At 41.8% G+C, this 70,676-nt stretch overlaps 5 protein-coding genes across 12 annotated transcripts; 4 read left to right on the forward strand and 1 right to left on the reverse strand.

Moving 5' to 3' along the window:
- The first annotated feature begins 2,503 nt into the window (after positions 1-2,503).
- On the forward strand, positions 2,504-3,430 carry LOC128440298 (olfactory receptor 5B12-like). Its single transcript, XM_053422973.1, has one exon. The coding sequence runs from the start codon at positions 2,507-2,509 to the stop codon at positions 3,428-3,430; it is 924 nt and encodes a 307-aa protein (XP_053278948.1). The 5' UTR covers positions 2,504-2,506.
- Positions 3,431-7,764: 4,334 nt separating this feature from the next.
- chrna10a (cholinergic receptor, nicotinic, alpha 10a) lies at positions 7,765-11,910 on the reverse strand. Its single transcript, XM_053422854.1, has 5 exons — positions 11,850-11,910; positions 10,828-10,973; positions 10,198-10,352; positions 9,083-9,615; positions 7,765-9,015 (listed from the first exon to the last, which is right to left on the reverse strand). The coding sequence occupies exons 1-5, from the start codon at positions 11,908-11,910 to the stop codon at positions 8,324-8,326; spliced, it is 1,587 nt and encodes a 528-aa protein (XP_053278829.1). The 3' UTR covers positions 7,765-8,323.
- Positions 11,911-12,557: 647 nt separating this feature from the next.
- On the forward strand, positions 12,558-14,955 carry LOC128440215 (post-GPI attachment to proteins factor 2). Its single transcript, XM_053422855.1, has 6 exons — positions 12,558-12,727; positions 12,899-13,072; positions 13,220-13,469; positions 13,567-13,673; positions 13,770-13,878; positions 13,969-14,955. The coding sequence occupies exons 2-6, from the start codon at positions 12,905-12,907 to the stop codon at positions 14,097-14,099; spliced, it is 765 nt and encodes a 254-aa protein (XP_053278830.1). The 5' UTR covers positions 12,558-12,727; positions 12,899-12,904; the 3' UTR covers positions 14,100-14,955.
- Positions 14,956-15,724: 769 nt separating this feature from the next.
- Positions 15,725-39,070, forward strand: stim1a (stromal interaction molecule 1a). 8 transcript variants are annotated; one of them, XM_053422203.1, is made up of 15 exons: positions 15,726-15,913; positions 16,636-16,768; positions 20,424-20,554; positions 22,558-22,672; positions 23,967-24,078; positions 24,542-24,657; positions 27,721-27,898; positions 32,453-32,630; positions 33,319-33,486; positions 33,699-33,799; positions 33,956-34,185; positions 35,000-35,092; positions 35,558-35,621; positions 35,902-36,012; positions 36,417-39,070. In XM_053422203.1, the coding sequence occupies exons 2-15, from the start codon at positions 16,651-16,653 to the stop codon at positions 36,925-36,927; spliced, it is 2,226 nt and encodes a 741-aa protein (XP_053278178.1). In that variant the 5' UTR covers positions 15,726-15,913; positions 16,636-16,650; the 3' UTR covers positions 36,928-39,070. The 8 variants fall into 8 exon arrangements, with proteins under 8 accessions (XP_053278175.1, XP_053278177.1, XP_053278178.1 ...); XM_053422207.1 differs by having other exon boundaries at positions 15,731-15,913; positions 35,902-35,975; positions 36,417-36,439; XM_053422200.1 differs by having other exon boundaries at positions 15,725-15,913; positions 35,558-35,975.
- Positions 39,071-39,466: 396 nt separating this feature from the next.
- LOC128439795 (protein sel-1 homolog 3) lies at positions 39,467-46,995 on the forward strand. The gene is made up of 23 exons (XM_053422208.1): positions 39,467-39,664; positions 39,751-40,228; positions 40,812-40,938; positions 41,023-41,144; positions 41,685-41,800; positions 41,889-41,950; positions 42,026-42,158; positions 42,237-42,369; positions 42,470-42,607; positions 43,241-43,446; positions 43,613-43,792; positions 44,293-44,412; positions 44,495-44,635; positions 44,724-44,786; positions 44,881-45,054; positions 45,134-45,261; positions 45,353-45,436; positions 45,522-45,612; positions 45,702-45,789; positions 45,877-45,986; positions 46,081-46,208; positions 46,298-46,400; positions 46,677-46,995. The coding sequence occupies exons 1-23, from the start codon at positions 39,608-39,610 to the stop codon at positions 46,770-46,772; spliced, it is 3,078 nt and encodes a 1,025-aa protein (XP_053278183.1). The 5' UTR covers positions 39,467-39,607; the 3' UTR covers positions 46,773-46,995.
- Positions 46,996-70,676: the final 23,681 nt, after the last annotated feature.

Consider the following 70,676-nt stretch of genomic DNA (forward strand, 5'->3'; position numbering starts at 1 on the left):
TTCAAATATGAAACAGACAAAACAGGAAAACTACAATTTACTAACATGTTCTTTAATTCACTAAAGAGGGGGTTTGGACCATCTGAGCATCTGATCAATCTTTTCATTCAGACGTCTGAAATACTTAATTATAATAGTTAATTTGTTCTTCTTAATTATTATATTTATTGAATGTATCTTGGTCTCATCCAGACTTTTTATATTTATTTGAAAGTCACACTATTATGCTCAAAAGCAGAACTATAAACTGAAATGAAAATCCCACTATCTTGTCTAATTCCACATTTTGTAGCTGTAGAACTCTTGAGACATCAAGACGTAGAAATCAGGCTCTAGACTTATTTTGTTATCATTACTTTTCATAAAATTACAGAAACAATGATATGACACAATAACCTTTAATATTGATCTTTTGCATGTGACTGGATTCGGTCGACAGGATTACATCAGATAGATGCTACATTACATTGTCAAAGCTAATTTATTAATGAGCCCCACTGGGACCTGATTAAATGATGTGTTATTAAGTGTCTCAGGATGTAATTACTCCCTGGACAATGTGCAAACCTCCGGGTGATAATGACGTCTTTTGTTATTAGCTAATGACTGATGTTGTTGAACGACACCCACAGGAGGTTAGAAATATGGAAAACAACTTTCAAACATTTGATTTCTTAACTTTACTAAAGTATTGTTAATATCCTGTTAACATTTATATTAAGTTCAACATAAAGCAGCACGACATATTCTTTTGCTGAAAATGAGTTTTTCCTCTTTTAAAAACTACATTGTTTTCTAACAAGCAGCTCCTTGTTTGTATTAATATGTGAAATAACTCAGTTAATGAAAAATATATAACATTAAAATGGTGTTTTTCAGCTTTTCTTGTTTTCTTTTCATGTCTGCGTGTCCCTGAAGAAAAACACTAATTGAAACAGTTTGGAACTGAAGTGGTCACATCAGGCCTTTGGGAACAAGGACAGTGTTAGGACCCTAGGACCTTATGACATTAGGACATTAGGAAGTTAGGACATCTAGACTCATCCCCTCACCCAAGGGAAATGGACGATATGGACCCTTGAGTTTGTTAATTGATTTGACCTCATGATTATTATCATGAAACCTGTGATCTGTGGCCCTTTGATTTTATGACTTTATTCTCAACCGCAACACGTTAAATTGATTGATTTTTAAACTCATATACGTAAATCCTAGTATAGAGACTGGTGACCTCTACGACATCAGGTGCAAACGTTCACTCTCACGGATGTTGATGTTAACAGGCCCTGAAGTGGTCGTGAGGCTGCATTTTGTAGTCATTGGAGAACGGCCTTGTTGTTTCAGTATTATTTTGAAAATAAATGCCATGCTGCTTTGTGAAGTGATTGATGTCTGCTTCACGTCAGTGGTAATTGAAGTTCACAAAGCATGGGCCTACAGCCCGGCTCATCACTGTTTTGGGTCCCCGGACACATTTCCGGTGGTTTTTTTCTTTGCCAGTTTCTATATTTGCATGCATTGTGACTTTTTACAGAGCAAATGTCATCCAATTGTTTGCAGTGCCTGGAGCTCTCTCGTCCACCTTAGATTCCTGATCCCACTGCTTTGATTTGTCCCCGAACGTTCAGGGGTCTCATCCTGCCACCGCATTTCCTCTAAATCCGCTTTTGTGTAACTCTGCTGAAAATCGAACAAACCAACACAATAACATACATTTGCAAAAACTATCTTTGACTGATGAGGTGTATTTAAAATAAATTACTGCAAGACAGTTTGACTTCAGCCACAACAGCAATGTGATATCTCTTTCATTAGAGGGGCATCTGACCTCTGACCTCTGACCTCAGGGGCGTTTTTTCCAACATAGATATGTCTAAACATCTCCACCTGGGGATCTATTGTGCCGGAGGTTCGAACCCTTGCTGAATAAAAAGTGTGCCGCCCTAAGAAGACATTGTGTTGATGTTTCTCACACATGAGGATAAAAGAGATTGAAATGTAGCTGCTGAGCCCAGATTCCCTCCTCGAGGCAAGTTACTGTCACGTACTGTGTGTGTTTGTTATTTCACACAACATCAGGACTGTGTCTGCTTATATTTGTTGTGGGTTGATATATATGTATAGGATAAAGGTCCTCATCACATTTCATGTCACTAATGCCACCACTATGCATCTTTATGGTTAATTATATTTTGATTGTTGATTGATGTAATTATGTCTTCCTTGGTGCTCTGATGATGAGTTGTGTTTTTACAGGAGAACAGAAGAAGACACAGACTACTATGTGATGTAAGTATTGTGTTAACATGCAGCAGTTATTTATTTAATGTGTATTTCTGACAGGTTAAGGTAAATATTTTCAGTTACGATTCACATTATTTCATTTTAGAATATGGAACAAAAACTTTTTATATACATTTGTTGTTTCTGTGTTGTTGTTTTTTTCTCCCTGTAAACTATCTAACGTTTCCTCCTCTTGCAGTTTGTTCCCATCAAGTTAAACAGAATGGAGAGAAACACGACAGTTGCCAGCGACATCCTGCAAATCCAAGGCTTCGACATTTCTCCGGAGTTCACGTACCCCGTGTTCTTCATCCTGCTCTTCTTTTACTCCTCCCTGCTTTTCTCCAACATCGCCGTTCTTGCGCTCATCATCAGCGAGAAGAGTTTGCACCAGCCCATGTTCCTGCTGTTCTGCAACCTGCCCGTCAACGACCTGATAGGTAACACCGTGCTGCTGCCTCGGCTGATGGCTCACGTCATCTCCACCGATCGCTTCACGACCTACAGCCAGTGCGTGGCTCAGGCTTTTTACAGCCACACGTTCGGCTCGGCCTCGCACATGATCCTCGTCATCATGGCCATTGACAGGTACGTGGCCATCTGCCACCCGCTCAGGTACAGCTCCATCATGACGACCAGAGCCGTGATCGGCCTGTCGGCGACCGCGTGGGGGGTGTCGCTGGTGCTCGTGTCCATTCTGATGGGCCTGACGGTGAGGCTGTCTCGTTGTAGGTCAGTGATACAGAACGCGTATTGTGACAACGCGTCGCTGTTCAAGCTTTCATGCGAGGACGTGACCATCAACAACATCTACGGACTCTTCTTCACCGTGCTGCTGTTCAGCTGCTCGATCGGGGGCATCGCCGTCACCTACTTCAGAATAGCCCTGATCTGCTGGATCAAGAAGAACAAGGAGCTGAACAGCAGAGCCCTGCAGACGTGCGCGAGCCACCTCGTCCTCTACCTCATTATGCTCTGGTCCGGATTCTTAACCATCATACTGCATCGTTTCCCAAATTACCCAGATTTAAGGAAGATCGCATATATTCTGTTCCATGTGGTCCCTGCTAACTTGAATCCGATCATTTATGGAATGCAAACGAGATTATTACGTGATAAAATTATTCAAATAATTCGCAGGAAGTAGGTTGCGACCTAACATCTCCTGTTTTAGGATGCTCAAAACATACAAACAGATATATTTAACATAATGAACCTAAACTAAAATGTGTTTATTCAAAGATGCCTGTTATATAGCATGCAATGCATCCTATTGTGTTTATTTTGAGTTGTGTTTTACTCACTTTGATTGTCAGAAAATTCACCAGGATGATCAGTGAAGATAGAATTTGAGTGTGTTGGACTTTTTATTCTCACTTAGTTAAAGTCGTCCCTTAACTGTAGAATTGAAATAATGTGGAACTTTTTCCGAATTGTTTCTAATATTCAAATGTGATGAAAAACACAGTTCTGCTGATTTAGCCTTCAGTGAGTTTTTTCCGTTGTCTCAGATTAAAGAGTCATAGTCCATCAGGGATTATACACAACAAGAAGGAGGCAAATGGTTGTGATCCAGGGGATTTAACAGATAATCCATGTCAGTGACTCTGAGACCGGTTTTCACACACACAACCATCGCCTGGTTGTGTTTCTCAACATTCTCTGTTAAAATAGGTTGATTGTTGATTTCTAGAATGATTTACATGTACATATTCACCTCACAATGTTTATTTCTGTGTCTATTTATTTGTATTTATGATATGTTCATCCTTTGACCCAGGGGTGTCCAAACTACGGCCCGCGGGCCATCTGCGGTCCGCCATCCATTTTAAATTGGCCCGCCTCAATAAAATTAAAATTAGAAAAAAGAAAAAAAAAATTATAATTTTTTTTTTTTTTTTTTTTTTTTTAAACTAACAATTTAGTAGCACTTAAATGGCACTTACTTATAGCACTTTGTAGTTTTGCTCTATTCTTGAAGAAATTGTACTTTCTTGATTCTTGTTGTTCTTGGTTTGTACCCTCGGATAGGGGAGAGCAGGGTAATGTGGGACATTTTTTACATTTGCTCCCCTTTAGGCGAGCTAAAATTATTTATCAGTAAAACTTACACATTTCCCATTAATTCAGGATGTTTCCTAGCAATGGAAATGATCAGAATGTCTTCAGGACAAAGGGCAGTGAAAATATGATTGTTTTTAAGAAGTGGTCTTGTGTCTCAATTTACCCCAGCTTAGGGGTAAATTGAGACAGACCAGAGAAATCAAGGGGGTAAGGTGATCCACTTACTTTTTCAACTTTAAAACTACCATAACAACACATGTTGTAATAGGTAAATTACGCACATTTATGATTATTATGATTCATGTGATCTCTTGCACACCCTAGCTTACCTGCACATTGTTTCTCTGTCCAATTGGCAGGGACAGGGATATTGTTTGTCTCTGCATTTGCCAGTTCACGGCACTTAACTGGAGCAAGGCCATGGAACTGGTCAGCTAGTTGTTTCAAGTGTTTGGCAAGCTCCTCCTCCATCTCATCTGTGAATATTCTCTTTACCTCAGCTACTGCACCCCAGGCTACTGATTTTACTTCCCCTTTCTCTTTTTTCTTTATGAATCTTTTGAGGGTTGTCATCAATATTTCTATCCCTTCCAGCTTTTCTTAAGGACTTCTTTCCTTGCATGACCTCAGCGGCTGCACTCTCCATCTCTGCGAGGGGTGTTTGGCCCCAGGTTGACTTCCTGGTGTAGTTTCTTGGCATGATGGCTTTTCTACAATGTTTATGGCATTAAAACATATGTAATGTAATATTACACTAAAATATATTTAAGACTAAACTTAACTCGTGCTACATTTCTCACTTTACCCCACAGCATTTGTCTCACTTTACCCCACAGCCAACATATTAGAAAAAACAACATTTCTTAGCAATTCAGGCTAATCTTCAGCTAGCATCAATCATATGGTTTTATATGTTGGAGGTTCATCAACATGTATGATATAAGTTTTTCTACCTGAATCAATTTGTTTTGACACAACAGTTGATTAAGTTCAAAGCAAGAAAATGTAGTTTTACATGCAAAAATCACATTTTTGTGAAAAAACATTCTAACCACAGCACCAGCACCAACTTCTCCTTCATGGCAAGGGTGGAATGGGAGGGGATCGAAACATAATGATCACATGACCACAAATGTGTTCCGTTGCCTAGATACAGGGGGTGTCTCACATTACCCGATGTCTCACATTAACCCGCTCTCCCCTACACTTGAATGCACTGATTGTAAATCTCTTTGGATAAAAGCAACAGCGAAATGAATTGTAATGTAATGGACTAAGGCCCACTGTATTGTACTTCTCAGTTTTGACACTAGGTGGCACCCAACTCACCCCTGACCTGTCAGCTGTCCCTCAGAACGCCGCTAAGCCCCCCGCCCCAAGCGACGCACTGTCAACAGTCCGCTCGGGGGCAGGGGGGCGTGGCGGCGTGAGTGGCCCAGTCCTTCGAACTTTTTTCTGTATGTGGCCCTCGGGATAAAAAGTTTGGACACCCCTGCTTTGACCCATTACTTTTGAAATCAAGAAATAAATGTTGCTGTACATAAACTAATCATAAAGCAAGGACACTTTCAAAATAAAAGCTTAAAATTGTGGAAATAGTATCGGTTAAAAAAGTTTTTGAATTAATTTGCTATTTCATGGATGAGCTTTAAAACTTTAAAAGACATTAGGTTGAAAGTTAGATCATGCAAGATGTACACAACAAATAATGGATTCGGTCGACAGGATTACATCAGATAGATGCTACATTACATTGTCAAAGCTAATTTATTAATGAGCCCCACTGGGACCTGATTAAATGATGTGTTATTAAGTGTCTCAGGATGTAATTACTCCCTGGACAATGTGCAAACCTCCGGGTGATAATGACGTCTTTTGTTATTAGCTAATGACTGATGTTGTTGAATGACATACAGGAGGTTAGAAATACAGTAAATAACTTTCAAACATTAGATTTTTTAACTTTACTCAAGTATTGTTAATATCCTGTTAACATTTGAATTAAGTTCAACATAAAGCAGCACGACATATTCTTTGCTGAAAATGAGTTTTTCCTCTTTTAAACTACAATGTTTTCAAACAAGCGGCTACTTGTTTGTATTAATATGTGTAATAACTCAGTTAATTACAAATATATAACATTAAAATTGTGTTTTTCAGCTTTCTTGTTTTTTTTCATGTCTGCGTGTCCCTGAAGAAAAACACTAATAGAAACAGTTTGGAACTGAAGTGGTCACATCGGGCCTTTGGGAACAAGGACAGCATTAGGACCAAAGGACCTAAGAACATTAGGACATTAGGACTTTAGACTCATCCCCTCACCCAAGAGAAATGGACATAATGGACCCTTGAGTTTGTTTATTGATTTGACCTCATGATTATTTTCTGTGGTCTTTTCACTTACAACATGTTGCAAATCTGTGATCGGTGGCCCATCAATTTTATGAGTTTATTCTCAACCGCAACACGTGAAAATTGATTGATTTTTAAACTCATCCACATAAATGTGCTGTGAATTGAAACTGGTTCCCATAAATATTCTTTATCAGGATCTGTGAATTGTTCCTGGGAATCTCGTGAAAATGTCAATGACTCTTTACACTTTTTTTTTTAAATGATACAGTGGCTGAGAGAGCTCAACGCAATGCAAATTAATAAAACAAATGCAAATAGAAAAAAGACACGTACAAATTGAGAAAACAACTTCGTCAATTTGAGGACACACATGCTGCAAAAATTCACAATACTTGCAATGACAGGAACGTGCTGCATATAGCGAAAACGACCCAGAAAAGTGATGAGTCCGGCTCTAATTCAAAACTTTGTGGAGTTATTGTAGTCTGCGGTGATGGAACTTCAAAAAGCATGTTTTTTTAATTTGAAGTGTGTTGAGCTGTCTCGTTCACAATAGATTCCTGATACCACTGCTTTGAATTGCCGCCAAATTCTCCAGGGTTCTGTAGAGGTAATTGTAGAATTTAAATTATGTGGAATTTTCCAAATAGTTTTTAATATTCAAATGTGATTAAAAAATACAGCTCTGCTGATACAGGCTTCAGTCGTTTATTTCCGTTGGGCTCAGATTAAAGAGTCGTAGTCCATCAGGGATAATACACAACAAGAAGGAGGCAAATGGCTGTGATCCAGGGGATTTAACAGATAATCCATGTCAGTGACTCTGAGATTTGTTTTCACACACACAACCATTGCCTGGTTGTGTTTCTCAACATTCTCTGTTAAAATAGGTTATTTGTTTATGTCTAGAATGAATTACATGTACAAATTTACCTCACAATGTTTATTTCTGTGTCTATTTATTTGTATGTATTATTAAATTAGTAAAATTAGGTTTTCAATTCCATTAATTGAATGACTACAGTTTAATTCAGTGGAGCAGATTCCTCTGCCAAGGCCATACACCCCCACAGATGATTCTTCTTCAGGCCTCATCCTCCACCAAGTTTGGTGAAAAACAATGAAGACTTTTTGCATAATCCTCCAAAGAAATACACCAACAGACAAATAAACTCTGGAAAACACAATCTCTGTGACAGAGGTAAGGAATTGTTTACTGGCTTTACATATGATACACTGCATCTGCACTGAAGCTCCGTGAACAAATGAAATATAATAAAAGAACTTGTGAAGCAGCAGTGGATATCATATTTAATTGTCCCCAGCTTGTGTTAATCCTTTGACCCAATACTTATGATATCAAGAAATATATGTTGCTGTACATAAACTAATCATAAAGCAAAAACATTTTCCAAATAAAAGCTTAAAACTATGGAAATAGAATCGTTTGAACATCTTTTTGATTTCATTTGCTGTTTCAGTTCTGAGCTTTAAAACTTGACACAACCTTAGGGTTGTGTCAAGTTTGGAAAATCTGAATGTTCGTTACGTTTCTGTATGAAACATAGAAACTAAAAGGTATTGTAAGGATATGTATGATGTGAACCCCAATGTTCTGCAGTTAGATGGCTTTTCCCATAATGAGCAGGCTCATGAAAAACACCATAATGAAAAAAATCCACATGAAGAAGCGATCTAAAACTTTGGCCACCTTCTTCCACTCCCCAGTCCGTTTCTGCGTGGCCCTCTGGTCCCTGTAGCAGTTGGCTATGTACTCAATGTTACGCAGCAGCTGCCTCTCATTGCTTTGGCTGCTGCCGGACGTCTCCCTGTCGTTTCTCTCTCCGTCGCTAACACCTGGTTTCCTGCATCTACTCGGACCCTCCGCATCTCCGCAGTCCATGCTCATGAAATTACCGTTTTTCCATGCACTGTAGTGGTTTGTTGGGTTCTTCCCCATTGAGCCTATAGGACTCATCATCTGGTCGATGTCCTCCCTCTCCTCTGCGTGCTCTGTCTCTTGTGCTCGCTCCATTTTGAAGCCACAGTCCTCTCGGCCTGCTCCTGCCTGACCGTTCATGGTGCAGTCGGTGTTTGCCACCAGAGGAAGCTCCGGCTTCTCTGGTTGTGGCGACATGCAGTTCTCTCCGACTTCGTAAACAAAGAACATTCTGGCCATGTACTGCATAATGACTGTCTTGGCCCACTTGGGAACGGGCTTCGCATCGGGGCCACAGTGGTGGATGTTCATGATGAAGATGGTCAGGGCGGTGGAGGCCGTGATCATGGTCATGGTGGCAATGTAATATTTTCCTGTGGAAGAAAATAAGATAAGGGAATCAACAGACTTTTATCTGAGTGACTTTGCCTTCGCACTTACCAATTAGAGGTACGTTATCAGATGGCGGCATGATCTCTGCAACCAGCAGCTGGAAGACAGTGAGGGCCAGCATCATGGTGACCCCCAAAGACACCTTCTCTCCAGAGTCAGCCGGCAGGTAGAAGCCCAGTGGAGCCAGGAAAGAGATCATCACGCACGGTATGAGCAGGTTGAAGACGTAAAAGGCCGCTCTTCTCTTCAGTTTCAGTATGTAGGTCACGTCCGGGTAAGGCTCAGCGCAGCAGCCGTACTGGATAATGTTCTTCTTGGCCGGCATGCCCTGCACCTCCCATTCCACGTTGTCCACCAGGTCAGCCAGGTCCGCGCTGTCCATGGCGTTCAGGATGTCCAGCTGGTTCCCGTTGTAGGTCCAGGAGCCGTACGTGAACCTGCACTGCTGAGCGTCGAAGGGGAAGAAAGACACGTCCACTTTGCAAGAGCTCTTGGTGATAGCGGGGGAGTCCCACATGATCTCCCCATTGTGTCGGATCACCACATTGGTGTCCATGGGGCCAGTGAAATGATTATCTGCACTGAAACACAGAGAAAACTTCAAGAAATAATTATATAAATTAGAGCAGCTGGACTTCTACTAATCTTCAGATACCAAAGTTTTTTTGGCGTACCATTAAAAGATATTAAAATTTCCTGGAGTAGGTGAAGAACCATAAACTTGATCAGGATACAAAGGCACAAGGAAGCCAACTGAGGGAAGAATCAACTCCTTTTGGAAAGTTGGACTCATTCCTCAGTGTTGTGTCTGCATTTTATACCATTTCAGTGATGCAAAAGGATTGTGTTTACATATTTAAGCCTCTGTTGACCCCACATGATGTTTTTAGGTCACAATAAACAATGTAATGACTTCTCGCCTTCTCATCACGGCTTGTTCTAGGATCTGAAATAAACTATGAATATGCTTCAGGTGTTTATATTCTGAGCCGCATGGACAAAAAGAGTAGTTGCATTACTGGTGTATAGAATTCAGACAGAGGCCTGGACACTCCAGTGAATAACAACTTCAAGGAGAGTTCAGCTTGTGCCATGTGTCCTGACCAATGAGACTCACAGCTAAACAGTAGAGGAATTATTAACCCAATACCAGTCCGACCTACTTGTTATATAGGACTATATCAGGTCTCCATACATAACTACTAGGTATGCGGATGGTATCGAGTCCATCATAATCATCTTTATTCCAGTTGAGGTGTGCGTCAACCCAAACTTGTCGTATCCATAAATATGCAGTCAAAATTTGGTTTCGCTCATCCTGTAAAACAAACAATTGGAAAATGACTGACAAGCATATTTAGTTCAAAAGAAATGTGACAAAATATAAAAGTGGCACCACTGGTTTGATGCCAGTGTGTGGGTATCGGCACTCGGATGGGGCCTAACAACTATTTTCATTATCAGTTAATACATTTTTTGGGATGAATGCGTCAAAATACAAATCAAAACCTCCACCAGAGCCTAAAGAGACGACTTTGAATCATTCGTTTTGTTCAACCGTAACACTAAAACTCAAAGATACTCAGATTACAATTACATAAAGCTGTAAAAGAAGAATATTTTTGCTAATTGTGTAGTTTGAGACGTTACAATCACTGGATTTGCATAAAATGTATTTGTATATGTTGCTTAGATATGACTGATATGATTTGTTGATTCCGTGGACTGACTCCTAAACCAATCGACCAGTTGTTGTCTCGACAGTTACTCCTGTGTCCACTGTGGTGCTTTACCATGTCGATAATTTGCGACAGCGTAACCTGCAGGGTCACATTCAGGATGTTGTTCGTGTCCTCCACCGGCCTCAGCGCACTCGTGTAGTTGGTGAATAAATCTTTCAGGAGCTGCTGAGCATATTTCCCGTTTGCACACCAACAGGCTAAGACAGGGACAGAAACAGCCAGGTCAACACAAAGCATCTGTTTTATTACTTTACATTTTATGTTACTATATCTTTTCTGTCTGGAGCAGTTGATGCTGAGGAGGGAAATAAGGGAGAACATGGTAGAGAACATGGCTGCCTGACAGATGGTGGAAGGGGACAAACGGGATGTCGGGTGAGATGCCCTTGTGTAAAGCTGTAAGGAGATCAGGCAAATCTGACATTATGTACCAGCAGCGACTTCCACCCTTCAGCCTGTGCATGTGGGGCGTAGCATGTGTTGATCGAACCATTAATCCACTGGACGCACAACATGTGAGTATCAGAACGAGTCTAAACAGGGAGATTATACCTTCATGTCCTGTGAAAAGAGTGATGTTAGAAATGATTCAACCAGAAACATAATGTATTCTTCAGGGTTTGTGAGGGAGGTTCTACTTTTATAGCTTCACATGACCAGGAAAACTTGTGAGGTGATATTGTGAAAGGTTTTAAAGATGAAAACAACATATAACAGGTCTTCTAACTGGGTCTTCTTTTCCAGTGTCAACTTTGGATTTGGACAGGCCAGATGTTACCGCTGAGCTGGATACAAAGGAAGGTTTACAGGATTACGATGAAATCCCTGCACAACCGCCTGCAGGTTTCTGTGTAACAGCTTTCATGGAAGAGGAAGGAACACATGAGAAGAGATGAATGATCCATAAAATCTAAAAAAAAAAACAATGGTGGTAATCAAATTAAATACAACCAGTGCGAATTCAAATTCATTTTATGTAAATGTTCTTTACATCTTTCATAACACAGAGTCTCAAATAGGCAACATTTTGGATCACATCCGGTAATCTTACAATAAACTGCATGTAAACTTACTTGGCAAAACGACGATGCACAGAACCAACTGAAATAAAGTTTGGAATCTCCATCGTTTCATCCTGCAGAAACAAATCATCTCGATCGAAAGACCATTTGAGCTGCTCTGTGCCAAACAGGCTTCACTCAATGAAAATGAAAGAGTTTTGAAATAGAATGATGAAAACAGCGATGAGGAATCCAGCCGTGGTTAGAGTCTGAGCTGCAGAGAGGAATGAGAGGCGGGGACAGACGGATTGAACAATTCCTGGTACAACATGTTACACACACACACACACACACACACACACACACACACACACACACTCACACACACACAGACACACACACACACACACACACACACACAGACACACACACACACACACACACACACACACACACACACACACACACACATTGCATGTGACAATAAAGCCTTTGAGGATGATTCCTGTGGTTCAGCACCGCGGACAGCTCCCAGCCTCATCCTCTGATAATCAATAAATAATAATCGATTAATTGCGTTTTACATTGTTTATACTATAGAATAATGAGCACGAGACACGTTTGATTTATCGTATGTGGTCTGCGCATCATTTTTTGACGTATTCACACGTGGCTTCCTCAGCTCTCTGCTCCGCTCGCGTTCTCTTCCGGGTGCTCGTGTTGTTACAAACACACTGGGGGATTTTTCTCCTTTCCATTTTTCTCCTCCCGTTCTGTTGCAGCCGCAGGCCTCTTTCTCACCTGAAGTAAATTCGGCTGAAGCGAAATATGTCGGAGGATGATCCGCACCGGGTCCATCTTCACCCCGCCGCCTGATTCAATGAACGCTCCCGTTACAGCGCAGTTATTCACCGGCCAGAGGCGACAGCGGAACAATACACACATCAGAGGTGGGTTCGTCTCTGCAAATGCATGCAAATCACAGACGTAAATACCGACCGTTTGGTTTTGAATGCACCGTATAAGCAGCCTCCTCATTTAGACGTTTATTATTAGCACATTCATTACTGCAGGCATTGTGTTGAAGATTTGTATACATGAGATTTTTCCATTTGTTTCAGACCAAAATGCTTCAGGGCTCAAATATCTTTGGGCACGAGCGGCCCCTGGTCCTCAGGATCTCATTCACCACCTGTGTGGTGACGACTGTGTGTCTGCCACTGCTCGGACTAATAGCATGTGTCTTCATCTCCTCGGTTTTTCATTATGAGGACTCCACCGGCACACACTGCCAGGTAATGTCTCTGCAAACTGTATTTTTCTTAGCTCAGTGTTTAAAAACTGAGACAGATTCGTACAAGTTGCTTTGTGGTTTGATTTACAAGAAATATGTTTTCTCCTTTTACTTGGCCCTGGTTTGAGATTTGACTTTACATTTCCAGGTTCCTAACTACCTGCCATCCATCAGTGCCTCAATAAGCCTCAGCCCCGAGTCCCACATATGGCGCTTCTGCATCGGACTGCACTCGGCCCCGAGGTTACTGGTGGCGTTTACCTACTTCAAATTTTACAAGACATGCTTCGCCTCCAAGTTCCACGAGAGTGCGCTCAGCCGCCTGAACCTGGCCTTCGCTCTTACTGAGAACCTCGGCCTCTTGCTCCTCACGTACGTGTCGTCCAGTGAGACATACTGTGAGTGATCCGTGTAGTGACTTCATTTTCAATCCCAGTATCTTCTACAGGAGATATTTGAAATCAAACTTATTTCTATGTGTATATTTCCCCTCAGTTGTACACAAGGAAGGCTTCGTCCTGTTCCTTGTCAGCTCCCTCGTCCACATGCTGATAACCTGCCGTTTGTGGAAGGCTATTAAGAAGTATTCTCTGAGTCCTGAGGTAAGGTGGTGTTCAACTCCTGTAGGATTTACAAGCGTAAATCCATCATTTGCAGAATTTCAATCCAACCCAGCCTTTTTTCTTATTTCCATACAGGATGCAAAGTCTCACCGGTGGAAAGTGCGTTTTTTACTTCTCAACATTTCCTTCTGTGCTTTTGCCGGATTCTTTTATTATAAACACAACATGTACTGTGAATCAGGGAGTAAGTATATAAGTCTTTGGAAAATTGGGAAATGCCCAGAGAATTCCCAGAACACGTCTTTAACATTCTCCCGTGTCATCTTTTTCACAGGTTACACATTTTTCGCCCTGTTTGAGTATCTCGTGGTCTTCTCCAACATGGCCTTCCATCTCACGGCTGTGTGGGACTTTAAGAGCCGGGAGGTCATGGTAATTTCGTCCTCTGAAGATAAAACCTTCTGACTACAAACACAAGGACTAAGTGCTAAACACACAACCACTCAACTCCCTGATGATAACAGCCGTGCTCCCACTCCAGAGGACGAGTGGGACGAAGGCCTCCTCCACATATTTCCGTGTTGACTGCTCTCGAGTCCTGAACAAGGTGCCGATGTCAACGAGCAGAGACAGATTTGCACAAGTGCTACTTTTAGCCTCAGTGTCTCATTCATGGACGCCTTCACCCACATACAGCACATTACGTATTATAATTTGCAGGTTTTAACTTTTGCATAATGCACAACATATGTGTTGTCATATTGTTTGTGTGCCAAAGTAAAGTGACAAGTGTTTTTCAAGTGTGCTTGACTTTTATTTGTCTGTCCTAGTGTTTAATCTCCAGAAACAAAAGTAATACTCCAAACACAGTATTGAGGACACATACAAACATATTTTGTTGTTTATTATGCTTAGATTTGAATTCAATTCTTATTCCATTAATACCTAATCTTTATTCAAATATTAAGGTCAAATTTGTGGCCTCCAGTTCCTGTTGTTAATCCATAACAGGTAATCCCCCCACTCTTACCTTACTTTGACCCAAATGTTAATACTGCTGGAAAAGAAAAAAAAAGCAAGTATTATTATTCCACATATGAAAATATCTGGACTTGCATTATCATACATATTATTACAAGTTTTTTGGAAAACATTATAAAATCATGTCAAATTCAATCAATATTCGAGTCTGTAATTAAAAGTAAGAATACAAATATTCAGATTTACCAGTTTCTTGTTTGTGTCTGATCAATCTCACAGAACAGTTCTTCAGTGGAATCCTCCATTTCTGATCCCCTAATGTTCAGAGTTTGTTCACACTGAATCAGGGAGACGGAGAGTATGATACTTTTGTTCTTTCTACAGCTGTACATTTACACAAAGAGAAGATTCATACTCAATGTAGTGTGACTTTAATAATTCTTTAAGCGTGTGTGCAATACAATATATTAATATATACATGAATATATTGTCATTGTGGTGTTTTATTTTATACACCAAGACCACTGTGCAGTATCCCTATCTTTTTAATAAGATAGTAAAATAAACCCTTGTTAAGAGCTGGTTGTAGAGTCTTACTGCTGCAGGAAGTGAGAGGCTGTGTAATTGTTTCTTTAAAGGTTCAGTTTGTAGAATTTAGTGACATCTAGTGGTGAAGTGTCATGCTGCAGCTGAAAACCCCTCACCTCACCCTCCACTTCCAAACATGAAAGGAAACATGTGTTCGCCTTCAGTCGTCATAAAAACAAACAATAAAAGGTGTTTAGTTTGTCCTGTTTGGGCAACTGTAAAAAACATGGCAGCCTCCATATTATGTAAACATAAAGTATTAAAATATAAAGGCTCCATTCTAGCGCAAAGAAAACAACAATTCATAAAATGTGTGATGACTGGAATTACAAACTGAACATCCCTGCAGGCGTTAGGGTGTAATGCTTTAGAGTTACCGCTTGATGACGCACTTGAGCAGCCCCTGGTAATCCACGGTGTTACCCTGCGGACGCTAGGGGGCGATACTCGCTGCTGGGGACCAGTGGCCCGTTAGGTGGCAGGGAGGGGGGTGTTGCAGAAGAAGACAGACTCACAGTGCCTCCACATTCTGCGGCTTTTCTCGCTTCGGTCTCGATCGCGGAGGGAAAAAAAGAGCCCACACTTTTTTTTTTTTTCAAAACAGGAGGTGGAGTTCGCAGCCTGAACTCCGGAGGATCGTCCGAAGAACATCTGCTGGGATGTTGACACGCAGCTGAAACCACACGTCCGCCGCCCGCGATACATGACAGGTGAACTTTCCTCCGCTGCTTTTCTCCTTCTTCTGACGTTAGCATGTTTAGCTAGCCTAGCTTAAAACTCTCCGCTTTATGACGACACTTGACAGGGCTCGCGACTAGCTAAAAAAACATCACCGGTCGGCTAACGGTAACACGTCTGCGGTGAATGGAAGTCGACGGTGACATAAATTAGCAGTTAGGAAAAACAAACAGGAGGAGTTCATGTGAATGTTTTCTTTTTTTTGGGGATGTTTCACCTCAAATCCCTAGTTAGCCGAGACGTTAGCTAGCTAGCTAGCTGGCTGACTGGCTGGCTAGCTGGGGCTTGTCAGGTAAGCAGCAGACACAAACAAACAACCCAGGCTGCTGTTACTTTCTATAATCGTATTATGTCTCTCCTAGGATCTTTTATCAAGATCCCTAATCCTTCTGCTAACCCTAAAATGCTCGTCCAGCTTTAAGTGCTCCTCAAGCTTAAGCCAGGCATTAGCCAGCTAACGACTGATTCATCCAGGAAGAAGAGGAGTGATCGCATGTGTTTGCTGCAGAGGCATCTTTTATGTAACTAACCGTATTCTGACGCGGATGAATGCACTTCCCCTCTCCCCGCCGAGGTGTCGTATGTCCGCAGGAGACAAAGCGCTCGCATTGTGTTTCACGTCTGATTTATTTACGAAGCGTCACATTTGGTTAAAAGCTGCCACCGTCGTGCTTCTCTGTCGTCTTCTCCACAGCTCGCACCACCAGTCATGGAGTTCAACACATGCGTGTCCTTGTGGATATTTTGCCTGTGCCTCGCTGGAGAAAGTTGGAGTGAGAAGACGAGCTCGCCCTCGTCGGACAGTCCAGGTGAAAGTGGGGTTCCAGGTGAGTGATCAGCCAGGGTTTCCATCTGCTGTTGTATTGCACATGTTCGTTTTCAATCCACCTGTAGTTTTGAGATCACACACACTCACACACACAAACACACTACAGATTGGCAGTCGGAGCATTACTGTTGCTGCGACATCTTTCTGATTGTGCAGCCACTAAACGTAGCCATGCTGAGAATAGTCCAGGTGCCATTCTCCATTAAGCCCCGTCCTCCAACTTCTATCAAGCCCACTAGTCCAACACAAGGTAATTGAGCTAATGGTTTCACATGTGCCTTCAGTAGAAGTGTCACAATCAGAGATCAACAGTCAAACTGTGCATCAGAAACATTTCTCCTACTTTTGGCAGTAAAACACATTAACAGAAATTGTTTTTGTTAATGATTTTGTTCAAGACTTTATTTGTCATGTGCACAACAATTACATACAACAGTCAAAACCACACAAGCAAAACAATTACTTAAACTTAACTAAAATAAAATTTGATGAAACTAAAGTGTTTAAAAACATATATGTATATATATATATACACATCTTAAATATAAATTAGAAAATAAAATATATTACTGAGTAGAATGAATATATGAGAATGTAAGTACTACTAATTCTGTAGTGCAAATATTACATTCTAGTTTTCATTGCATGTCTTCTAAAATTAGAAGCTGACCTAAACCATTTGACCACAGACGTCATTGTACTGCAGAGGACTAATTACTATGGGAATGTCGACCCTTACAACTTGGATTTACACATCTAAACTTATGTGTCTCCCAGCTATGCAAACTAATGTAACAGAGTAAAGGCCAGTGTTGGGTTCCCCTAACAGCAAGTTAAGGTTTAATTTAAGGCTCAAACATTTTGGGGTGAAATTAAAAAGATGGCAGAGTAAAGATAACCTCTCGCAGTAATTCGTGAAGGGATTCCACATGAAGTGTGACGGTGTTTGCATCTGGCACGGCCCTGAGCTTCCCATGAACCTGAATTTATGTGGCAATGAATGAGCCAGTGATGACGAGATATGACTCAGGGTATTTTTCCTGTAGAGTTTTATCATTTGTGTCTTAATTGCTGCTCAAGTTTACATTTTCAAATATTTAAACTCATTAGCCACTGTGTTCTTAGTAAAAACTCAAACCTGCCACTACTGGGATCTTTTGTTGGTTCTGCTGAGCAGGGCGGTTAAACAGGTGCAGCATGGTCTAAGTTGTCCGTACACATTTTGCACTCAGGGCAGAGTTTTACAAACATATGTTGTAACAGGCCCATGAGGTCACAGTGTGTGAAGGAATGTGTTCTTGACAGGGATTTTCAAAGTTTTACAGGTATTTTTAAAGGCAGAACAACTTCTGCCTTCAACAACTGAGGGCAGAGCGACTTCAGTTATGAGCTGGCAAAGTTACGGATGTTTTCTTTATCTACATGCAGGCACACAGGGTGACTTGCATAACTTTCACTCTTAAAAAAAAAAAAGACTGACTGGCTGGTATGTAAATATCTTATCTTGTGTCTCTGGAGATTTGCAAGCCAAATGAGAAAGAGGGCCAGGTTTTGTGTAGTAGTGTTGCAGGGGGTAGGTTTTCTCCGGGTTAAATGTCACTCCTTGTTAGACACAGTGGATGCGACTGAGTGAATGTGTGGGACACCAATTACCTTTTAGGTATGTCGTTCTCCAGGTTCTCTAAAGCCTGAATGCTTGCCCAGTGCGACTCCCTTCATTAACTTTTCACTACACAGAAGTTCAGGTTGTGCCTCCATACTTCCGAGGTCCACTTCGGTGGTTTCATGTCGAGAAGCAAAAGGCATTAAACCATTCACGGATACAGGATCTGCTGCGGAGATTAAATCAAGGCGTGTTTTCACTTTCTGCTTTGTCTCGGCTGCTGCTAAGCCAACTTGTCATAACATGTGGAGTAAAGAACGCTAGGGTTGATATGATGAGTTGATTAGCGGGAGGGGGGGAAGTACGCTGTATCTGCCAGCACGCCAGCACAATGCAAAGCAAATGCCTGCACCTGATTACTATACACTTATTTATCGGCGACAATATTTATGACAAAGCTGTGTCAGTTGAAACAGCGACATGAGCTCGGCCGTGTATGACACCACACTGTTACAAACATGATGTATCTACATGACAAGAAGGTTTTTTTCTCTGAGAAGAATTTTCAGCTGTTCAACCAAAAAGTGTCCAAAGCAAAATAGAACCAAACTTTATCGTCAGTAAAACCTTGGCGATGTGATTAAAGAGTTCTGGAAAAAACTTTTGTAGGTGCTCGTTGTTGGTGAGAAAAAAAAAAAGAAGCTTGCATCCGGTTAGGAAGTGAAAACTTTTCTTTCACATTGTTGAAAGAGCCCCCTCACCTTCACCTTCCCCTTTTGTGGGTATAATGCAACGAAATGCACAACCAAGCAACCTGTGTTGACATACATCTTGTAAAATGTAATTTAACAGTAATATGGCAGTAACACACAGAATAAAGTGGTTGTATAAGACAGACTTCAAATGAATTAAATAAAACATTTGCTTCAGACACATTCAGAACCACTTTACTTGTGAAGTTACTTCAGCCACACAGCTTAAATCAAAATACAACAATAAACCTACTGTGATTGTTGCAGGTTTCCTGACATGCCCTTTCACATAGCATGCAAGTTTGTCTGCACCACACGCTAAACAAGTTTCCTCTCAGCTAGAGTGGAGATGTTATCTCTGATCTGTGGCAGAGAAGTTCTAATCCCTCAGGGAGGAGAGGGAGCACACAGGGTGCACTAGTTAAATTACAGAAGGCTTGATCACATAATTACTCCAATATACATTTAATACACACTGATATCCTAACATGTTACTGAAGCATTCTGTCGAAATGCTGAATATAGTTTAAACACACAAACACAGGTTTCCTGATGACATTTTTATGTTGATGAAAAATACTTTTACAAAAACAGCTTCGGAACACGGCCGCTTTCTGTTCTGCGTAGTAGGTCTGTCACCCGTGGTATCTGCTTTCCTGATACCATCCCCATATTGAGTGTAAGTCTCAGTTATAAATGAGGCTTTGTCTGCAGCAACAGAATTTTACAGTTCAGTTATCTTTGCGAGAGAGAGGCTGAGTAAGAGCAATCCAGCAGGGGACTTTGCATCCTGACTATTCTGCAAAAAGCACAAAAGGTCAAAAGCCATGAACCTGTCTGGCCATCACATGACGAGGGGGATCAAGAGAGCCATTGTAGCATTGAACTCACACAAGTTCTTAAATGACTTGATTTTTTTTTTTTAATGTCTTTTCTTTACAGAGTCATTAAAACAAAAGAACTTGTATTTTAACTTCCTGGTGCAACAGGTGTGTTTCTAAGTTTTCATGAGAACTAAAAATGAATTTAGAGTATTAACAAATAACAGCGTTTGAAAAAAAAAACAGCTGCATGCAGATTAAATGTCTAATCTCCTTTTTGTAGTAGTAGTTGTTGTAGGATTAGAAGCTGCTGTAGTTGTAATAATATACTGTCTTGGTAGCAGCATTATCATCAATCAAGGTGAACACAGAACGTTTTCTGACAAACACTAACAAATGTGAATAATACTGATAATGCTGTTGACCCATCACTTTCAAAATTCCATTAACACCTTGGTATGACTGCTTCTCCACCAGATTTTTGTCGCATCGATGACTCACTGTGCAAGGATGAGAACGCCCTTCTCAACTTTGAGGCTATCCGTAGTATCCACAAGCAGATGGACGATGACGCAAACGGCAATGTAGACGTGTCGGAGACGGACGGCGTAAGTACCAGTCTACGAATTTGGCATCATAATGAACTGATGCTTTGATGAAGGGTGCCTTCTGGCTCGAACGTTCATAGAGGTAGTCCAAAGAAGAAGGCTAACAGGTATCATCATGACTCGCCAGAGGTTTTGCCCATGTAATGGTCAGATTGTCTCCGGTGCCTTTTTCCTGAAGGCTGGTTGCTACTGGCATCCATGTTGTAGATTCTGATGTGAGCAAAACAGACTTACATTTCTTAGGAATTATTACCAGTTAAAAACAATACGTATTTATTGGCTAATGTATTAGAAAATCTCAAAAAGCTGTATACTGCTGTCAGTATAAGTTGGGTCTGTTGCTTCTCAGACGTCACTGGTTCCTTGAAAGTTGCTGTGTGGACTCCATGCAGCTGTGGTCCTGTGCTGTAGTCTAAACTACACGCTGTGGCCTTGAGTCGGCCTCCTCTGGAGTCTTCATTCGGTTTAGTTCAGTCTGTGTCATGGGGTTCAGGCCAGACCAGAGCAAGCTGTGTCATGACTGCAACCGTTTCTGCCTTGAGAAAGAGGCACTTGCTATGCAAATAGCTCCAAGCAAAGAACCCAATGTAGTACCCACTCGTATCTGAAGTGTCTTTGAGCCGAGAAATACAATTAAGAGCACTTGACGACATAGTCCTGCTTCCTTTTATCATTCAGTGATTGAATAAAGAGGTTGTTGATTTCTTTATAACAAGGATCAAAGTCTCCATCAGGCTTTTAGGGATAATCGTTGGGCCTTGGTCCCATTATACAGGTCCTGCTAATTTCCCCTTAAGTATACAGTATTTTCAGAAGCGTGGTATTTCACCTGCAGTAGAGACGGTTTTTCTACTGCAGGTGAAACCCTCCCACACAAATCCATCAGCAAAGAATGGCACCATGACCTATTACTGTCTTCCACACATGTTGCATGAGTCGGCTTTTGTGGGGGTGCAAAATGTTGTGCAGGGTCTTTTTTTTTATTTTTATTAAACATAGTCACTGAGTTAGCTTACAAAACAGTGGGAGACAAGTAGTGTGGCTCCTTAGCTCAGTAGAAGTGGACGACTATCACTCCAATGGGGGCTAGAATGGAATCCAGAGGGCCATACATTTTATTACACTGTATTTTTTTAGGATGAAGTTCCAGACCAGTGAATAGTTGATGGAGTCATGTATGGTTCAGATATTCATTCTTTAAAGCTCTTTCTCACAGTGTGTGTGTGAATGAAATAAACACATAAGCCACAAGAATTGCATTTCTTCCTGTTATTGGGGTCATAACACCCACAGAAGCAAATAGGTCAGGCCTCACAATGGATGTGAAACTTTCCAACAACATTTTAAAGTGTGGTCTTTGCCCTCCACCTGTTTTATTCAGCCAACCTCTACTGGGTCAGACTGACTGTGCTGTTACCTCAGCTAACAAGGTCATGTATTCTGTCCGTTTTGTTGTTTGTTCATTGGTTGGTTGGATTGTTTGTCGGCAGGAATACGCAAAAACTACTGAACAAATTTGATCAAAACTTTGTGAAATAATGGGATATTGGCCTAGAAAGAACCCAATGGTGTAGATCCAGCAAAGGGGCAGATCCAGGAACAGTTTTTTTGAAATTATCACTTATTTCCTGATGGGATATTGGTGTATCTTGATCAAATTGAGGAGACTGATATCTACTCAATTTGGTGTGGATCCATGGAACAATTTGGGTTGAATGGATTTAAATGTGGTTTCATAAGTGGACGGTTGGGTCTTGGTAGAGATATGTGCTTAAAAAAAATGTGCCAATCTGTTTTAATATGTGAGCATTTGCTGAATTAGAAGATTTAGTGGTTAAATACAATTCTACGTTGAAACTTCGGTCAAACCAAGAAGACTCAAGTTCTGTATGCTAAGATTGTCAGTAGAGGAAGTAGAAATGCAGTTTTCTAAAAATGACCAGTTTACATAATCAGTTAAAAATGTATTTATAACCATTACAAATGTCCTTCTCATCCTGCAGTTCCTGAGAGAAGATCTTAACTATCATGACCCAAAGGCCAAGCATAACACCTTCCATGGGGATGACCAGTTCATCAGTGTGGAGGACTTGTGGAATGCGTGGAAGGGCTCTGAAGGTACCTATTTAAGGCTTTGTGTTTTTATCCTGAAGTTGAAGCATTAACAGCCCTTTTCTTCTACAACATTTATAATTTATGTGTATGCATCGTGGGACGGTGACTCCTGTTCTGCTCACCATGTTCCGCATCGCTCTGCCAATACGGACTGTTTGAACCTGAACTAATTAGTGTTTGTGTTTGAATGAAGCACTCCCTGGGACAACGAGTGCCAGCCCTTAAGAAAAACAGCATTTCAGTTACAGCCAGTAAATCAAGGGTTATGTATTTCCCTGCGACTGAATGTGTGAATCAGACATTGCCCCCGCTTGACCTCCTCACTCGCCCGACAAAGGAGCAAGGCGGTTGACCAGATGCCATGTCAAGCAAAGTGCTGCGTACTTATCAGCTCCAGCCAGTGGCAGAGTTATCATCGAGTCTGTCAGCAGGAAATTCACATCGCTCTCACCTCCTCCTGCCTATCTGTGTGGCTGGAGCATTGTGATTGCCTTGAGAGCACTTTTCATGAGCTCTGCTGTATCTGTTTTTTCAACCTCTTTCCTTTGGCTACCATTCTCCCTTTTTTTTTAATCTTTTCTGCTCATAGAACTGGCTTACCCTGCATTGCAGTTTCTGCACAGGGCTCTGGTGGGTTAGAGCCAGAACACTGTTAACTCTCAGACAGACGCTGCGGAGCAGATTTCTCTTCCCAGCTTGTTAGTGTGATCAAGCGTTGCGTCATAGAGGAACATGATGGTTCTGAAATTGTTATGACAGTGACACTTTGTTGTTTTGGCTCCATACTTGGGTTGAGGTTAGTCCTGACTCAGCCATCCGTCATGCCATTCAAAGGTGTCATCAATTTCAGATGAGCTGAGTAGGAAGGCGACACTAGGGGACGGAGAGTATTTGGGAAAGAGACACAACCTTTGGTACAATCGTCATATTTAATATTTGGTGGCAGATTTAATTTGTTATCTCTTCCTCCCTGATGTCTAGGACACATAAACACCACTAGTGTCTCCTGTATTGTCTGTTTTCCAGCCATTGTTATTGTTTTCAGGGAATCTTTGCCTCCAGTCGACTCTTAGCAAGTGAAATACAAACAATGGGATTTATTGCTTGACCCAGAGGGAAAGAAAATCATTCTTAATGTTTATAATTGTTTAGGATCCTTGTTTTTCTTAATTGAGCTGTTAGAGCAAAGATACAAGGGAAAACCATTCAAACACAAGTTAAGATGGAAGTCAGCTTTTGATCGCGCTGTCATTGTTGAATGGTTGATTCATTGTTTTGTTTTTTCTTTTCTTCTCAGTATATAACTGGACAGTGGACGAGGTGGTTGAGTGGCTCATCACATATGTGGAGCTGCCACAATACGTGGAAGCATTTCGCAAGATGAGTTTTAATGGCAGCGCCATGTCAAGGTGAGTGATGATATGACTTGTATCAACGTTTCTTAAAGATTTATCATAAAAATGTGACTTCAGCTAAAACCACTAATATAGTTTACTTCATATGTGACTGGTATTTTTGCTCAGGAATAAATATTTAATAGTTGAGTGAAAGTGATAAGACTCAAGCCACAAAGTGTATTTATGACAATAGATAACTTTCAATAATCGGGCTAGCCATTAAATATGGTTGAGATTATTTACCTTATATAAATAAGTCAGTGTTTTTTTATTGTATTTATTATATTATTATAATTGTTTTTGTTTTGTTGGAATTACAGGAATCCATTGCTTACATGAGCAAAAATAGAATAATTAGTTCACTATTGGTGTAGTTAGGAAATGGGGTAACGTTTTAAATGGCTCGAAATAGATTTTGCTCTTTGCTCTTCCTTCCTTGTTCTTGCAGAATAACTGTGTGTCTGTTCTCTCTCAGGCTTGCCGTGAAGAACACCACGCTGACTCTCTCCATTCTCAAGATATTGGATCGCAGCCACGTGCAAAAGTTGCAGCTGAAAGCCCTGGACACTGTACTCTTTGGAGCTCCAATGAGTATGTGATATCATTCCTTTTTTAATTCAGTGCAATATCCCCAGCGATTTATTCCAGACTCCAAATTCCTGAATAGAGATGATAAAACATTTTCAGTTTCATTACTTCTTTTTTTTTTAAGGCTTCGAATTTAGGCCCATGTATTGTCCTTGTAAATGGCAGGACATCTGAAAAACTTGTCAGTGCTACTACCTCTACTAATTGTTATGCCGGTCTGAAGGTAACTGGTCTTTTAGGTTTAAAAAAAAAGGTTTTTAAAGGTTTTGTATCCTTGAGTTTTGTGCTCCTAGAACACTTCTTAGTCGCTTCAAATGAAAATCATTCCAGCAAGTTTATGGCTTTTCCCAAATCTCCAAAATGAATTGCTCCACTTGTATAATACTGTTCATTAGAGAGGCGTAAAATATCTGCCTAACAACAAACTCAGCACCTCGCCTTAATTCCCATCAGTTGCAGGAACATTAACACCCTCCCAACATTATGTCACAACCATCGCCTACTGCTGCCACTTCTCACCGGCCCTGTGATATGTTTCAATCAGGTTTTGTTTGCTTTATATATTTATTTTACTTATTCATTTACCCACTGGTATACTTTAGGTGGCCCAGTTTTTAAAGGAGTGTTAGACCACACAGCTCTGTACTCCAGACACACCCCTCTGTGTGTGTGTGTGTGTGTGTGTGTGTGTGCGGCCTTAGACAAAGAAACACCCTGATCATCCTCTCCCTCTCTCCTTCTCCAGTATCACTCTATCACGCATTGAAATCTTTCAAGTCTGTCTCTGTTGTTTTTGGAACGTCCCCTTGGGGATTGGGTGTGTCTCAGCTGTCATACCTCTCGTCAGTAGTTTCTCATGCAGTCTCTGAACTTAGATAAATTATGTTCTGGAGTAACTGCTATTTTTTTAAAATAATTTTTCAAGCAGAAATACCAAATATGTGATGTCAAGCAGCTTTTTAAATGTGAAGATTAAATTATTTTCATTGTCATATGACAGCGACCTTAACAGCTTTGGGTTTTGGGCTGATAGTTGCATAAATCAAGATCTCAATATGTCTCCTTGAGCTGATACTTGAGTATTTGAGAAAATACCTTGTAGATGAGTTAATAATGAAAATAATAGTTAGTTGCGCCTCTTCAAAATATGTATTATGGTGTGCGGAGGGTTCCCTAGCCTTTGAGCTCCATCTTAAACTTACCCATTAAGATGCAGAGTACGGATAAGAGCTGTATTTTGTGAAGCAGAAACAGTAAATTTAACGAACCTTAATAGAAGCGGTCATTTGCATTTTAAACGACCCTCAGCGGCGAACAGTGTGTCGTGGTCTGTGTCTGACATGTGTCATTGTGGAGGTTTTGTTCCTCACACCCGAAGCTGCCTGCTTGTGACAGCCTCTCAAAGTCCCACAAACAGTCAGCCCGACCCACTGTGTGCAGCAGCAGCATGTTGAGACACTTGTCACAGTGGATTGATCTAATTCCGTCAACAGCTGTGTAATAATTAACCCGAGCACGGTGGAGTCCAGCCGTTTCCTGTTTATGGTTAATTAAATGTCACTTCCTACTTTCTCTGTATTCTTGAAAAACAGTGAATGAGGCAAATTGCATAGAGGGCAAAATGGTGTTTCCTGTTTTAGAGCACTAAATGGAGCCAGGAGTCTATTATAAGCAAAGTATTTGATATTATCACAGACTACGCTCATTTCCTTTAAGCACCTGCACTCAGTCACCATGCAGATCCAAGACAAATATAGCACGTCTACATATCGTGACCTCATTTTGTGGAGATCTCTTTTGTTTGCTAAGACTTAAGTGATCTGCAAATATTGACTGCTCATATGTAGCTGAAGTGTAGTTATTCTTACTTGTAGAAACCGGTTCCTTTTACAGTCTTTTTAGATTTTCCGGTCCTCACCTCTGATTTGTTGCTACGACACAAAAGCAGTAACAGCTGGTCCGAGATCCTCGGCTCTGATGAACCTGTGTTTGTTCTGGGCTATATCAGCAAGTCTAGAGGAATATACACAGGTCTATTCTACCACCATCATTTACCACAAGCTGGAAACTCAGTGATGTGACAGGTCTTCCATACAGAGGCCTCATGTGGAGAGACATGTTAAATTAGGATTCATGTGTCACGTGTGATTTGTCTTATCTCTCTGGGACGGACGTGAGGCAGGAAGACGATTATGAAGAAGTGTCTTTGCAGCTGCCATGGCATCATGATGTTATGCAAGAAGGGAAATTTGTATGTAATATGTATTTTAACTGTCACTTCACTTCCTCTATCTCTCACTCCAGGAAGTAGAAGTCGTGTTTTCTACATCTCTTTCCCGCACACCCCTTTGCAGGTTTTGCAAGAAAAACGATTGTGTTGCTTTGAAGGCTGAATATCAGTCTTTGTGTCAGTTGCTGCATGGCAATTCTCTCCTGACCTATCAAATTGACTTTGTGATACTCAAGCTTGATTCTGGATTTAATGATGAAAAGACCTTTTGAAAAAAAGAAAAATAAGTCACCTGAGCAGAAATCTGCGTCGAATCTAAGGCTTCTTACAACTCTGATTGCTGCATCTAAGCTGCTGTGACTTTCATAAGCAAAGAATTCTTAGCAATGGCAACATGGCAATGTACTCACACCTAAATCCTAGCTGTTGAGAGTAATTTCATCTAGGATTAAGGTCTTAGCTTCTCATTAGTACCAAAACGTTATAGCTGCCGTTGTTTGGTTTTGTGTGCATGTTCTTTATGAGCATCGGTGAGCAGACTGAAATAGGCCGTGTTAAGCTGGCTTTATCGTGGTCTTTTGCTCTAGACCCCTCTCACCACAGCCCTACTGCTACTGACTCGTCTATTTGTGTGGCGCCGCAACACTTGCGGTATGACGAGGCTGCATTCGTGTGCAGGCTTCACACCACATCCTGGTGAAGGTGCTCATAGAGCAGCTTTGTCTCTTGTCCTTGATGCATTTCCTGGCCGAATAACAATTGTCCTCCTCTGCATATTTACCGTATGATTTTGATATTTCTTTACTAAAGGTTCCTCGTTTTTCTCTTTCTCACAGTGAATAGACATAACCACCTGAAGGACTTCATGCTGGTAGTGTCAATTGTCATAGGCATGGGTGGTTGCTGGTTTGCCTACATCCAGAAACGCTACTCCAAGGACCACATGAAGAAGATGATGACCGACCTGGAGGGCCTGCAGAGAGCTGAGCAGAGTCTGCATGACCTGCAACAGAAGTGAGGGTTTTTCCCACAACTCAGACACAGTATTGTGCACACATACAGTTTCACCCCCCCCACCCCTTATGAAGTGTAGTTTCAAATATGGCACAGCCTTATCTGCCTTCACATGAGAACTTTTAAATATCAATCAAATGCATTTTAATGCAAATAATACATTTATTTCGCACTACCTCTGCCCTCCCTTAAACTTACTTGGAGCAAAGTTTTACTATGTAGAAGAAAGATGTGCCGGATTGTTAGGAGTTTGCATGTAATGGTTCTCAACCCTGTGTATTTTTCTACAGTCATTACTCCTTTACAACTATCAATAGATTTCACTGACACAGAGTCACCACTGTTTTAAAGTTGCAAGTGAAAGACTGTCGGGTCATCAGAGGTGATTCGTTTCACTCAACTTGAGACAAATTAGTCAAAATACATTGACTTTAAACGAGTCTTAGACATTAAGTTTAACCATTCAATTATATTAGAACATTAGTGGAACATTTTATATATTTTAGGTAAATGACTGTTGATTTTAGCTTTGTTGCTTGAAAGGCTGGAATGCTCTTCGAGCCAGTCCGACAACTCTGTACAACTCTGTGTCATCATAGTAGGAAGCTTTTTGAGACGCACCTCTGTGTCGACTCTGTTACATGAGAGGGAGAGGGGGGGGCAGTTTGAGAGACAAAAGCTGCTTTCACACATTCATTGCAACCCTGAACTTTTTTTTTGTCTTTACCCAGAGGAGCTGTATGTGTGAAAGCAAATGTCTGTGTTCGTCAAACCGGACATGAAATATACTTTACCCTGCCAGTTTCTCTTTTACCTTGTCTGTGTAATGTCCAGTAGAGCCCCTGTGTGAATAGAGATGGTCAGTGTTCAGATAGTTCACAGCCAGCAAGGGGGCTTGTTGATCATTCATTTCAGAACTCATCTCATTCAATCTCCGGTTGATGGCTGCCTGTGTGAAAGGGCAGAACTGGATTCTCTTAACGTTGTCCTGAAGTCACATGGTCTAAAACCTGAGAGATATTCTGTCGCTATCTTTCTCTGTTGAGTGATCAGTTTGCATGTAACACAAAGCTGAAATCAGAGCTTGTTACTAAATGATATCAGAAAATCTGCTGCAACATGTCAGTTTTCAGTCGAGAGTAGAAATGACCATACAATCATGGGACAGTGTGGTTACCTCTCGTGCTGTGAGGCCACAGACGCAAATGATCACTGCATGCAGTTCGGCTTCCTTAATTAATTATCCACACTTTATATTGTGAAACACAGAGTAATGTTGGTACTAACACAAACTGTGAGGTGAAGAGATATCTCAATTGTCAGTACAGCAGCCAATCGTCTTCCTGGTAAAGTGTGGAGCCCATCAGAGATGGTTGGTTTGCTGGTAACGTGGTCGCATCGACAACTTGCTCATGTTTCCGGTGATGGGTTTAGATGACGGCTTCAGGAGACTGGAGGGAAAAAACCTGAGAGCCTTTGGTGATTATGCAGAAGTGGCTGCAATAGGGTCCTTAGCAAAGATTATTTTGGTCTTGAGGAATAGAATTTGGGGGAAATAAACAAATAAGTCACTCTAGGATGATGGTAGACTTGAAACTAAACTTCTGATATTTGCTCTCTGATTCTCAGAAACACGTGAATATGCAATACATTGCAGTTTAGCCCCTTTTCAATGAAGATTTTGGATAATCCTTTTATTGTAAGGGTTCTGTTCTGGCACGACATACCTAATGCTCAAACCTGGTGTATTCTGCTGCCTCAATGACTAAATGTTTTGAAATGAAGCACCCCAAATAGAATGCTTATACAGCTGTTAAGAGCATCATGACTAATAACTAAAGTTTATATGACAAATCTCACTTTTTTGATCCTCTTAATACTTCGAGGAATACAGGGAATGTGCTTTTAAGCGTGCACTTCTCCTTTTATTCCTTTAAAGGACACTCATTCACAGCTTCATCTCATTTACAGCTCAGTGTTTTTGAGCTATTTAAAGGATTAGGCACTGCAGAGGTGCATGGATGGGGCCATTCAATTGTTTAGTCGTGACAAAATGAAATTACATGTTTAAATCCACAAGGTTTTCTTGTGTCATTGTAAGTATTTCTGATGGAAGCAGTTTTGGGGGAGAACAGGAACTCTGTGAAGTTGCAGTTTTTCTATGATCGAATTGAAGCATTAGACGATTTTTGTAGTAGTTGTTTTATTATTAGATTGGTTTAACGTACAGATGCCACTATCTGCAAGATAAAGTATACAAAATGACATTTGGTCAGTATGAGCTTGTTGTAGCATCATGTTGTTCATTGGAAACATCCTAATCGTCATTATCTGTCCTTCAGTTTACGATATTCCTACAATTTCACTCGACCTGAGGTTGAGCCTACATGAAAGTTCAGAGTGGCCAAAATGGAACGTGTTTAATCTCTGGTTATGTCATGTTGAGATAGATTGATAACCAGGGAGAGGCTCAGTCCCATTTTTTGGCCCAGAGGAAGGAGCAATGACAGGCGGTGCCTCATGACTCCATCACATTCCTGACTCTGGAACATCAGACAGGGGATGGATGAGTTGCAACTTTCAGCCTGTGTTGTTATATGATCTGTTATGACCCACACAGATGTTGGGAAATCAGGTTTTTGAAACTTGACGAGTCAGAAATGAAAGATGTCTGTGTCTGTCTTTAACACTTTAAGAGGAACATTTTTGATAACATTCTCCTGAGACCAATGTTATTTCTGCATATCACTACATTTCTTAATAAATGCACTATTCAATTTTCTCAAAAAATCGGCTAAAGGTTTTTCCGCATCAGTGTCTAATTCGTGCCATTCCTGGAATTGTTGCTGGTTTCTCCACTAACATGTTGGTGTTACTCTAAATAACCAGTTTGCCAAAATAATGAGAACTGAAACTAGGCTTCAGGAAAGTGTTTTACTCTCCGCTATGACACCTTGTTGCAAGTTTCCAGTAACAAAGACCATTAGTTTGACTTCATTGTTTTTTGCAATGCGCACAATGCAAAGGAATTGTTGAGCTGAGAGGCCTGTGATTCCAAATGGTTCAGACTGTCTGGCACCAGTTTTTGATTGCCATCCCTATTGTGGCAGTGGAAGGGATATTGTGTTGTGTGTGATTGTAGGTCGGTGTGACTTGCGAGGAAAGGACTCTCTGTTACAGTACGTGTTTTAGGAGGTGAGGGGGAGAGAGGTATGTCCTCTGTCTCTAGCCGTGCATGTCTTCCTGATCCCTGCTGCCAGCTGCTCTCTTTCCATACCTTCAAGCAGATCCTGTGTTGGTGTCAAGTAGCCTGGCCCAGCCATGGCTTCCCTGTTGGGAGGCAGTGGGAGGAGGCTTTGACTAGAGCTTTACTTCCTGGGTGCCTTTTACGACACTGTTTGACCCTGCCCCTGGTGTTAAGCATGACTGCTGTCAGCTCATGTGCTAAGTCAGAGGTGTGACGCGCAGGGAGACCTGGACGCCAACATTCTGCTTTAATCCTCGATTTCCAAAATTTCACAAAATTAAAATAAGAAGTGAGATAAATATACTAATATAATTATAAAAATGAATCTGTTCCTCTTCACCTTCATCACAAAGTCTGTACAGACACTGTGTCTGCATCCTTTGAGCCCCTAAACCACTGGTGAGCTGAAACATCACTTGGCGTCTTCTCTCTCTGTTGCCGTGCCAGTGCTGATGAATCTTAGCTCGAGAACGGCAGCGGTCAGGGTCGAAAGCATTAGCAGGACGGCCCACCAGCCACATTTTCCATAGCGAGATGTAGGGATCAACTTTCATTCCTCTGCCCTTCTCTGCTCCCTCTGCTCTAGTTCGGTCCGGCAGCAGGCGAGTGCTGCTCCCTTATGACTGAGAGATAGTATTACTGACCTGCCCTTTAGATCTAAGGAAAACATTAAGAGTCTGAAAACAGAAATGACTTTTGTTGAGTTTCCTCGTCATACAGGGACTTGGAAATTACACTGTAGTGACTGATTGGATAAGCCCTTAATTTTCATCTTCAAATAACCCTGAGTTTTAAAGACTGTACATAAAAAATCATGTGTTTGTGTGTCTAAGCACAAATAATTATGTCATAAGTGACAATCATTGTAAACTGTTTCAAGAGGCAGGTCTAAAATTATCCTCCACTTACACCAACACTCGTATGTTCTGGTTACTGCGGGAGCATTGGGTACCACACTGTACTGTTCTAAAGTTACACCACAGCTGTTCCCTTTCTTGGCTCCGCTCCCTCTGATGTCAGTTTATTGTGAGCGGCCTAGCAGCTGACCCCATCTCTTTGTTTTATGTGTCAGCCATTGTTTCCGGTGAGGCATGACCAATGCAAGTTCTGCATTCCGCACATACATGCTACTCACATGCTTACACGTCATGTGTCCATAGAAAATGACACATAGAAAATGACACAGGCGCCCACTACTCTACATTCCTTTGTTCAGCCTCATCGTGCAGTCATGAATATTTTTCCTTCAAGAGAAACAGAAGTTGAGAAATAACGGTTATCTGTTTGTTCCTCTTATGTGTCCTCAGGCTGCAGATCGCCCAGGAAGAGCACCGCACGGTGGAGGTGGAGAAGGTGACCCTGGAGCAGAAGCTGAGGGATGAGATCAACGCAGCCAAGCAGGAGGCCCATCGACTGCGAGAGCTGCGTGAGGGCACGGAGAACGAACTGAGTCGCCAGAAGTACGCAGAAGAAGAGCTGGACCAGGTACTGGCAAAGAGATTAAAACATGAAGGGATAAAAGGAATATAAATGAATGGATAGGGTTTTATACAATTCTACCGTGGCAACAACGCAGTTTCTTTAGGTCCATCAGAGTCACACTGGCTATAGTATTAACACACCCACTGAAGTCCATTTGGAATTTAGCAGGAACAGCACAGCCCACACAAGTAAGAAAAACTGCCTGGGGCACTATCACTGTGATCCAGTTAAAACGCGTGTGTCACACACAGTTTTTCTCACAGTGATAAACTGGAGACATGCAAAGGTTTCAGACTCGGTTTTGTTACAACACACTTTGACGTTAGTGTTCAACGATCTGTTGAATGGTCTGTTCACTGCTTACTGTAGTGCATTCAGTCCTTCAGCATACACACGGGTCCATGTGATCCTTTAGGCTTCTGTTGTAGGTCTAGATTGATTCTTGTCAGTACTTTGTGTAAACAATCATGGCATTAGAATTATGTGTAGGCTCATAAATAGCAAAGAGATATGACATGGCGGGGAAGGGATATTCATAACTTTTCCTTCATCTAATATTTAATATTTTCTGCTAAATGTCGTTTTTAGCTTCTTTCATAAGGAAGAATATATATTACAATGAAACAATAATAATTTCAGAGACTCAAAATTCAAAGTGTTAATTTGTCAGTTAATATTTTACGTGTTGCAGGTGCGTATGGCGTTGAAGAAAGCTGAGAAGGAGCTGGAGTCACGGAGCAGCTGGTCGCCGCCGGATTCTCTCCAGAAGTGGCTGCAGCTCACCCATGAGGTGGAAGTGCAGTACTACAACATCAAGAAGCAAAACGCTGAACGCTCGCTCCTGATTGCCAAAGAAGGGGTACGCACGCATTTAAACCATTTAAATTATAATGGCTTTGTTGAATTTAACTTAATTAAAATATATATACATAAAGTTCTGTTGTATGTCTGCAAACACGATTCCCTGAAACATCACACACACACACACACACACACACACACACGTATGTTATGAACACGTGTTTAATGTCAATACAGCTGAGATAAATGTTTGGTCACTTGTTTGCACAGGCAGAGAAGATAAAGAAAAAGAGGAACACTCTCTTCGGGACTTTCCATGTGGCTCACAGCTCCTCCCTGGATGACGTGGACCACAAAATACTGTCAGCAAAGTGAGTCTGTGAAAACACCGACTTGACTGAGCAACTTAGAAGCTGCTTACTTTTGTCCCATATTGATTTAACATCTCTTGATGCAGGTTTATTGAAAAAGTTAGTTCTCCTCCTCACTTATTTTAACCTGCACCACTTCCTCCTCTTCCTTCTCAGACAAGCCCTGGGTGAGGTGACGGCTGCGTTGCGGGAGAGGCTTCATCGTTGGCAGCAGATAGAGATGCTCACCGGCTTCACCATCGTCAACAACCCAGGCCTTCCTTCCCTGGCCTCCGCCCTCAACCTCGACTCCACCTTTTCGGGCGGCAGAGCCACGCCTCAGCACTTCATCATGTCCGACGACATGGACGACATGGACGAGGACATGGTGCCCGGAACTCTGCAATGTAAGGGTTCATCCGAATCTCTCGGCCATTCAGTGGGGATTAGCAAACGAACACAATCCAAGGCCCCGTCTTCGAAATCCAAATATCAGCCCTCATGAGAATTTGGACCTTAAATGCTACAATTACACACATTTATTCTCATGTTCTTCCTGGTGATGGAGGTAGTGGGGTCACTTGTGTCCATCAATGTGTATTGTTCTACATTTGTATATTTTGTACCATGTAAAGTCACATGTCTGTCCAGTTGAATATCATTTGTTAACTGTTCTCATTTTTTTGGATAAAAGTGTTAACTGGACTCGATTCAGGAGACTGAAGCCTCTGACTTTCCTCTGGAAACTTTACTGTCATGAAAAATACACTTCATCTTGAGTACAAGTTTCCGTGCTGACCTGTTTGTAGCGGTTGTGTCCTCTGATGTGTGCTACAGACCGTTTGAAGCTGCTTTGGGTCAAACACAAGTTATAGCACAGTCGGTGCTCAATTTCATTTCTGTAATTACTGTAAATATGCCAAAGCTCCTCATCTAACCCTCATGCGAAAACACAAGAATTCCTCAAAACACACATCATCTAATCCAGACAAAAAAACAACACAATTACCATAACGTTTATCGGCCCTGTTTTTAAGGCCTGTATATTTGATTTCCTATTATAACTTGAAACATACCAGGTTTGACTAACAGCGAGCACAAGTTGTACTGCAGGTTCCCTTTGCAGCTGCCGAGACGAGTAAGTCTTCAATCAAAATTAATTGCACTCCCTCTCTCCCTCCACCACCTCTCTGGCATTTGGCTCCCATTGCCGCCTCATAGGCCGAACTACAGACGGCACCCGGCTGTTGGAACGGCGAGCCAGTGAACTGTGGTCCATTGGTTCAGACTCTCAGCCCGTGTGGAAACATCCTGGTTGGCCATTTATTCATGCCCCAGTTCAGTTTTTCAGTCCGACATCCCTGTCTCCCCCCCCCCCCCTTGACCTTCAATCGCTCACACAACGCTGGAAAACTTTTGAATTGGCAGAACGCTGCAAAAGAAAAAGACAGTGCTGCGTTTGTCCAAAACATTCCTGACCTTTCCTCAGTTGCTTGCTTTTACCCCCTCTTCTTAATGTTATCACCACCCTGTCCAGCCCTTCCTTCACCCATAGTATTATAGTGTAAATGAGCAACTCCTTTAACGAAAGAGCCAATTATTGTGTAATATTTATCATTGTAAGCAGGTTATCTTAGCTGGTAACACTTACATAGTTCAATGCCACTTAAAATCAAGAAAAGTATATTTCATCACCCATTCCCTGCTCAGTCACCCCGTCTCCCTCCGACTTATTTCTGTGAAGTGATTGTTGATAATTCTGTTGTTTTGTTCCCACAGCTCCCAGTATGATGTCCCTGCGCCAACGCTACATTGACCCCCAGCTGGCCATGGGCTCCCAGAGGTTGGTAGAGAGTTGTCTGTCGCCAGGGCAGCAGGGCGAGGGATCCCCATACCCATCCCGGTCTCGGGCCGCCCTCAGACAAGCTCGTAGCCAGTCGTTTGGGCAGCTCGACTGCCTCCCTCTGCCCCCTCTGTCCTCGGCCGTGTCTCATCCCTCTATCATCTGTACCAGCATCCCAAGCCCCCAGTCCCTGTCCTCCTTCTCTTCCTCCTGTTTACCCAGCTCTGTGGGTGGTTGCGTAGCCCCTCATTCCTCCCATTTATATCACGCCTCTTTCCAGCCCATGGACCCCATTCCTGATTTCACCTTCTCAGATGTCTCCAAAGCTCACTCCTCGTGCGGCGACGGCCTCGGGTACCCATCTCTTCTCCATTTCCCACACACAGCGCATGTGCGTGTGTTTTTTTGTTTTGTTTTGTATCCAATTTCTTTCGCTTTCATTTCTTTTAACACATGCATCATATTCAGGGCAACTTTTTCTTCATTTTTTAAACTGAGTTCAGTTGTCCTGCTTTCTTCAGTTTTCTTTTTCATTTAGCTTTTTACATCATTGCACCTGAAATCATTATACAATCTATGCATTGTCTCTCTTCCGACCCGTCTCATTGGTCCCTTTGTTCTTTGTTTGCACAACTAACAAGTGTGGAGTTCCAGAGTCCAGGCTGTGCCCAGCGTGTCCATGGCTTTGCAGACGTAGCGTAGATCTTCCACAGCATGCAAGGCTTCAACTTTTAACTGGTTTTCACAGTTTTTTTCACTTCCGCTAACTTTTCTTTTTTTGTTTCGCCTCCACAGGGACCTGAACCGCTCCGACTCTGAATCCTCCCTGTCACTCTCCCAAGTCGGGGATCGGCTGTCAGCCTACAGCTCCAAAGGCCACCTGATCAAGCCCACTTCTCTCATGCACGGCCTGTCCGGTCGCTCGGAGGACGCCCTCTCACTGCACGCTCACACCCCGAACGGAGGGAACCGCGTCCACGAGCTCAGTCCCGTCGAGCTCGCCTCCGACAGCCCGGTTCTCGTGAAGAAGGTGTACAGCATGGAGGAGTCCCCCAGCCTGGGAGAGATCAACAGTCTGTCAGAGTCGTCCCGCTCCTTCAGCCCCAACTCCACCGAACCGGACACACCGTCACCTACAGGAGGGCAACTGGGGGCCGTGGGGCCAAAGGTTAACAGCCGCATCCCGCAGCTGTCCTCCAAGAAGAGCCCCCTGGAGGAGGACAGCGGCTCAACGGGAGAAGAAACAGATTCCACTGCCAGCCGCAAGAAACACACCTTCAAGATCTTCAAGAAGCAGAGGAAATAAGGGCTACATGAACTGCAGGCTGTCAGAGCTGTCGGACTGAATTCCTCTGGTCGGTTCTTGGGGAGAAGAAATAGGTTTTGGAAGTTTTTGTGGTTCATTGATGGTGAAACGTCTTCACCAGTTGTTGCCGTTGCATCTTTGTGTAGGTACGACACCTACTGTGAGAAACTGTGGGAGCAAGCAGCTGTTGAGTTTAATCTGCTTCTTTGGTCAATGTTGGTTATGCGGGGATTGGGTAGATTTGTACATTGGAATGTAAAGTATTATTTATTCTGCAGGAACTTGTGCCAGTCTCAAAGAAAAACTGGTTTCCCAGTAGGTTTTTCTTTCTTGTTCTACAATCTATAACATTTTGCATGTCTTCACTTTTGTTTGATTGATACTCGAATGCTCTTAGTGTTTGCTTGGTTCTCGTCGTCAATCCGCTTTGATCCTCGATGTTTCCTTTATTGCGACCTAACCACCTTACCTACGAATCCAAAGTGAATGCTCACTCCTTTATTTCCACTGAGTACTTTGTTCTTATTGACGGTTACAACTTATCCTGTCTTTTGTTGTTGTCTTCTTGGAAGAGCCAGCGGCTCATTCAGCTTTCTGTTACGGCCGGTGTGTGGTCTCACACGTCTCGGACTAGAATATATTCTCACATTTCTCTTTAGGCTGTCAGAAAAAGTGTTAAGTGTCGTTAGGATTAACATCAGTGTATTAATAACCTGCAGCTCTTGGATCGCACCCAAGAGCAGGACATCGTTGTCCACAAGAGAAAGTTGGACGAGACGTTAATCTCCCTGCACTGTTACAAAAGGATCGTTTTGCAGGGTTGGGAAATGCTTTGCTGAAATGTCAAGGTTCACCCCTGATAGTTGTCTGATTCTCCGACTTCTGTGTACGTACTATTCAGTGTTTGAGTTTCCTGGTTCAAATGACGAGCTTGGATGTAGGTATCCTTTTGTCCCTGGGCAGAAATGTTACCAATTTTTTTTTTAACTGAATTACCAAAAGGTTAAACAGAAAATCTACCAATAAAAAACAAGAACTTTATTAAAGACCTTAACACAAAATACTTGAAGCATATTTTTAGCCACAACTATTAAAAACAAAAGAAGCAATTTTGTGTGTGTTTTTAGGATAATCTTTAAATTGAATTTGAATCCAACATTTCCCTTTGAATTTAGAGTTTAGAATTTTTTTTGTTACTCTGTTTTGTTGAATCTGGTTTATTGATTATTCAGGTGGATGATTTAGGGGGGGGGGGCGCTGGTAAGGGCTAAATTACAAAGCATAATAAGATTTGCTCTGTATGTGATAGAAATTCTCACGTGGTATCTCTGTGATCCACCTTCTCCAGTGCAGACGATCAATCACGTCGATGTGCCAAATCTCTCTCTGTCAGAGGCCTTGTATTTTGCATTGTGTCGGGCCACGCCCCCTTTACACAGAACACATGACGGTGTCCCCCCGCGGACGCTATGTTTACATTTGTTACAGGGACAATTCTGCTTCTCAGATTAGGGCAGCGTGAGGAAACATTGTGCCGGTTTGATATCGACAGCTTCTTGTATACGAGCACAGAAACTATGCATCAGTAGTCGTAGGTGAGTTACTTCAGTAGTGCGGACACCGGTAGACTTAGGGTGCTCCCGATCAACCAACTACCAAAAAGTGCTGCAGAAAACAGTCGGCCTTCCCCAGCCTCACAATGTAACGTGGTTTGGATGTACAAGACGAAATATTTTATTTAAAGAAACCATGTAAAAAGAAAAATAATCAATTTCCTAATGGTACTTTTTTTAAAGGTGTCGATTGAAGCCTATTTTGCACGACAGCTGTAAATGGATTATACCATCTGAATGTGTGTGTGTGAGTGAGTTAGTGTGTGTCCGTCTGCACCCAGTACACTGCACCGTATTGTTGATGCATGTCAACTGCTATAACTAAACCTATATTGGGTTAGAAGAGTGGATCAGCTTAGGCTCTTTACTTCCCACCACACTTTCCGTTTCTCTGTCTTCATCTTGAGCTTCTATTTATGGAAACATACATGGTATATTTGTACAGAGAACATGATCATTTTGCATCTTCTGTGATGGTCTCGACTTTTATGGAACTTCTGCATGACAGCAATAAACTATTTTGAATGAAAGACGAGGTGTTATGTTTAGATGTTGCACCACACTACATCCGGCACAACACTTAAAAAGTTTTTCAGTGTATTCAAACTGTTTCTGAGCTAAATCCAAAGTGTTTCAGACAGAGGCTGAAAAGAGGAGCTACAGCAATGGACAGTTTGAGGAAAGTGATGTTTTCTATACATTACAGCATGTAAACCTTTTCATGTAGTAACACAAATTACAATTAGGAACTGAATATATAATTTGTCTCCTTTTAATAAAGATTTATTCTCTTCTCTTTCTTGTTTCTCCATGGCATGTATTATAAACATGAAATATAAAATGTACGTGTGGATCAGCTGAGTTAAGTCAGTTTACCTTGTGGTGTGGAGCCTAACTATGTGTATTGTGTATGAAGACACTGGGTGGAGCGATAAGCAGGTAAATATTTACCCAAGCTGCAGCCGAGCTGAGGTGGAGCAGGATGAGGTCCGGCTCCTGACTGTTCCTGTTCCTCCTTAGCTTGAGAATCTTTTAATGGAGAGATTAATGAAGTCTCTGTGTGGACCATGGATTTCCTGAAGCTGTGCTCGTGTGTGTGTCATCTGTTTTGCCTCGGTGTGCAGGTAGGAAGCCGGTTTCACTTCTTCTAACACCATTAGCAGCTGTGTGGGAGTGTCGGTGCGACTGCATGTGTGACTTCTGTCCAAAGGTCGTCTGGGCTGTAGACGAGGTGTCTCTCCTGAATCCTCCAGAGGAGCCTGTACCGGACCACGCTCTGAACATCCTCTACTCCTGTGATGAACCTGGCACCGTGCAGCTGGACTGTATCGTCTCCTTTGACACCGGCATCACCACCACACACCTGCTCAGACAGTGGCGTTGCTTCCCCGGTGACCCCAGAACGAGGAGCGTGGAGCTGAACCTGCCCGACTGGCTGGTGTACCAAGCTGATGGGACTGTGACAGAATCCCAGTGGGTGCTGAGCTGCTTCCTCCGAGCCTCGCTCAGACACGATGGATCTGAAGACACCGAGGACGAGTTGGACGCAGCCCAGGATGTTGCGATGCTGCAGCCGAAGGCCTATTTCAGACGACCCTTCAAACGGCATCAGCTCTGTTTCCCCTGGAGCTCAGAAATACTGAAATCGACGTACCTGTTTTTAAATAAACAATGTCCCATAGAGGAAGGTAAGCTGGAATCTACTCAGGCTGAATTGATGAATGCATTTTGAATAATAAATAGTTCTAGAGGAGCTTTAAAAACCAAATATATATATATATATACATTTCTTCTTCAAGATCCATGAAACAAAACAAAACAAAAATCATCACCATTTTCAAGAAAGTGCCAAAACAATTTCTGGGTACTACAGATACACTTGGCACATGACAAGCCCTTAGCCTTAATGCACAATCCTCCTGAGAATGAACCCTGATCTACTGGGGCGAAAACATGACGTCATTATGGAAGGTAATCGATAATACGCAGATTAATGGCCCGGTCACAGATAAGCAAAGGTAATACAGGTCGAACCTTCACCTAGGGTTCACTTCCAATCTGTGTGAGCATGTGATTAAAACGCTCGTCTCTCATGGAGTTCAACTTTAGTTAACTTTAACCCACGATATTTGCTTCCGATTTGCCTACATACGTAAAGATGATATACCGTAAACACCGTATTTGCCGTTTTTTTAGAAACTAGCTATGGAATGATTCATCTTCACCTGTAGTTTCTCCAAAGTTTAATCAACTTCTCTCCTGTCTGTGCAGAAACGGTGACATTGCTGTCCTCAATTTTTGCGTCAACCGGAGAAAACTTTGGAATCACCAAGACTCTGGAGCCGTACGGCAGCGAGGTCCTGGAACATTTCCGGGTCAAAGCCGTCTTCTTCCCCTGGTGAGACGGTCCCACCAGCAGCTGATGGTCCAATGGTCAATGTCCAGACTTTAGTAACTTTTCTTTGATGTCTTTTTCTTACAGGTGTTCGTTCTCCATCTGGATGTTTGTGAGCAGACGCTGCCAGGGGGCGCTGTGCAGCGTCTTCCATCACATAAACTCTGAGGATAACTACATCTCTCCTTCGCTGTTCCTCACACATTCAGGTCCATCTTTTTTCTATCATCTCACCTCTCAGAACTTCTCACTGTGCAAACGCCCATATTGCTTAAAAGGGATGGTCCACAGAAAAATGAAAATTCACTCATTTTCTACTCACCACTATGCCGATGGAGGTGAGGTGTTTTGGGGAGTTTCAAAGCTTAAGACCTATTAAAAATAACAGATCATCCCAGTGTCCAGAAGACCCAACATTCAAATCCGACTTGAAATGGCGTCATTTACACCAGGTAGTTAGCCTAAAAATGCTCCAGAGAATAACAGAGGACTTTAAAGTTAAAATAACTTAAAAGTCAAATTCCACCTTGTTTCAAGTCGAATTTTAACTTCAGGGATTCCGGAAACTTGGATGACACAACACGAGCAGTATGGAGACATGTTGTGTTTTTTCTGTTTGTTTTTTTTTTACATCTAAAGCTTTGGTCCCGATTCTATTTCACTCGGCTGCAGCCCTGTTTACCTCTGAGACTCCAAAAGTATATTTTCCGGTGAACCATCCCTTTACCACGCGTCTCTCCTCTGTGCAGGCCAGCTTCACATGCAGATTACCGGAGAGTCCGAGGACTCCTCTGCCTTCCTCTCTAACTTCAAAGTGCCTTTACATGAGTGGTGCCGAATCAGTGTGAGGCTGCAGGGTAGAAGAGTGAGTCGCCTTTAATTGACCAATGATAATTATACAGCGTGTAAATAAAAGTAATGATTAAGAACAAAGGGATGTCCCTGTCTGTCAGGTGATCCTCTCCATGGTCTGCGTGGAGAAGGAGCAGAGGACGGTTGGATCTGCAGAACATGTGTGAGTCGACTGGGAACGTACTGATTGAGCTTCGTTAAAAACAAGAATAAAACATGTTCCCCATGTGTCCTGCAGGCTGAGTCATGATGTCAGGCTGGATGACACCGAGGGATACTTTGTGATCGGAGGAGGGCAACATGTCAAAGGTGTGGAAGGGTATTTCGGACCGATGGTTTACTACCGGAACCGATTCCCACCTCACGGCCCGGTAATGCTCCACAGCCGCATCCACAGGTATGACCCACTGTTCCCTGCTCCTGGGTCTGATGAGTTCTCTCCTCTGCAGACGGGTGCTGTGGTTCCAGATGTTCTCCAGGACCTGGATCTCACAGGGTGGCTGCAGACGTGTGAGGAGTTTCGTTTCGAGGTGAACGTGAAAATCCGTGGCTATGCTCTGAAGGCCCAACAGATGGAATCAGGTAGTGCACTTATATATCCACTAGATGGTGCTCAAGTATCTGCAGCTGAGCCCTGCATGAAAAACAAAGGGGACTGACTGTGCTGTGCTGGTTTTTGCAGAGGCCTGTTTTGATGCTTTCCATAAGTGGCTGATAAAGGACAATCTGCCACTGAATCCCCAGTGTGAGCCGTGGGAGAGACGTGTCCCTCGCAGGAGACAAGCTGCAAAACTGTCCAAGTTGTTTGCTTTCAAACACGGTGAGAGAGTCACTGCACTAAATGAATGTGGTTACTGCCAAATATCCAGATGTGGGTTAGGGTTAGGGTTAGGGTTAACCCTAAGTACCAGAGTGCAAAACACGCCACAGCAACACATTTATCTGACAGCTGCAGTTAGTTATCCCATTAGCAACATGATAAATCTGCATCAACATCAACACTGAAATACAAACATTGTAACTTTGACAATTGTGTATTTTTTCATTTTTAATCATTTGTATTTTCTCATCACCTAAATATAACATTTAAGCATCATTTATCCTTAAGTAGCTTTAAGAATATTACTGTACCTTCTCAATATTCTCTCTCAGCTTGATCCAGCTCCAACTGGAAGCTGTTTGATGTTTGCACTAAATTAATAGGTCAATCCGCTAAAATAGAAAAAAATTTTAGTCATCATTTAATTCACATTTTCACTCTTTGGCAACTCTGCATTCTCCTGTAAATATTCAAATAAGATCTGTGGATTAAAGCAGAGTTTGTCTCCACAGCTTGATCTTGTATTAACTGACCCACTTGTGCAGGGTTATACTCTGCTCATCGTTCACTGATCCTATCCTCTGTGGTGTTTATCATGCAACCACTTAAATCTGTCTGATCGCTGCCTCGCAGGAGGAAGGAGGGTGAGCTCGGCAGCTGTGGGCCGAGCGCTCTACTCCTTATCCCTTCAGAAGCTGGGCCGAGCCAGCAGCAGAGCAGTGGTCAGCACAATCCTGCCCCTGCTGCTCCAAGCCGGCTGCCTGGCTGATAACAGAGCTCTGCGCATGGCCTCCGTGCTCTACAGCAGCGGCCTGGGCGTCGAGAAGCAGCTCTCCAAGGTGTGTGTGTGTGTGTGTGTGTGTGTGTGTGTGTGTGTGTGTGTGTGTGTGTGTGTGTGTGTGTGTGTGTGTGTTGTGTGTGTGTCTCTGGATCAGCTGTAGTTACAAGCCTGTGGTGACAGTGTCCAGTGTGTTTTTCTCAATGTGGTCTTGTGTTTTGGTGCAGGCTTGGCTCCTCGCCCTGCTGGCCGCTCAGAGGGATGATCGATTAGCACTGCTGCATCTCGGCCACCGGCACCACCGGGGGCTCCACGGCCCCCCCACAGACCCCGACCTGGCCTATGCATATTATGCCAACATCGCGAAGCAGACGACTTTAGATAATCTGAAATCCACACCAGAGCAGGTCCTTTTGTGCATTTATAACAAGACGGATTTTTGCATATGTTATACGAATATATTCCTTTATTAATAACAGTCAGAATTAACCTTTACTTGCACAATAAGCACTGCAATGAATGAAATATAGCTCTTTGGAGTATATTCTGTTGTTTCAGACTTGTACACCTGTAATTGTACTGCAGAGGCCAGGGGGAAAAGCTCATACACCTAATCCACAGATATTAGTTTTTTTCATTTTATGTACCTGTGGGTTTATTACAGCATATGAGCTGATATGTGATATGGTAATGCTGCCCTTATTGTATAGTTTGTAGATTTCTATCATACATGAGTTTACTTTTGCTTTCCATATAAAAAAAGATAGAAGAAAGATAAGTGTGGTGTTATTACAGTTTTCATTCAACGCTCAGAGCAACAGTTCTGGACTGTTTGTTTTATGAGGGACAGGAACAAGAGGAAATTAAATTTGAATTTACAAGTTCTCGCTCTTTCTTTTTCTTTCAGACGTTTGTTGAGGCTGTTTACTTGAACAACGATGAGATGTTGAGTCTCCAGACCAACGAAAACCATCATATCTTCCAGTGGCTGAAACTGCAGGCACGCAGGGGAGCGTCTGAAGCCGAGGTGCCCGGAGACAGAAAACACAATAGTGGTTATTCCATCATGCAACTTTTTTTCAAAAATTTTTCAAGCACCTTTCTTGCAGCAATCCCTTGCCCGCATGCTGTTCTGGGGTCAGCAGGGAGTGACTCCGGACATCCAGCAGGCTGTGAGACACTACGAAAGAGGAGCTGTGCGGGGGGGGGACCCGGAGGCACTGTATGACTATGGCATCGTCCTGCTGCAGGTCAGACTCACAGCTCTCTGGTCCTTCGGACAGTTGTGTTATGTTTGTGTTTTCTCTGACATTAGCTGGTGTGGATGTTTCTCTGCAGGGTCACGGGGTTGAGAAGGACATTCCCAAAGCTGTCAAGTTCCTCAAGAAAGCAATGGACAAGGTTCTGTTTGGTTAATTATCAGAATCACAACTCTCATCGGTTCTGCTTTCTCCTGCAAAAAAGAACATTCATGACTTGCCCCTTCGTCCCACAGGGTTTTGTCCCGGCGATCAACGCCCTGGCCTGGTACCACGAGCAGTTTGAACACGACTACACACGAGCCGTGCAGCTGTGGGAACAAGCCGACCTCCTCAAGAGTCCAGACGCTGCTTTGAATCTGGGTATCATGCACTCTCAGGGTCTTTACCCGGGAAAACCTGCTAACGAGGTGAGGCCAACCGTAAACACAAACCTCATATACCAAAACATTAAAGTTTAAAATGATCAAAGCATTGTTTCTCCCACAGTTCATGGCGTATAAGTACTATCTGAAGTCTGCAGAGAGGGGGCACATCCGGGGGGCCCTTCTCCTCGCAGACACCTGGACCACCGGGCTGCCGGGCTTCGTCAGCAGACGTCCAGCAGAAGCCGTCTTGTTAGCTCCTCATCCTCTTTACTTATCCCACCTCACATGTTTTGATGTTTCTTTTGTTAAAGACTGAAGTGTCTTTTCCACCTTCCTGCAGGTGGGTGAAGTGGGCAGCTGAGAAAAACGGACACCTGGGCAGTGTCCTGAGGAAAGCCTTGGATTCGTATCTCAGGGGCGACATGTAAATTATTTCTCTCTTCACACCGTACTGTGATCCTCCACGTGTTTGCATTCACAGCAAATTAATATTTAAGTCTTTCCAACAGGTTCATCTCACTGTTACACTACATGATGGCTGCTGAGTGTGGCTACGCGGCTGCACAATTCAACGTGGCTTATCTCTGCGAACAAAATGCAGTGAGTTATCATCTAAGCTCGAGTGTCGCGGCCTCAATATTGTTTGATTCCCTCTAAAGAAACTGTTTTATCTCTCCGTACATCAATAGGGACGTTTCCTGGATCCTTCCTTTGCATCGCAGTGCATGTGGAGATATTACAACCTCACAATCCAAAGTCAAAATCCTGACAATTACGGTAAACCCTGCAGCAGCTATTGAATCGTACACATTTGCAGCCTCATGCACAAACCTACAGGGATTTATTTGACCTGCGTCTCTCCAGCTTTGATCAGGATGGGCGACCTGTTGTACGCCGGGCGGCTCGACAGGCACAAAGATTTGTCTTCGGCGGCGGAGATGTACAAACGGGCAGCACTGAGGAACGAGCCACAGGTCTGCTTCATCCCAATCAATGCTCCTGAAGTGTGTATATGTATTATTTATTTTGTAAAGCCATGTGTGTGAACGTCTTACTGTTCTTCTGCAGGGATGGTACAACCTTGGCCTTCTTGCCGAGGAGGGCTACAGGCTGCCGCTGTCAGTATTGACTGAGCTGGGCCTTTCAGAGCTGTACCTGGCAGATCGCAGTCTGCTCCTGAGTGCTTTATACAAAAGGTGAGTTGAATTGGTGAGTGCACTTGCTTTGAGAAAAGTGCTGTTAACTTGAATCTTTGAAAGTATAAAACGATATTTTCTTCCCATAGATGCAGAGACTCGGAGGACACGGATTCCTACTTGCCTTGCAGTTTCGCCCTCTTCAATGTTCATCTTCAAATGTTTCAGAGGGATTATAGTGCTGCTATTAAGGTCAGTGTAATAATGTTTTTAATGTACATTCATAGCCACTGTGGATATTTAGAAAATGTGTTAAGTCATTAAAAACCTGTATTGGGGGTGAGATGTGGGGTTAAAATCACAAGTATTCATGCTTTAATGTAAAAATACTCTTAGTTCCTGCATTCAGAGTTTTGCCTGAGTAAAAGTAAAAGTACTGACAGCTGATATAGGCCTAAAGGTACTTAATAATTTCCCATCACTGGCCAAAATACTAATTTGACATTGTGGTCATGTTGTCTCCCACAGCTCTCCGTTGCTGCTGCTGTGGTTGCAGCTCCAACGATATTGGTCCTCACCCTCGGTGTGTTCCGGAGACGTGTCCTGTCTCAGCAAGAGGCGTGACTCTCATCACCTTTAACAACAAAGTCAAAGCAACAGCGCAGCAATATTTATAGTTTACATACTGAAGGTTAACCGGGGGAACACCACAAAGAGGAACTGTGATTATTATCTCAATGAATTCTGCTTGTTTTTATAAAATGTCTGATGTGTGTTTGTGTTGTTAAAAGAAAGTAGGGACTGTAAATTGTTGTGAGTGAACAATAAAGAGCCTGATGAAGAGCCAGTAGGTCACAGATGTTGTTCTTGGACGTCCTGGTGTCTCTGAGTGTAATGATTCCCTCACCCGGTGGCAGTCTGTGGATCACTTACAGAATGTCAGCTAATGAATATACAGCTGACACCAATGTTCACCTGCTCACTCAAACAAGAGTGGAACAGGTCATCTGAACAAAGTGTTCCAAAGTGACTCCTTAATTAAAAAAAAAAATATATATATATATTTGGGTCTTTCATAAACTTAAACCTGGTTATTTGGGTCTCCCACTGTGTAAAAATCCCTCATCCAAAAACTAGTAACATCAACTTGAGATGCCAACACTTTGACTTTCTTTGATCCGATAGTTAAAGTCAAATGTTCAGAGAATGATCACAGGCGTTTAACCCCATTTTACTTATCTATCAATACATCAATCTCAGATTTATTTGACTCCCTATAAACTGCATCTGTATCATTGGGACTCTAGAAGACAAAAACTCTGATATTAATTTTTGATAGACAAACCAAGCAGAGTAAACTCTATCTTAAATTACCTGAAACATATCAAATCCTCTGTAGTATCTTGTTACTTATTGCCCGACACATATCAACATATTGTGTCACTGAGGCCAACACGCTGACCCCCTTTGATCCGTGTTCCCATCACTTTATTTAGCTCCTGTTTGTGTTGTTGTGTTTAGCATCGTCCTCGCTGCACAACATCCTGCATACGTTGTGATTTGAAGTGCGCAGCTGCCAGGTTTGTGATTCCGACCTCAAAAGCTGAAATGGGAACAAATCAATGGGAAAAGGAAACGGCAGCACCGAGGGAATGTGAAATCAAATTAGTTGAACTCTGAGATTTTTTCCCTCTGTGCAGCTCCTGACTCTCTGCATTATCAAAGCAATCTATCTCCTTTTCACTTTTTCTTCTCATTTCCATCCATTGGATTTCCTCTCCTCCCCCCCCCCCCCCCCCCCCCTTTCCCCCCCTCTTCTCCCTCCCTCTGTCTTTGCAGATGGGCCATTTGGCCACGGAAAGGGAGGAGAGCTGTGCCAGTTGTGAACGTGCAGCGGAGGCAACGAGAAGAAAGTCACTCAGGCTGCAGTGGGAGCCGGACTGGTTCATGGGATATACGAGAGAAACACAAGACGGAGGTGCAGACTAAGTTCAGGTACTTTGTGTGTGTGTGTGTGTGTGTTCTGGGGTAGGGGTGTAAAGTTTACATTGGCATCACTTATTTACAAGCTGTTCATGATTTGCTGCCATTCCACTGCAGCTCTGAAGACTTGCGGTGTATTTTAAATTGTCTTTCACTCAAACCCACTTTAATTTTTACAGCATTTAAAAAAAAGTTGATTAGAAACTCTTAAGATATGATCTGTTCTGACTCATGTAAGTGTTGTGTCACATAAATTGGGCACTAATGGGTAAAGATGTTCTGTGACTAGTGTATTTCCTCTTCACTATTCATTTTTATTTGCTGAATGACTCTGGTTCATTTTTGAGTGTACGACTAACAAAAGATCTTCATATTTTGGAGGTTTTTGATTAACCATGAAGCCAAAGGTTATTTTCCTTCTGTAATTTCCCCCTGAAAAATGAACAAAACTAAGACATAATAGCTCCACAGCTCTTAAGCCACAATCAACAACCTTGGGCTGCGTTGGGTAAGAGGTACTTCGGAGAACTTTGAAATACAAGTTTTCTGTTCCTGTCACCGGGTCAATGAGAGATTGAGATCAGAAAAACTACTGCAAAAATCTACACATTAGAAATATTACAGAGCCAATAAAACTTATGAAAATGAATCACACTGATGCTTCTGGACCTTTTCTAAAAATCCTTTCTCAGCCAGTAATCCAAAAATAATTTGATGCAGAAGAAATGACAACAAATGCTAAATTAATTTCTCAGAACCGAGTGTGCCAATTCGTGAACTCTGAACCCACAAAATAACTGTACATTCTTTCAACTTCTACCACTATTGGTTCACTATGTACAAGACACACAGAACCAACACATATGTTCTACTTCCAAATGTAGTATTTTTAGTTTTTTTTTATGTAGTATTTCTATTTTACAAGGGCCATTGGAACAGGATATTAGACCACAATGCCAACATCTGGGCTGGGGACTTGAGGTCATGGATTACATTGTATAATATAATATAATATAATATAACATAATATAAATAGAGTTTCCATGCAAGAGTTTATTTTAAATTTTATTTGGAATAAAGACCGGCTAATACAGATTTCAGTTAGTCAGTACAATAACAGTATATACAACCAGACTGAGCATGAATAAATAAAACATAATAAGACAACACGAATAATATTCAATTTACTACCTTATTGTGATAATTCAATAATAAGGTCACAAACAGAGTCTCAGGTAAATACTAAGTGAGACTCACTTCCGCATCACGCAGGTAACTGGCCAATGAGTGGAGCCACACGGTCATGTGACCTGACATTAGTAAGTAAATACTTCAGTATAACCAGTAGGGGGCACTGTCCTCTTCGTGCTCTATAAGGTAAACTCTGTAACAGTCTCCTCTCGGTAGCGATGGATGAACACGTGTATGTACGTGTCGGAGCAGGACACTGCAAGGTAAGATACTGACATATAAGATACTGACAGATGAGATACTGACATATGAGATACTGACGTATAAGATACCGACATATGAGTTACTGACAAGCTGCTTTAAGTTAAGTTTGCTTTAAAAAGCTAAGGTTCAACCTGTTGCTGCTCAGGATTAGCAAACGAGCTCGTTGAGTGTAGCGCCACCTTCCGGTGGTGGGCAGTGTTTGTATCACACATATCTGAAATGATTAAAAACAATATCTAATGATCAGATGATGATGATAAATGTTCTGTGATTATTAATTCAACATTTACAGTGAAAGCTGTTGGAAAGTTCCCTCCATTCTTGTTCTTGGTATGAAACAATGGCAACAGGATGTCATGGAACTCAAGAGCAGAATTTACTTCCTGTTTGATCCGTTAATAAAAATGATGCTGTTCACTACTTTCCTGATTATTGTCATTGTGCAAAAAAAAAAAAAACAACTCCCAGGAAACATATATCATTAAGATAAGATAACATACAACTTTATTGATCCACACAGGGGAAATTCAGTTGTTATTATGTACGTTATATACACTTTTCACTGTGGGGTTTCTATAGAAATATAAACGTAACTAAAGTGCAGTGCCACATGATGATTGTAAGAGTATAAAGTAGAAGAACCATTTGTTATAAGGACATATTGTGATGTGCAGATGACATAAACTTGCAATTGTTATTTTCTATTAGAAATAGTGCAAATAGTATGAGTAGAATGAGTAGAATTACATTGCATATATGTTAAAAGCCCTGAGCTTTTATTACTTATTTATTTACCATTATTGTGTAGGGCCTAACCCAGTGTGCTGCTGGTGAAACTGTGGATTAGATGTAATGGTTTGTGTTCTGAAGTTCAGCAAGTTAGTTTGTTTACACTTCATTTCATTCTTCAAGTCGAGATGTGAGTATTAGTGTATATTATATATTAATGTATCACTTCTCATTCTCTCCGTCGATTGAAAGCCTGTTGTGAAATGTCAGGGTGAATGATAGCACTTAGTGAACTCTGTCACACTGTGTGCGTCATTTATCAACAACTGAAGATGGAGCTTTGTCCACATTTACATGGGTTGTTTTCTCCCAACAGTATTTTTTTGCTAATAAACTGTTTTGATTAAAACCAAGAAACGGAAACCAAAGGTATTACTTGTAGTACTTGTATTGTTATTAGTAGTTGCTCTTCTGAAGAGGTTGTCCATTTTGTGTCATTTTAGAAAAATGTAAGAAACTCCTTTGTCCCTGGCAGCCAGTGAAATAACATTACATTAAATATAATAGCAGAATACATTTTCTTTTGCTGTGCATATCAACAATCATTAGACACTAATAAATTGTTGTTCTGTGAATTCTTATTTCTCCTAATGGCTGTGGTGCTTTGGCCACAGACTAATATTTAGTGCTGATCATTTGGTGAATTAAATACCCACTGGATGATGCATCTTTTCTGTCTGGCCTCATGAACTCTGAGGTCTTGCATGTTTTTCATGTCATGTTCTAAATGGGTCTTTGCAGCGAACGTGTAAGTAAAAAGTGAAATGCTTGTCTGTATCTTAATAGCTTATACCTCAATATATATTCTCTTTTTTCCTCCCCAGTGTCCAATGGTGCAATGCCTGCGAGGAGCCAGAGCACTGTGGGGAGCAGAGCTGTCCCAGTGGGAGTGCCGTCCTCCAGCTCCCGGCTCCTTCTGATCCTCTTCGGTCTCCTGCTGGACGCCCGAGGTCAAGGTAAGATTCAGAGGTTTTCTACCGCTCCTCTATTTGTGCTGATGCGAGACAAAGACCCTGTGTTTGGCCATTATGGTTGGTCTTGGCCACAGTGACACAACTGGTCTCAGCCTCTCAATTGTCAGGAATGTGCATATTTATTATTGTTGATCATTGTAAATTGAATATATTTTTGGTTTTGGACAATTTAACCAACAACCTATGAACTCTGAAGACTTCTCCGTGGGCTGTGGGGATTTGGGATGGACGACGATTTCACCGCTCTGGTGTTTGAACTGGTTTAATACCAGGAGATCCATAGTATAAGACGTGGGTAATACTGGACCAAATAACCTTCTTAGCCACGTCCTGTGTCTGATTTGTGAAACAGGAATATCCAGTGAAGCAACAACAGTCTGACACAGATTGAGATAATTGAATATAAACATTTCATAAATTTGAAATCGGGTGTATAATGTGCTAAGGTACATTATTACAGTTTAGAAAGCTCTTAGTTTGTAGACCACATTTAATCCTCGTATCTTACAGAGACAAGGCCACTGTGCCCTTTGCTGTCAAAGCGCTCCACTGGCTTCCATCCCTCCCTGTGACTTGTTTTATTTATAGCATGGCAGGAATTGGTACACTAACAAGTGACAAGTTCTCAAAATACACACACACACACACACACACACACACACACACACACACACACACACACACACACACACACACACACACACTTGCCAGTTTTCAGGGGTGGTAAGGGGCAGCAACAAGGTTAATGCACAGGAATTGGGAGTAGTGTACTCAGCACTTATAAAATGAGCTCTGATTAATGGGCCTCAGCTGTGGCCTATCCCAGGGTGAATCGTGTGGGAGGACTGGGAACCAGGAGGAGACCAGAGCCGCAAAAATCAAACAATCACCTGACATTCAGAGGAATAAGTTCACACTTTCCATTTTCCTATTTTGAAAATGTTCCGTCAGCGGCTGTCTCTTAATGAGTATCGAGAACTTCCCCCACAAGTTACTTCCTTTTAATGAGCAAACATCCCTTAACTCTTAACTAAGTGTCAGAGATACATGTGGCCAGTTAAAAGTAAGATTGTGTGAAAATTTACTAATTGTAAGAACACTCAATGAGCAGTGTGAGTTTCCTCAGCTCCAGTTTACCACTGGCTCTGTGGCGGGTGACATCTGGCTTCTCTGCCCTCCCGTGCTTCTTTACCTTCTGCTGCGAACACGATATCGGCGTCAAGGTGAACTATCTGCTGCAGAGAACCAGTCAGGAGAACCAGTCAGGAGAACCAGTCAGGAGAACCAGTCAGGAGAACCAGTCAGGAGAACCAGTCAGGAGAACCAGTCAGGAGAGCCAGCTCGTCCAACAGGCTCCCAGTTCGCCGTGCCAGATGTGAATATGACAAAGAGACAAATAACTTTTTAAAAGTTACTGTCATGGGAGTGTTTAGATTGAATAGAAACTCTTTATATTTCAGATTTTCCTTAATGTGATGCAGGACTTTTATTTTACCACAAACCACAAGAGTAATGGATCCTATGTTGTTGTTAAGCAGATACTCGACTCTTTTTGCTGGATTAGTGGGTGTGTGAGCAAGATTTCTATCAAAGCACTGACTCATCTCATAAATTTTCCCATAATTCATCAGGAAAATTGCACAGGTACGGCCATTAGCCCCCCCCCCCCCGCTCCCCTCCTCCAGTGATGTTTTTAAATAAATTTCCATCAGGTTAGAATTACCGAGTTAAAGTGCTGAGTAAACACCGGGGAAAATGCAATACCCCTCACGCAGCAGATATTAAGAATCTGTCTTTTGAGGGATTAATGTTGGACGGGGGGGGGTGCGTCCCACAGGGCTTTGGATTACTTTACAGGATCCTTCATTTTCTGCTGAATAAAGACGAGGCCGTCGTGTTTATGCATCTTTTACTGTTAACTGCGGGAGAGTATAAGGATAATTGCAACACAAATTATTTGTTTTTGCAGCGACTGACTGTATTAATTATGTCCTAAATCAAAACAGAGACAGAGTCACATTCATCTTGTATCTGTGCGTTCCACAGTTAAGTTGTGTGTGTGTGCGAGCATCGCACAACTCTTATTTGTTTGTAATGCCGGTTACATCAGACATGGTGGGAGGATATTAGCGTGGTTAGGTGTTATTTATGTTTTGCAGTGCACTGATTTGTTGTGATGATTGTAGTTTCATATTAGTACTGACCAATTTTGAAATTAATTATCTGTGGGTTTGTTTTCTTTCCCCCTTGTCGGTCTCTTTCCTTTGTATCGTGGCTTTTCTTGTCTGAAGTATAGAATCAAGCAGGTGTAATCGAATTACGTGACGTGTCTTATGTGTCTTTGGGTTTCACATTATTCTTTGAAAAAATTATTATCTGATCTGAAAAAAAGATACCGAACATTGGCCAGATAAAGATTATTAACATGGTATAAAAAGGTTAAAATTAAAATCGTACAAAATAGCCCAGGAGTCCTGAGGGTTAATTAATGTCAATTATTCTTTCACACTTTCCCCAACATCTACTTTGTTTGATTTCTGGATCAAGACATCATTTCGTGGAGCCAAATCATTGCCAAAACATTACAGCAATTTGCTTTGCCCTTCATACTTTGGCTTGATGTAAATCTTTGTGATATGAGCTCATCATACTTGTGCACTCGTCGTTAATTGGTTCCGGGAATGGGAGCATCTAAAATGCTTCAACTCCAAAGTGTGCTGTTCATGCTGTTCTTGTGCCATCGCATTAAACTGTCATACAGCTCAATTACATCTGTTGACGGTAACTCTGCCAAGTCACGATCCCTGATTAAACAATCAATGTGAATGATATGCAAGTCATTTCTCAGACACACTGGACAACTCTGGGAACATCACGAGAGGCACTTCAGCCGCCGGTAATGTGCCAAGAGCCAACTCTGCCTCATCAGCAGCAGCGGAAGTCTGCCAACCACCTCTGCAGATTGATTTTTTTATTACCAGGAATAAATGGATATTGAATCTGTGAGTAAAGGAGTGACCTCGCAATGAAGACACTAATGTCTTTAGGTGTAGTGTTGGATAGAACAGTTTGACAGCCTGGCTTGATTCCATTAGGTTGTAGTGTTTTACATTTACACAATGAAAAGTGACCAATCCTGCGACACTGAGAGAATCACTACACTGACAGCGGTCGTATATTTAAAACATTTTTTTAAAGTAAAGTTTTTAATTGTCATATGGGGATTATTATTATCCCCACATGTTTGTTTTTATAAAGCAACATAAGCGCTTCATGTTTGATGTAATATAACAAGTACAATTCTTGCTCACACTCACAGTACATGGTTACTTCTTATCATATAATAATATAACAGGTCGGATTGTCTGATGAGAACCTCTTGTTTATTAATAACGAAATGTAAAAATAACCCTATGAAATAATTCCCAAATATTCATTCCACTGGAAATCAAATATTTTGTTTGTACCAGGGCAACTTTTGAAGTTCCTTTTATTGTCTTTGCAAGTGTTCCGGGGATCATGTTTCTCCCTCTACCTCTAATGTGATGATGAATCAGGTAAACAGGTAAAGATGTGCTGATATCCAGCAGAAGATACAGGAGACGACTATAACCAATGCTTTTAAAAAAGAAGCCTTGAGAGAGCGTGGCAGACATTCAAAATGGAGGTGTAGTGAACCAGTGAAAACAAAAGTGTGGCCTTGCTGAAACAACAGCGCATAGCTCCACCAAGGCCCCACAGCCCCCTGAAGTTCAATAGAGCTGCACCAAATTGCAAACACTCTAATATATTAGTCCCCTAAGTATGCCGGATAAAAAAAAAAAAGCTCTATTTTGCCATGTTATCGATTGGATCTGCCCCTTTATCTGGACCCGTGCCAAAACTAAACCTGTTCTTGGTTCTTTCTTAGCTCATATCACATCTTCGGGGTCATGATCTGAAAACAATTTAATTTATGTGGAGCTCAAGTGTGTGATAAGCACTTTACTTTATTTGTTTAACCTGTGTTACCTCTCCAGGATTCAGCATAGTGGAACTAACTTACTGATTTAATATCGAGAGGCAGAAGCACCATCACATTGATCGGATGACCTTGGACAGATGACTTCTTTTGAAGAGTGTTGCTCTCAGCATAAATATTGTTGGTGCAAACCAGTATTACCAAAAGCTGCTGCCACACAAACCCATTAATACTTAATTTACTGAACGCCTGTCACCATGAAACTATTGTTCAAAGAGAAAGTTTGTCTTTGAAGCTGCTTGTAGAGCAAACTGTCAGTCAGTGTCTCGTCTTTAGTTTTCTGAAGGACCCTCTATTAGTCTTAATGCCACTGTTGTGTGTATTTGTTCTTTGTGTTGTTTTATATTGCATCTTTTGGGGGATATTCCTAGCCACTGAGAATATGTTCATTCCGTCTTCTCACACTAGATGGCAGTATTGCTTTTGTTTAAAAGCTGTTATTCTATTCTACACCTACTTCTCTAATGTGAACCATGAAGTGGCAACAGGACATATAGGGTTTGATGCTTTTATAAGCACTGACATGATGTTGCAGATTTTATTTATTGATTATTTTCTATGCGTTTGCAATATTTGTTTTTATTTGTGTCATGAGGCGCCTTAATACACACATTTCACCAAAGTGTTTCTAATCTCTGAAAGTGTGGTGATTCTGTGAGAGGCTCTGCAATCTCCCTTTTAATTAAAGTGTGGAGTCAAAGTCATCTAAGATTCATCAGCCCAAACATGGTTCCTGTAGTCAATTGGAAAAACCCAAAAGACAACACAACAGGGTGCAACTCCATTACAGCACAAATCACTTCGACGCCATCTTGTGAAAATCACCATTCAGGGAGTTCCTATCAGATGTTCGTGCTTATTTTCATGACCCTGATGTCAAAGAGCTGGAAGGGTTTGTTTTAGAAGACTGTGCTGTTCATCTGCTTCACTCTGATTTACCAATGTCTGGGGTCATGAAATATTAGCGGGTCATAAAAAGCCACAGCACATCCAGTGCCAGTGCAGAACAATGAGAGTCGGGTCCCAGTGGACTGTGTCACAGTCTCCACCTCTGACTCCCTCCACACACCAAGGCCCATTAAGTCTAAATATCTGGCTTCCCCCGCGTCCCACCAGCAGCACCTCTTCTCCAAGGAAAGCTGCTCTGATAATAATGTTTATTGCATTTTTCAGTGTAAATTGTGACACACTATAAGTTTATATTATGAGGTTGTGCCCTTTACATTATCTCCCTGGAGACGTTAGATAAAAGTAGCAGAGAAATTGCATTTGAATTCATTTTAGTCACTTTTACCCAAGACACCTTCTAACAGACGAAATCCTCAGTTAAAAAATCTAATATTTTTGCCTTTCATAGATCGTACACTGCGGAGATGATAAATGATATGACCAAGAAATCTCACTGCAACATCCATTTTTAGTTGATGCTCTGGAGCTTTTGATTGTGTCCCACGATCTCAAGATAGAGTTCCCCCAGTTATTATGGAGGTTGAATATTTCTGAGCACTTTTAATGGGGCACGGCATGAATACATGAAGGCCTGTTTACTTCTTGTGGAGAGGATTACTCTTCCTGTGAGTCTGTGATTCTTCTCTGGCTCATAGGTCCTGTTCTGTCCCATGAAAACCTCTGAAGATGTGACAATTACCACATGGATAAAGTGTAGCACATGTTGTTGTTGAGTTGCATTAAATAGAATCCTGCATTTTTGGATCTTGACTTATTCTGGGGACTAAAAGTTAAAATGTTTCCCTTGCAAACCTGTAATTTGTGGCAGCTCAGCATTAAATCACTGCAGTACTCTAGATCTTGTAAAGACTTCTTGTCCATGTTGCCTTAAATTCACCCTGAGAAACTATAGTTTACAAATCAAGTTCAGTTATTCTCTTCACTTGATCTTCTTCAGCAAATGAGTTTAATTCTATTGACCCAATGCCTTCATGTTCTAGATGTTTTGGATGTTTGTAAATCCACTGTCATGGGATCCAAGAAAAGGTCAACCACTTTCTCCTAGCACGGACCTACAGGATAACCCTTTACAGCCGAGGTTTAGTTGGATTAACAGAAGCAAACGGTTAATGGAGCGTGTTACTGCGGACTGACCTGCCTTGAGGGGAGAGCTGGAGCTGCAGAGGAAGAGGTCCAGTTAACCTTGTCATCCTACACAGTGGCTCCTGCATTGTGTTGGCTTGTGTAATGCCCCTTTCTCCCCTGAGAGGAGCTCGGATCACATTCTCTCATTGTGATCCTCGGGCTTTAATGGCTGTGTACTCAGGATTTAGGCTCCACCACTGTATGCCCTTGGAGAGACGATCATTAAGCAGATATGTTTGATTTTGGAAATGAGACCCGCTGACTATGCATGGGAGTTTTTTTTTTAATCTCCTTGCTCGCCAGTGTGATTATGAATTTAGGAGGACTGCCGGAGTTGGAAGACACCCAATGTCCTCGGAGTGTTATGACTGTTTGTCCTCTGAGCCCGGTGAGGGGCGTGGCTGCGTGGCTGGGGCTCCTGCTCTTGGCGGCCGCGCTGCCACTGTTCTTCAAAATGACATCTGAGGGAGGGACCTTTCACCAACTGCATCACAGTCTCATCAAGTGTTGCAGTCTCCCCAGATTAATGGGGCCGCGAGCTGATTATGCAGAGCTGTACATCATGTCTGGCTAACTGCCTGCTGCTCTCGCTGCCTGTCAATGATCCACCGTCCTGGATCCTTTTTCTTTCCCTCGGAAACTGGCAGGGCTCAGAATCCCCCCCCGACTTCTGCAATATAAAGTGGTTGAGCCTCAAAATGCATTTTAAAGATGGATGATAGGACAGCTCCCCAAAAGTGAAGCCAAATGATCTTTATCGCTCCCTGGTCGCTGACTGTAGACTAGGTCATAAACCTACTTAATGTAAGCAGATGGGACATGGACCAAACCAAAAGGTCCAAAGTAAATATCAAATGAATTTCTCTTAAAGATTGGTTTATCATTTCTCTTACACTGATGTATGTGCAAGTGATCCTTAGTAATTTGATGCCTTGATAACGGGGTGTAATGTCACCGGCTCCAAATCATGTAAAAAAAGCAAGATGGCGGCACATGGATATTTTAGATTCAATATTTTTTACAAGGAAGTGGAGACGTGTTCATCTTTATTTTAAATCTATGGCGCAAAGTTCAGGTTCTAATTAGTAAAATTATACAGCTTGTGTGCAGAAGGAGAATGTTATAGTCATGTGTGTACAAATATAAACCAGTCATATAATGTAAAGTGTGTGTGTGGTGGATTAGTCGTTTTAATTTATGATGGTGTCCGACTGGAAAGATTAAAGTGTAATTAAATGGATTGAAACTGCTAATACACCGATATTTTACCACTGCAAAGGCCTAACTGCTGTGTTTGGTTACCAACACGTGTAAATTACCTCTGTTGCCACATCCTATGAACCCAGCCCCGTGTGCAGAATGGATTAATCTTCCCAGCACATTATTGAATGTGTTCCCTTGCTTGGAAGCAGCCAATAAATTGTGCTTGTCACAATGGCTGTGCACCTGCTCTCCGTAGCCTTGGAATTTCGAACAAAGCATCACATTTCTGAACACAGCTCTCGGAGCTATAAAAAAAATAGTCACAACGTGTTTGGAAAATACTTTGGGGGGAGGAGGGGAGGGGTGGGAGGTATGCGGAGGAAGGAGAGGTATAGATAGAAAAACATAGCAAAGGGAGGTGTCTCATCCTAGTTGGTGCTTTGCATTTATACCGTGTGTCATGCAAACAGATGCCATACAGAGAAGGAATCTGGAGGAGCAGTGTGGAGGATTTCAGGCACTCTATTATAAATCATTGGGGTGTTTGTGTCTCCTTATGACGACCTTCTATTCGTCCATCTGCACCGCTGTGTGTCTACAGAAGTCTGGCTTGCACAAACACTGGCTCCAGACAGGACCTTTCTTGTTGTCTTTCCAACTCAAGGCCACCGTTCTCCTGCAAGCTTTGAAAAGAATGGGTGAGATGAGGGGAGGGGGGTGTTCAGTCGGTTCCATTCTGCAAACTCAACTTCTCCGTGTGACTAAATCCCAAACACTGACCCTCTGAGCTCAGGAAGAATCTTCTTAGACTTAGCAAGGACATGCAAATGTAATTATTCCCCATCATAGCCCGGCCAACTTCAATATTTCACACATCAGATATTGTGTTTTGCATTCAATTTCAGACAGACAGCTGTTACACACATGGGCACTGTGATTGTAGTGGCCCGATCCTGAGCCAGTTACAGCTGTACACTGTCCACTGAGCAGAATCAAACAGCCATCTCAACCTGATGCACTAAAATACATGTCCACTCTGAATATTTTACATTTGAAGACAAACACAGAATAATCAATGGACTCCCTTTACACCCTGACCGCTGCGTAACGATTAACTCCCACAACCTTATTTTTTTTCCTGAGCCAGTCCCCCCCCCCCCTTGCACCTTCTCTATCCAATTATTGTCATCCAAATCAATATTCTCCACACTCCATTTCATTCACTGAAGACTATTGAGTTCATGAGAATTTTCTGTTTGGCTCCTGCTTCGCTGCTCGATCCAGAAACATTCTTCATGCATAAAGCCTAATACATAATTTAACTGAATGATTGGTCGAGCCTGAAATGCTCCATCTAGGATTTTTGCACTGAGGTCTGTGGGCTGAAAATGCTTTTTTCCATCAATAGGGGGCGCTTTCACACTTATCATCAGCCATGTTCTCTTCACAGGCTCTTTTAATTCTTTCGCCGTGCATCTTTATTCACGCCCTCATCTTATAGCGTGTTCTTTTTTACAGCTTTTGTTTTACCCCCCCCACCCCCCCTTAAAAGGTCATCTGCTGTATATCTTCACTGCTTTTGTTTGCTCACACTGGTTGTAAATGGTTTGCAGGGCTCACACGGCACTGATTAGTGGAGTCAATACAAATATTGTGTTTCCTAAGCAAGACCATTGACACCAGTTAAACGAAATTTCACTACACGTCACCCCTTGTCGTTCACGTCTCTTGGTTTTCACTCACTCACTTCTCACTGTGTCTTTCCGCCAGAACCACCGCCCCCCCCACTCCCCCCCACTCCCCCACTCCCCCACTCCCCACCCTGGCTGCGCTCGTGCAGTTTCATCCCCAGAGGTGAAGAGCCGACTCCTATAATTACCCAAGTGTCTGTGAAATGAATCATTGGGCGGCTGATTGAGCTGCATGATGGGAAACATCCATCCTGAGTAGTACGACTGAGTGTTCTCAGCCCTCTACCCCTTCTCTCTGCTGATGCCCAGGGCTGGCTCATGTGCATACTGAGCTGGGAGAGAGTGAGAGAGAGAGAGAGAGAGAGAGAGAGAGAGAGGCAGGGTGTGGTCTGCAGCCACCGCGCACTGTAGCAGGAGCAACGACAGCTCTCAGGGAAAAGCAGTGATCATCAACAGTGTAACACGAACAACGCCTTGATTAGTACTCTTGAATAAGTCATGATTGGACTATTAGATTCTTAGTTTGTATGATTTTAAAATGAGCCAAGTAAATACACAAGCCACATAATGATTAATTGGTTATTATTCAGTTTTGGTAATTATTCTAATCAGAAAAAGTTTACATTTTAGGGCCGTCACAAGGTCAAATTGCTGTAATCAACCAAAGGAAATCGTGGTAGACTGAAATCGTACCTTGTCCTCACCAAGTTGATTCGTAGCTAATATTTAGAGCAACTTTAACCATTTTAACCAACTGTTAGACCAATAATATTGAAATATGCCAATTCGGACATGTTCAGCCTCATGCGTTGCCCACAAAGTTGACGGTTAGCCCACAGTTTATTAATAATATGGCAAGTTCAACAAGGAGCCAAACTAAATCGTTATTTATCTTAAGTAATCAGATCAGTTATAAATTAAATATCACATATGACCAATTATTTAATTCAATTACTGATTCAATTACTTGATTTTATAGACGAGTCCAGCACATAACCCTCAAAGTCCGACTGTACCTCGTTCACTGTCCATATCTACAGCCTCACTATGTTCGTAGATGCTCTCATACACACAAAGTGTTTGTGTGTACTATCTGTAAATACAGTATTTAATTTTCCCTAGCCTGTTTCTTGATATCTTGAACAACAGTGAACATTTGTGCTTTGTAAATCCCAGACTATTACAATCGGCTTCTCACCACATCGTAGAAATCCTTCAGTATATGTACAGACTTAAAGTCTCGATATCTCAGAATCTTATCTAATGTTGACCTGAACCACAAAACTCTCTAGTGCAGTCAACACAGATGTCAGTCTATTTAAGTAGATTTCTATCACCAGAGCACAGCTGAAGAAATGTGTCTTTTATCTACGGTTAAATCTTTGACTTTATAAAAAGACATTTGCAAACTGAGCGCCCATCTTTCTTGTTTTTTTTATCAGTGAACATAATTGCCCTGCAAAGTTACAAACTCCTGACTTCATCGACTCCTTGCTCATCATTGAATGAACCTGTCACCAGTGACCTTATTTAAACATCGACGAATCCCAAAGAGACGACACCTTAAAAAACACCAGATCGTTTACCTGCGGCAGGAGACTTGTCCTGTTTTTAGGACTCAACAAACAAATCAACCTTTACAGCAACGACTCTGTGCTTTCTGAAACACTGGACGTTGCCTGGTGATTTCCCATGAGAAATAAATGCCACGACTGTTTATGTGGCTGACGGCTTTTAAGTTCCTGGAGACAGTGATAACACCCTCTTCTTTAAAATATAGCATAAGACTCCACGTACAAATATGAAACCTTTTTAATACTTTGGTAACAAGATTTACTCATTTGCTACTTTCTCCATTTAAAATAGCAACTTAACTGTCGGTGATGAAAAGCAGTATTGTGTAATGTGGATACTGTGCACATTATTGTATGTAATCCACCGAAGTTGTCGTCACTGAGTGTGGTTCAGATTAAGTTAAGGTTGGTTCTTGTGTCTCTGTGAGTGTGGTGGTCTCCATGAGAGGACAGAGCACAGCACAGCTGCTAGATGGCAGCATCAGCAGGATGTTCAGCATGTGTGTAGTTGTGCTGAAGCCACTCCCACTGAAGAGCTTATTGGCTGCTTGAACAGAGCTGGAGCCTCATTCCGCCAACGCCCTCTGGTTTGGGGGGATTGCAGGATTTTAAGACGCCTGTTTGAGAGAAATGCCATTAGTAGTGCCATCCAAGATCTTTACCTTTTCAGATTAACTGACAACCCAATGTGCCCACTGGTGCTTAGAGACATAATGCCATGTGAAAGACTGGAGCTTGTAGATTGTGAGTCTGTTTACATGCAGCGCAATTAATTCTTTGCTCATCATACAGGTTTTTATGGTTTTAATTTCCCTGGTCAAAACCAGCTCTGTAGCTTATCATGTGTACACTGCAATGCTATCAAGGCTTTCTAAGAATGAATGTTTGAAAATAGGCACCATCATCTCAATTTGAGCGATCATTACTTTCAATCATACATCTCTGACAATAGTCTATCTTCAAGCGTGTCACTTTAATACTTAAGTAACTTAACTTTACTTAAAAAACATTTAAAGTCAAATTAAAGGATAAACTGCTGTATTTACATTATGTTCATTTATTGAATGTGATTAAAACTTCTAGCTTTAATAATTAGTCTGGATTATTATACTTACTTTATATCTGTTTTTGTTTAGAATGATATATACTTTGGGTGACATTGTTATTAAATGGCTGGATGGAGGCAAGTTCTTCTCTCTGTGCTCGTTCCTATATATCCTCACACCTTCTTATGATTAAGTGCTGTGTCCAATGGTTAATTTCCTGCATCCAAGCCGTAAAGAGAAAGTTGTGAGGCACTTTTACAGATGCAACTCTTCAGCACAACTCGAGTCGTGTTTGTGCTCAGCAGTTTAGCGTAAACTCAACACTCAAAGCTGTAGTTTGCTCTCAGAGCTCCGCAGCTGCCGCTTTGATGCTGACTCTGCTCACAGAGACGAGGAGAGATAGGGGAACAAACAGTGTGAGACAACAGTCCCTCTCCCTGGCTGGCATTAGACATGGGACTTTATAGTGGGAAGAGGATGAGTGCTGTGACAAAGTCAATAGGACAGAGGAGGAATGGGACTGCATGGGTTTGATTGTTTAATTAGACTTCACTTCATGGCATGCCAAGCCAAATGAAAAACAGAGGAAACTGACTGACTGAGGGGGGGGAAAAATACAGACCAAAAGTCATTGTTGCAGACTGTGATGGACTCTGGAGATTCTGGTGAGCTGCTGATAGTGTTGTCATTGTACAGTTAATAATGACAACTTTGGATTCAGTTTATTTTTTAAAGTGTCAGCACAGTGGGGCTGTGCACGTCCGTGTGCATCTCGTCCACTTCAGAGACGTCACCCGCTGGTTTCACCCCTTTTTAAAGCCGGGATTAGACCTGATGTCATCTTTTCCATCGCTTCATAAACTCATCTAAAGTTTGCTGTCACTAAGCACTTACTTTGTTATAGTGAGAACCTGGTGACATGGACCCTGCTCACCAATAAAACCTGAGGCCTGACTGGAAGCTCTGACGTGAGTGGGCACTGCTGCGCTGACAACTTCCAGACAGGGGCCATGGAACATACGAGTCCTCTTCCTGAAACTGTGACTCAATTCAGGGGCTGCATCCTTTCGTAGATGGAGACACAGCTTATAAAGATGATGTGCATGGTTTTTTAGGGTTGATGCTGATTCGCTGGGTCCCAGTTCAGGGACGTGAGTGACTTGGCTGAAAGCTCCTTCAACTGCGGCTGTCAAATTCATCCTTCCATTCCTGAGCAACGACTAGGATCCAACAGGTGGACCCAGGATTCGTTGTGTGCCAGTGACGAAGACGTAACAAGCTAGGTACTGTATGTGGCAAGACCATGAAGGACGTGGCTCCTCATTCAGAGTTAACATTTAAGGCTGAAGAATAATGCTGTTCTAAATGTCCTCCTCTGCTTAGAAGTGTGAATCGGCAGTCGCTGAGTGAGTGTTAAGCTTTTGCTACACACCTTTGTGCAGTCGTGTTGAGATGTTGGCTGAAGGTGAGATAAGCAGATAACCTCTCTGAAGCAATGTGTTTTTATTTTTTTCATTTGGGAAGAAGACTAGTAGATCCGAGGAAGAGTTTGTTGATGTGCTGATTTGAAATCTTGAACTGGAAGTCCCCCGTGCATGCTTCCCCACTTGTTCTTTACCAGTAACATGTCTTTTTGTCCCTGCTCTTAACACTGCAGCATGAAAACACAGAAGATATTTCCCACAGGCTTGTCTCAATATACCGTGATTCACCTCTACACCTGATTTTACACTAACACTGATTGAACAGCTATTCCCACCGGCCTGGAGAGATTGACAGCATGCTGTTCTGTAACATCTGTTTGCCGTTGCCGGGTACTCTGGGTAATCCAGTGCGTTTGTGTGGAGCAGCACCCTGATAACTGCAGTGGCTCCCCAGCAGTCTGAGAGGGATTAGGACTGTATTGTGGATTTACCTGACTATTGTCAGAGCCGGCACCAACGCAATTTCACCCAGCCATCACAGGATGAAGAATGATTGAACTTTCAAAAAATATTAAAGTCCTTGTGTCCTTCCTTTTTCTTTTTTCAGTATTGCTCATTGACAGTCTTTCTCAGTCTGCATTCAATGAACATCTATCCTGGTTTTCCAACGTGAGAAAAATCATAAAAAGAAATGTTGACATCAACTCTTGTTTTAATTATTGTTTTGTTGACTGGCGTACACAGTATTTCTGTCCTGAAGAAGAATCACATATTGCGTTTTTCATATGGTTTTCTGCTCAGAAAACAAACAAAAGATATTAACTTTTTTTTTAACTGTATTTCTATGTTTAATGCATTACTTTTTGAATACAAGTGCCTATAAGGCCTCATGCGGTCTGTGATATGTGACAAAGTGTAATATCGCCGCTGCAGCCACTGCTTGTGTAGCCACTGTCTGAGATTGGAACAAAATGCCTGCAAGGCTAAGCTGCATAAGGCGGCGTGAGTTAGACGGTGTCAGTGAATTTGCACGTATTTATTGAATTTTCAATTGGAAATGGGGGAAAAAAAACACATCTAATAAAACACAACAGGACATTTTCCTATAGAGCAATATTTATACCTTCAATAAGCACCTTCAGTGCATTTGTCTGTGGGCTATGTTGTAATTATGAATCCCCATCGCCCTGCTAAAAAGAGCCAGTCACACAGCATCAAAATGACTTTGGTGCTGCCTTTTATTCTCCTGTCACGCTGACACAGTTATATTCAGACTTTCTTTTCATTTGATTCTCTTTATTTGAAGCGTGATTTACATATGCTGCACTTTGGAAATAAAAATGCTGAAGTGTAACAAAGGAATGAAGTTATTTCGCTGTACATAATGTTAGTTGTACACAGAGTGAAATTAGACCTGAAAATGGAAAATAAGATGTGTACACTGGCTTATGGACCAGTTACACAACAATACTTGCAGTAGAATAAAGGCATGACTTTGTTGTAACTCATTTTTACTTTCAGAGGTATTATTATGCTAAATTACATTCGTTAACATTCATTAATATAGATGCTTCTTATCCAGATCCAGTCCCTTCAGAGTTCTTGATCAACAGATGGATTCCATAGTCATATAACTCTATTACTATTGTAAGGTCCTGTGGATGGTGTGTTTTTCTTTTACAACACAAAACAAACTGCACACCTAGAAATGAAAGAAACCATTAAAGAGAGTTCCATTCCACTGTTTGGCTTCTCCCTGACTCTTTTGCCTCGAAGTATTCCAGTACAGCACACCATCATGTATGGAATGTTAATTGCAAGGAGACTGATTCTAAGGCTGTGGAAGTCAGAAGCAGTGCCACTCTTCAAGACGTGGCTATCGGAACTTTTTTCTCTATTACATATGGAGAAGATCCGATATAGTTTGACAAACAATCTTAAACAACTCTACAAGATCTGGCAGCCATTCCTGGACCATCTTGCTCAATTTGATGGAGATCTAGAGCAGCTATGAGACTCACAATAGGCCATCACCTTTTTTTTTTTTTTTTTTTTTAGTGTACTAGTGATGCATCAATACATGTCATTGTCTTGAGTTGTACGCCCTGTTTGTTAGTTTTGTTTGTTTGTTTGTTCTGTTTTGTTTTTATGCCTTTATTTTATTTTATTTCAATTGACTCTTTTTTCTTTCTTTCTCTGTTCCTTTCATTTTGGCATAATTTATTACTTATTCCTAGTATTTGTCTGTTTGTATTTCACTACCTGAACAAACCCTAATAAACATATTGAACAAAAAAAAAGAGAGTTCCATTCCAACAGGGAAAGGTCATGATAGCTTGGCTTCACTTTTTGGGAGCATCTCTGCATATGGTCGACGTAGTGTCAGATAAAGGTTTTAAAGTTATTGTGACCCACAGTCTTCCCACATGTCTATAAACAAATCAAACAAAAGACGCACATGCACAATAGTCTGATCTGAAAAGCACTTAGGGGAAATGTTTAAATTACATTATAAAATGAACACTTTTTAAATGCTGTCTTATTCTGTTTTCCATCCTGATTGATTGGCTTCGACTCAATGTCATACATTCACAAATTGTTTCAGAAAGGCTCACTTATCCTCATCGAGACCTTATAGAGCAGGACATTTCAATTGAATGGCTCAGTTCACTCCCACCTCCATATCTCCTCTTTCTAACAATGACAACTCTCATCACCGGAAATTGATATTTTAAATGCCAAGTCTGGAGCTTCATTAAAGTGCTGACAGGGGCAATAATAAATATCTCCTCAAGTAGGAGGGAAACGTGTTAAATAATTACTTAAATGTAATTCATATTGTCGTGTTCCCGATGAAGCGATGAAATCCTTGCGATTGGCGTATACCTTTTTGTCTGGAGGCTGAAGTGAGCAACGGCCCATATTTTTGTTAAGCATTATATGAAAGCATTAATTCTCCCCGGCAAAGCTGACAGGACAGGGCTCCTCGGGGCGAGTTAATACGAAATGATCACATTTTCAGTCATAATCAATATTGGTCAGTGACAGTGGTCCCCTATTTTTCATTCCGCCAGTTGTCTGGAGAGAATGATATGTGGCTCTTTCCCGGTAAAGGGCCCTCTCAGCGTCTCGGAGATGGAAATGGCATTTTTAACAAGTGGCCTGGGAAGCTATTGATTATAGGGCCATTTCTTGTGCTGCAGTTTCTGTGCCCTGAGAGCCTCCTCAGCTGTGGACGCCTGTTGGTTCTCAACGGAGCGAAAGCAGGAATATTGAAATGGTTTCCACTGTTACGTGTCATTTGCTTTGTATTTGTTGAGTTGGTCATATAGGTTTAAACTTAGTTTGCCTGCCTGGGCTTTGGAACTAAAGTTGTTGTAGTGTTGTGTTTTCTCTGCTTTTACATTTGTTTAGAGATTTAAAAAACCGATGCAGGCCATCCATCTGTATCGGACGTTTGTTTTAATAAAGATAAGAAAAGCTTTAACAGTTTTCTGTCAAGGAAATTACAAAACCTCGAATCTTTGTGGCTAAACACGGATTTATGTACAGCTCCTTGTTAAGTCGACTTCAGGCGTAGCTCACTTTTTGCAGCTTATTTCCCATATGACATCTTCCCCTCATTGCTCCCAAGCCTTCTATATAATCTTGTAGCACTGAGAGCAAAAGCAGTCTGGTAACACAGCCGCATAGCAACACAGATTGTTTTGTGTTTTTGAAACCAATCTGAGCGAAGTATTAAAAACCATTAATGTCCATGGTTTTTCCACAGGGATGGGATCTGGGGCTAATCCAGGGATAGTTGGCACAAACTGTCAATACATGGAATTACATTAAAATATAAAGCTGTTTTTTATTCTGTCAACAAAACCCAGGATTTCTGACAATCATCTCGTGACCCCTCCAGGAGGTCCCGACTCCGGGTTTAAGAACCACTGGTCTACACAAGACTACAAAATGGAGATGTTCTGACTTGAAACACTTCCCCATCCCTCATGTTTGATGGTATAATGCAAAGCAGAAGTGAACGAGTGAGCAGGGCCTACCTGCTGGCACACATCTATTTGCCAGATGGTGGATTCACCTGGGTAAACAGATTTGCTGAGTGTGATTGTGTTATTCTGGTGCGAGGGGTCCACAGAGACACAGCTGGCAGGAGAGAAAATTGTGTATTTGATCTGTGGCACGAGTCTTAACCTGCTTTTGAGGAGGGGGGAATGTGTCACGATATTAAACCTACGAACGATTATGTGGTGGACAAGGTGTGTGACCTGTCGCAGTTATATCTTAAATGTCCATAAGATGTCACTGTGACTGGTATTGGACTCAAGTAAATAAAAATGTCTACTCTGCAGGTGTAGCGTTTGGATCCTCAGGGCTCATCTATATTTTATCTCCACAGCTTATTACTGTTTTATAAACTTTAATAACTCCTTTCAGTCTGGTTTTCATAAACCACATTTAACAGATGATGGGAAATGCTGATTATTAGTGTTAACTTCAGCTCTGCCTTTGATACAGTTGGCCCAAACTAGTTGTGGGTATCCCAGGTTTGGCCTTGTACTACTTCTCATTGCATTCTGGCTGACAAGAGATTTTGTTAGTTACTGGTCCCAGTATGGGCCAGTTCATGTTCACACAGTGCCACAGTATACTGCCTTTTGGACAGGTCATTGGTTGATAAAGCGGCATCACTTATATGTATTACAAACGTATTATATGATATTTGCTTGGATTTCTCATATAAACCTGATGATGCGATCAAACGGTTTAACAGGCCAATCAGGCTTTAACAAGCCAATCAGGCTCTTACTCACTGCTTATCTATTTGCTTCTTACCGGCTCTTCTTTGTCTGTGTTAGGAAATGCATCCTCATTTGTTCTGAATCTTTGCTATTTTTAACATGTGTATTTCTTATTAATGAAAAGTACTTTGTGACGCATGCAAAACGTGTAAACCTCAGCTGGACTATATTTCTACTTTCCACATTTTTGTCATATTTCACATAGATTATCTATAATGCATGGGCAGTGTTTTGCCTGCCAGTGAGTTGAGTGAGTAATCATGGCAGTGTTTTGGATGGATTCTTGGTATTTTTCAGATTGTCTGCAATGGCTGAGTGTGTCGAGCGCTTTCGGTGTGTGAAGAGAAAGTGTGCACAAGATGACAAGAAGCAATTACAACCCTTTTATATGGATTTGCTTTACATTCTGAAGGATGAATTCATGATTTATAGAAAGACTGCAACATTTCAACATCGGGTTAATGATGGTGATTTTCAAAAGTGGACCAATTGGCCAAACTTGAGCCGATGGCTCCTTTGGAGACATACAGGGAGACTCAATTCTCAAAGTCAATGTGTACTTGTGATCATTTTAATTTAAACAAAAGTTAACTTTAGTTATTGTTGCATAAGACAGCTTTCCTCCGCCTGTCAAGATAAATTGTTCATTTTGCCAGTCAGTGTTTTTAGTGGGGGTTCTCTGTGACCTCACTGCCCCTTAACTTTGTGTAAATGCTTAGAGAAGCATCCATTTTCATTGGTCATTAATTGCTTAATGACTTCGCAACTGTCGTTGTTCCAAATGATGGCTTACTGACCGAGAGGGCAAGTCTCCCAGCTGGTGTTTGAAAACATCCCATTAATCCTTTGTCACAGCGATGTCACCAACTTGCTGCCATTAACAGTCTATTTCACTCTTATCATAACTTCACTGTCGGTATCCAGAATGCAAATTGTGGAGAGTAAACAGACAAGTTATTATTGAAGGCAAATAACAAACTGCAGCCAATAAAATAAGAAGAACATTATCATCTTCATGAAGGAAGGAATTTATTTGCTCGGCTCTTCTGTGAGACTGTGTTAGTTTTAGCTTGTAGCAGTCACCTGTGATGAGGGGACATCAACTCAGTTGTCACTTTGACAGTCAAACAGATGAGTGGAAGCTCAAGTCTTAACAATTATCTCATTCTACACAGACCAACACCTGAATGAGTTGTTTCACACCATTGCAGATGAGTGTCAGTCAAAGATAACGCTGCATGAGCGATGGTTGGTGAATGGATTGGCTCATGGTTAATCTAAACAGTTTCCTGTTATCCAGCTTTTGATGCTGTTAAAATAGCTGTTTCCTCCGTCAAGCTGCAGTGCACACTTTTTGATTTTTAACATCTATTTTTGTATGATTCACTCAGTGTCGATTTGTAAAGCATTTTAAGGTGCATTTCTTATGAATGGGTCAAAAATCAATTCGAAAAATGATACTGTTCATT

Source organism: Pleuronectes platessa, chromosome 5, assembly GCF_947347685.1.
Source record: "Pleuronectes platessa chromosome 5, fPlePla1.1, whole genome shotgun sequence".
Lineage (NCBI taxonomy): Eukaryota > Metazoa > Chordata > Actinopteri > Pleuronectiformes > Pleuronectidae > Pleuronectes > Pleuronectes platessa.

Excerpts from the sequence above, each read along its gene's own strand:
- LOC128440298 (XM_053422973.1), top strand. The coding sequence starts at position 2,507 with ATGGAGAGAAACACGACAGTTGCCAGCGACATCCTGCAAATCCAAGGC.
- chrna10a (XM_053422854.1), bottom strand. The coding sequence starts at position 11,910 with ATGAAACGATGGAGATTCCAAACTTTATTTCAGTTGGTTCTGTGCATC. Across the intron at positions 10,974-11,849 it reads GTGCATCGTCGTTTTGCCAA|CCTGTTGGTGTGCAAACGGG; the intron begins GTAAGTTTACAT and ends TCCCTGTCTTAG. Across the intron at positions 9,616-10,197 it reads GATATAGTCCTATATAACAA|TGCAGATAATCATTTCACTG; the intron begins GTAGGTCGGACT and ends TCTGTGTTTCAG.
- LOC128440215 (XM_053422855.1), top strand. The coding sequence starts at position 12,905 with ATGCTTCAGGGCTCAAATATCTTTGGGCACGAGCGGCCCCTGGTCCTC. Across the intron at positions 13,470-13,566 it reads GTCGTCCAGTGAGACATACT|TTGTACACAAGGAAGGCTTC; the intron begins GTGAGTGATCCG and ends ATTTCCCCTCAG. Across the intron at positions 13,674-13,769 it reads AGTATTCTCTGAGTCCTGAG|GATGCAAAGTCTCACCGGTG; the intron begins GTAAGGTGGTGT and ends ATTTCCATACAG.
- stim1a (XM_053422200.1), top strand. The coding sequence starts at position 16,651 with ATGGAGTTCAACACATGCGTGTCCTTGTGGATATTTTGCCTGTGCCTC. Across the intron at positions 22,673-23,966 it reads TGCGTGGAAGGGCTCTGAAG|TATATAACTGGACAGTGGAC; the intron begins GTACCTATTTAA and ends TTTTCTTCTCAG. Across the intron at positions 33,487-33,698 it reads TCCTGATTGCCAAAGAAGGG|GCAGAGAAGATAAAGAAAAA; the intron begins GTACGCACGCAT and ends TTGTTTGCACAG.
- LOC128439795 (XM_053422208.1), top strand. The coding sequence starts at position 39,608 with ATGGATTTCCTGAAGCTGTGCTCGTGTGTGTGTCATCTGTTTTGCCTC. Across the intron at positions 45,613-45,701 it reads ATCTCTGCGAACAAAATGCA|GGACGTTTCCTGGATCCTTC; the intron begins GTGAGTTATCAT and ends GTACATCAATAG. Across the intron at positions 45,790-45,876 it reads TCAAAATCCTGACAATTACG|CTTTGATCAGGATGGGCGAC; the intron begins GTAAACCCTGCA and ends GCGTCTCTCCAG.